The sequence below is a fragment of the Peromyscus eremicus genome, chromosome 6, assembly GCF_949786415.1.
Source record: "Peromyscus eremicus chromosome 6, PerEre_H2_v1, whole genome shotgun sequence".
NCBI lineage: Eukaryota > Metazoa > Chordata > Mammalia > Rodentia > Cricetidae > Peromyscus > Peromyscus eremicus.
In genome coordinates this window covers 9,278,192-9,350,280 of record NC_081421.1, presented here as the reverse complement: position 1 = coordinate 9,350,280, position 72,089 = coordinate 9,278,192, and the positions used below count along the sequence as shown (strand labels likewise).

At 36.6% G+C, this 72,089-nt stretch overlaps 1 protein-coding gene across 3 annotated transcripts; it reads left to right on the top strand.

Annotated features, from left to right (window-relative positions):
- Positions 1–13,087: 13,087 nt before the first annotated feature.
- Positions 13,088–71,124, top strand: Pcdh10 (protocadherin 10). Of its 3 annotated transcripts, none has more exons than XM_059265146.1 (5): positions 13,088–16,549; positions 18,085–18,143; positions 18,650–18,756; positions 26,907–27,212; positions 70,735–71,124. In XM_059265146.1, exons 1-5 carry the CDS (start codon positions 13,919–13,921, stop codon positions 70,803–70,805), a joined length of 3,174 nt encoding a protein of 1,057 aa, XP_059121129.1. In that variant the 5' UTR covers positions 13,088–13,918; the 3' UTR covers positions 70,806–71,124. The 3 variants fall into 3 exon arrangements, with proteins under 3 accessions (XP_059121129.1, XP_059121128.1, XP_059121127.1); XM_059265145.1 differs by lacking the exon at positions 70,735–71,124 and adding an exon at positions 54,016–54,594; XM_059265144.1 differs by lacking the exon at positions 70,735–71,124 and adding an exon at positions 34,010–34,286.
- Positions 71,125–72,089: the final 965 nt, after the last annotated feature.

Genomic DNA, 72,089 nt, shown 5'->3' with positions numbered 1-72,089 from the left:
CAACTGCTATGTACATGCCACTAGTAACACACTACTTGCGCATACATACATAATGAAAAAGCAAACATATCTATTTGAAAATCATCAGCCGAAAATGAGCTTAAAATTAAAAATTTAATTCATTGAATGTGTTAAAATGGAAAAACAAATTACAGAAGACAAATCACAAAACCAAAAAAAAAAAAACCACTCATTTAAAAAACACAAATTAAAAACAAATATACTGCTTACTTATCAGAGATAACAGTATGTAATCCTGGGAGGAAAGTTCTCCCATCATCTTGTGAGCACAAAGAACTGGGATTAGGTGGATGGACATCAGTGTATGGGAGAGCAAAGTGAGACATTTCATATTGTTCAATATAGGGGGAAGAACTCAGAATCAGGATATCTATCCATCGTGTGTATCTGAATCTCACCCATTGCTGACTATGTTTCCTGTCCATCTGTCTCCCATTCGCTTTCAAGAGATCTTTGCCCATGTTCTGTGATCTAGGACATAGGCACCATGCACTCTTTCAATTGTTGACCTTATCCTCTGGTGATGCCACCCTGTAACTTTCAGTCATTATCTCACAGTTATTCTGTGTCTTTACATTGTATAACTTTATTATTGTGAAGTTCTCAGCATGTGTGCTGGACACAGAGAGCAGAAAGTGTATTCCTAACTTTTTTTTTAGAGGTAGCAGACTTCAGGATAATAAACTGTGCTATTACAAATGACCAACCAAGTCACAGTTGACTGTAACTTTTAAACAGTGACACAGACAGGATAAGAAACTGTCACTGATGATGTATGATTGCTTTAAATTCTCTTAGTATTAGGTCTGCTGACAGATGAATATGCTTTTTCTGATATATTTATATTGACTTTCAAAAGTATTTAGTAAACGCTTCTAAAAATTCATCTTTCAGAAAAACTGATATTTAAAATATATCTCAGTAACACACACAAATTGTGGGTGGCCAATTTCTCTCTCTTTCTCTCTCTCTCTCTCTCTCTTTCTTTTTCTTACCTTTGTTCTTTTTTTGATGAGTTAATGTTATAAGGCAAGATCTACAATAATAGTAAGTATACAGTTGCCAAGCAGGGCGGAGGTTGTAGATCAAAGTATATTCTTAGCTTATATGAAGTCCTGGGTTAAAACTCAAATCCAAGAGAAATAAATAAAACAGTTAACCAATGGGGAAAAATAGATGTCCATGTGCTGTAACACATGCAATTTTGTTATGTATACTGTCACCTACAACTCACTGAACTATAGCACCACCTTCTCATCTAGAAGCAGTTTCACAAATACACCTGAACATAAGAACACTCCAAAGAGACAGGGTGAACAGCAGTCATTTAAGACACTACCACAATAAAATGAAGCAGATGTTAAATGCCAAAAGTTTACCATTTCTTATCTAATTCATGAGTATTAAACTAAAAACCTTTTAAAACTTATTACATTCCTTTTTGACATGTCAAATTTGTCTTCATATTTATGGATTCAATTTGAGAACAAAGATATAAATTAAAGTGTTCTTACAGTTAGCAATCTAAAAGTCAAACCGTATCTTAAGCTTCTTAGCATTCCCTTATTTTGAGCATAAGAATATTACATTTGTTTGACTATTTATAATAACACAGTATCTTCTGACTTACCATCTTGAAGCCTGATACCTTTGAGAAAGTCTGGAGTAAGCTTGTTGTGCGCTGCCTCTGACACACACCCCAAGAATCCTGTGTTTATGGTCAGCTAAACTCAAACTACAAATTTTGAGAAAGAAGGAAGGGGATTTTTTTTCTTTGTAGTAAAAAAGAATCCAATTTCTAATTCCAGTGTTCTCATATTAGCATAGCTTGATTCTGCCATACTATTAAAATAATTATGATATATTTCTGATTCCCAACATGTTTATAATAATGCTAATAATGATAAAGATTAATGAAGTTCCTTAAGTAATCAAGTTATATGTTTTGGCTTAAACATTGTCTTCATTTACAGCACTTATGACATGAACGTAATCGTATGTGTCTTAATCATAGATAAACATATTTTTATCAAATAAAGAATAAGCAACAGATCCCCAGGAAAATTCAGTTCTTGATATTTCCAATCAACAGACAACTTGACCAAAACCACTCAGACATATCCAAAACATCAGTCTCCGTTTCCCAGAACCTCTCTTCATGGAAGCTGAGACTCCACTTAGTGTTAACATCAATTTAACTCTAGCCTTTCAGGGACCCCAGCACCTTGAACATATGTGCAAGGAATTGACACATAACAAAGTTGTTCAACAAAAAAGAAATGAAACTATGTTGAAAAAAGTTTTAAAAAACTAACAGTTTCACCCCACTCTTCTGTAGCGAGGTCTAAAGGGACCTACTTTCAAGGGAGACTTCCAAATTGTGAGACTTCAGTTCCCTTTTCCAAATTTCCCTCAGTCTCCAAGGTAGGCAGCATCAGGTGAGAGGGATGATCCAGAAGTGATTTCAGGGACAGCACTACTCTTCATTCAGTATCTCTAATCAGAACCCCCCATCATTTCTGCTGTAAGGAGTTCACATATTTTTGTGGTTTTCGTTGGGTTTGGGTTGGTTTCTCTTCTTGTTTTCCAGAGTAGCTGTGAAAGACACAAGGTTAAGCCTGGGTTTAAGAAACATGTCTGAGATTTTATAATGTTTAATACTATAAACATTTACCTGTTCCATAGTTATAAAGTTTAATTGGTGGTCAAGACTATCTGGAATTCATTTGTTCATGTTCTACTAAATAAAACCTAAGTCATTCTTTCCATAATATTCTGGAGTTCTCTACTAAAATCAACAAACTTGGACAAGTGGGAATACCTGAATTTGTGTAATTTAATTATGTTTTACAGATCCATTTATACTTTATGCTTAAAATGTAGCATAAATGAGGTTTCTTTTCCAAAAGCATTTTAATATATGTGTTTATTTTTCACCTAAACATTTGCATTATTCTTATTTCCCAGACTATCTGCCAATGAACTTTCAGTGTGACTTTTTTTTCCAGGGTTACTTTTTATCTTGAGAGCACAAACAATCATAGCTTAACTATAGAGATAAGAATAGCCAAGCTTCATGTGAGAGAGATGTCTCAGCAGTTAATAACACTGGCTGCTCTTCCAGTTGACCTGGGTTCAATTCCCAGCACCTACCTAGTGGCTCAGAATTGTCTGTAACCTTCTAGAGGGAACAACACCCTCATACAGAAATACATGCAGAGAAAACACCACTGCACATGAAATTAAAAACAAATCAAGCTTCATAATATCTAAATGATCACCTATATTGCTCTGGTGGTCACGAAATATAGATGCTGTCAGTGTTCGTCATACCAATAGGACTGTATTGTGTGTGTGTGTGTGTGTGTGTGTGTGTGTGTGTGTGTGTACGTGCACTCATGCCCTTTCAAACTGAAAATGTTTCCTTTCAGGAACATAAAGAATACAGAAGCTCAAAGGGAGCCTTTGCACTTCTGCACAATATTTGCAGTTCCAAACACTGCTTTGAGTAGACTACGCCAATTCAAGTTTCTTTTTAAGTTAACCCAGCCCCATGTTTAAAAATTATAATACAATCATCTGTAACTCCAGTTTCAGGGGATCCAACACCCTCTTCTGGCCTCCATGGGCACTGCATGCATGTAGTGAAGAGACATACAATTAAAATAAACCTTTTAACAAGACAGAGATGACTTGTTTTTTTTAACACGCTTGAAAGTTGTTGTGTTTTTTTTTTAAGCTTAGATGAGGTTTATTTGAAACCATTAATTTATAAAACCCCTTACCAAATATGCATTAGAAAAAGCACAGCTTGTAGAATTGATTATAATATCCCAAACTATCTTTTAACATGAATAATTGTAGATATTAAAAAGTTAAGTATCCAGTAATTTAGTAAATCTGTATCCAGGTGAATGCTACTTGGTGTCTGTAGTTATTAACAATTCTCTCTGTCTCTCTCTCTCTCTCCCTCCCTCCCTCCCTCCCTCCCTCCCTCTCTCTCTCTCTCCCTTCCCCTCTCTCTCTCTCTTATACTGTCCAGTTTCGATGCTTCTCTGCATATTATGACAGAAAAGGGAAACAATGTATTTTTGGAAAATCAGCAATTGTCACTTTGCTACTAAATTAGCAACAGTAGCCAAATACCACAGATAAACCCATGAACAGGAAGTAATCTCAGATTTTGTCAGAATCTTAAAACGGAATGTTAGTTTTTAATCCACAGTGCACCAAAAGCAATAATCAGTGTGTTCTGAACAAGAATCTTACCTATCAGCCTTGACGTTATATTTGGTCAGATGGGAGTTTGGTTTGGGGAAGGGATAAACCCAAAGAGGCCCATTTGAGAATGGCTGATATCATAGAGGTAAGGAACTGGGTCCAAAGTCAGGATATTGCCTCATGTGAAGGACTAGCTCATTGGAGTGATCTCTCCAGAAAAGCTTGCTGCTATTTCTACCTTGACTTCCTATGGTGCAAGTGGCATCAACCTGATTCCGTTTATTTGTTTACACCGTTGTGTGGTACTGCTTCCTTTTAAAACACAACAGATGCTCTTCTCAAGAAATACCTGGTTGATTTATTGTGTTCAATCTTTCTTTACATACAGTGTTGATAGTCATTAGTTGGTTTTTTTTTTTTTTTTTCTCATTAATACTCCCCAACTCGGCCGGGTGGTGGTGGCACAGGCCTTTAATCCCAGCACTCGGGAGGCAGGGCCAGGAGGATCTTTGTGAGATCCAGGGCCAGCCTGGTCTACAGAGCGAGATCCAGGAAAGGCGCAAAGCTACACAGAGAAACCCTGCTTCAGTGCATATTTTGAGTCTTTGTTTCTCTGGTTGTATGGTGCAGTTAAACATGCTAATATGTTCAGTAGCATCCAGAAAATGGTAAGGCAATGCCAAAAAAAAAAAAAAAAAGCCAAAGGCATCGGCATTTTGAAGCAGAGAAATAGGCCTCTTTTTGAACTTAGATTTTATCAGATTCTTTTTTTGACCAATTTGTTTTGTTTTGTTTTGTTTTTTTTCTTTTTGGTTTTTCGAGACAGGGTTTCTCTGTGTAGCTTTGCGCCTTTCCTGGAACTCGCTTTTGGAGACCAGGCTGGCCTCGAACTCACAGAGATCCACCTGGCTCTGCCTCCCGAGTGCTGGGATTAAAGGCGTGCGCCACCACCGCCCGGCGACCAATTTGTTTTTAATTTTGACAATTTTAAGTACTGGTCAGCAAAGGAATTAGAAAAATAAATGAATATTAAACAGCAGTATAGTACTGTAATACTAAAATGTCAACAAATATGAGTAAAATAAAATACTTTAATTCAATAATTAACTGTTTCCCTTTCAAAACAAATATTTTAATGCATATTCTATCAGCTTCATTGTCTAAATTTAAACTTAAGGAGAATTTTATTTTTCCCAGAGGAAAGCAATATAAATATAAAACACAGCAATATGATGTTGGAAAAGCTTCTAATTGATTTTCATGGTTTGAAGCTTATATTTAATTAGCATACACTTCTTCATCTCTTTGCATGCAGTTTTCAAAATCATATTATAATTTCCTGTGAAATGTGCACAATGTAAAACAGTTTTTGTGCCTTTTTAGTGAATAGTTTCTGTTAGAGAAATAAAACCTTGGAAAAATCAATGACAATTTTTCACAGTAAATATCAGTAAGTGGGCTACTCAATTTAAAACATGTGTTATTATGTGCTAATAAAATGTATTGGCTCTCTTCTGTGGGCCTTTACAAGTACTTTACAGGAGTCATTTCAGATTAAACCTCACATCAAGGTTAATATAGCATCACATTTTCATAGGAATTTGGAAGGAAAGATATTTTGAAAGGACTTCAAAAGAGTTAAGTAGTTTGGTAAAATGCAAGCATTTGAAGAAGCAAGGGACTATGCCTAACTTGTTTCAATTCCTGAGGCTCGGGTCTTTGTAATGTGCCACATCATCTCCTGCCACAGCTGAGAGGTCATCAGAACTGAGAAGATGCATTACTGAGTCAAGAACCCATGTTGTTTATGGTCTGAATTACTGAATATAATTCTAAAGGAAACATGGTACTTTATTCTTGTTAGTTCATACAAAGAAAATAACTAGAAATGCCACATACTATGACTGTATCGTCAAAACTGTCTTCCTTTGATTGCTTTTTTTTCCAAATTTGAGGTTGCTTCATTTTATTTTCCTGCAAAATTTTGAAATTTTCAAATAAATAATTTTCAGATTTTTCAGAGTAAAAAATTTTCAAAGCACAATTGAGGAAATTACTGTAAAATAAAGCATGAATGTTTCTTAACAAAATGCATTTTCATTTTTAAGTTAAAGACTAGTTCACAAATGTATTCAAAATTAACAATAGTATTTGCACTGTTTAAAGCTTGTGAATCTCTTGTTTTCCTTTGGTTTTAACCTCTGGTGAACTGAGAGAACAAAAAATGCTTCCAAGGTCGTTGGTCAACCTGGTAATTTCTAATAACAGATGTGCCAGAGATGGCTTCCTTTTGAACATGTTTGCTTTAGCAATTCCATGCTTCTTCATTAAAATCTATGATTTCCATGGCAGATATAACTCACAAAAAGAAGGTGACTGCTTATAATCCCTTTCTCTTTAAGAAAATATGTTCAAGTTTGATTCAGTGATAAAATTTAAAAGAAAAGACAAAACAGAAAAAACTCCTTGAATTCCTCATGAGTAAATTCAGTGATGTACTAACTGTTTTGACTTGAGTAGGATTAGAACTGACATCGGTTCAAGACATGAATGTTTGCATAACTAAATCCAATCACTTCTTTTTCTTTTCTCCATTAAGTTCACCCACACAGATGGGCTTTGGAAATATCATGGCACTTGCCTTTGATCCCAGCACTCAGAAGGCAGAGACAGGAAGAGTTTGAGTGTAGCCTCCTCTACTTAATGAGTTCCAGGCCAGTCAGGGCAACAAAGTGAGATCATGCCTCAAATATCAATAAATTTCCAACATCATGTGATAGTAAAATGAACCTGAACATGAATATTGGAAGACTTGGACTTGAATGGTAGTCTCATGAGTTGCTTAACATAAGATCTAGAGCCTTGTCTAAAAGATGGGGATGCATATAGCTCCAGAGTCTGGGGAGCAAATATCAGAACACAAAACTTTGCATGTAGTTTAAAACCATTAGTTACGCTCATCTAAATACATACAAAACTGCAGTGGAATAAAGCATTGAAGAATATACTACATTACTAACCCATTTAGAAAGGACAGCACAGAAAACAAGTCTCCTGGTATTATGAGTTCTACTAACAAGTCAGTGAAACAGAGTAATACTTTTTATTGAAGTATTCATTTTACTGTGTGTCGTAAATTTATTGTTGTAATTATAATTATTAATACAATTCTAAAGCCACTTTGGATATTATTTCCATGGTGCCTGTCTCTAAGATTATTTTCAAGTGATTAAGGACAGAGTTATATGACTTGTAACCTCAATCACAATTCGAGTCATCTCATTCTCTATTGATAAGACCAAGGGGCTTCCCCTAAGAAAACAATTTATACTTCCTTAGCAAAAGCTAGGACTGGGTCGGCTTTCTATCTGTGTCAAATAAGAAGTCATGCCATTAGGGAGGAGAGAGAGGGGGCCTCTTTCTGAATTTCTCTCTTGCTCATATAAACTTAATCAAGACTTGCAATTAATTTTTGAAATTGTTCTGTATCGACCCTAGTGTTTGAAGCTTCATTTTCTGCCTCTGGGTCCCATCAGTAAAATCCACACATCTCCCTGTTAGTGGAGCAGCTGGCTTTTAAAATCTGATGTCTTGTAGCTCTTATTTACAATCCTAATCACATCATTGATTTCAGTAATCTTTTAGTAAGAGTGGTTATTAATGTTGTCAAAGGCAGAAACTGGGATTCAGTGGGGATTTTTTTTAGTTTCTTTTTCTTTCTTCTTTTTCTTCTTCTTCCTTCTTTAATGATACTAGATAATTAAGATGAAGCTTAGTAATATGACTTTTGAGGCCTCTGGGTGATTAGCAGTTCCCTTTGGTTAAGTATGCAACCCAGCAGAGGTTACTTCACTGACAATGGTATACACCACCAAGAAAGACCCACTCTAAATTACAAACAGTTAAATGAAAATGCTGCAAGTAATCTTCATCACAACTGAGATGTAACTAAATACTTTCATTTTTCAAGCTCAAAATACTAGTGCCATATAGTTTGTCTGATTCCTAAGGTAATTTGAGGCACCTCATGAGAAGTGTTTTGTTCACAAAGAGGCCCTGACACACACACACACACACACACACACACACACACACACACACACACTACTAAGCTGAATGACCATTTCATTAGCTCACATGAATCTCAAAACACTAAATAAATTTCTTTTAGTATAAAAAAGATAGGATTAAAAAGAATATGGAGAGGCCAAGAGACATTTAGAAATCAGACTTTTCAATATCCAGTACAATGAGAGAAAGGGGTGAGGTGAGGAAATAAATTCTGATTTTTCAGAAATGGGGTCATGCGGCAATGAAAAACTGCCATTCTAAGTCAGAGCTGTTGCTTTGCCTTTTGAAAGATGGAAGGACAGCATAAATGTTCAAAAGGCTGTTCACTTCCTCTGAAAACAATGTGTAAGGATCTGGAAAATTGTTGGTTTGGTGTTCATTACTCCCCCATTCCAAATCCAAAAGAAATTATACACCTCTATGTGTATTTGGCATCACTATCAAAATCCATTGCCTAATTTAAAAATATCCCTGATCAATTTCCTTTATAGTAAAGAAGGTATAGTATCTGAACTGAAAAGGTATTATTAGAAAATGATATCTAGAGCATTAGGATGTATAATTCATGTTGCTTTCATTTGCTCAGACCATTGTAGAAATCCATAAATCATTTTCTTGCTCATGTATTGCTTAAGTGCAATTTGTCATTTTGCATTAGAAGCCTGCATCAGCCCATCCATTGCTTTTAATTCACTGTTTAGCGTTTAACAAAATACTGGCCCTGTTGGATGAATGGAAAGATGCTGCAATGTGAAACCACACCAGTGCTTACCAGGTTAAACAGATGTGCATTTGAGTATCAAGACAGTAGAACTTAGTGGAATATCCAGCATTCTCCATTCCCAAGAATAAGGACCAACTGATTTGTTCTCTGTTGGGTTCAAAGCCTCATGGTTGCTAATCACTCAAACACCTCTAGTAGCATACAATACCAATCATTTCCAAAACTCTAATCCACATCCACCCTTTACTACAAGTAAATGGAACTATCCTTTTGTCTGTGAGCTTAGCCCTGAAGACTTGCCTGCCTTCCCTTAAGTTGTGTAAAGCTACTGCATAAGAAACTCTTTCTTAGTTATCACTAAAACGCGCAGCTACACCAGATCCTTGGCATTTATACTGCGGGTTGAACTTCTTAGGAGTGGCACATGCAAGGAACCACCCAGCTCAATCCTGGCGCTATCTAACATTTTAAAACCACCCTTGTTGGTGCATTTAAAACCATTCCTTCCAATTCTTACAAAATGACAAAAACCTCAGATTTTTCTCTCAAAGTTCTGAGTACAGCACAATGAAAAGAGGATTTTAAAACAGATTGCTTTGGAGTCATATCAAATCACAGCAAACACTCATTTATCTAAAAGCTAGTTAACAAACCTGCCTCTCTTGCCCTCTCCAGCAAGAGGCAGTAGACAAGAAAGCAACCCTATTGTTTAGTTACAATACTCTTGGAGATCCTTGGTGCCCTCTTATTTCTGCTGTGTGTGTGTGTGTGTGTGTGTGTGTGTGTGTGTGTGTGTGTGTGTTTTACCACATTCACATATAAACTAGGATTTTCATGAAACATTATTTTTATAATCTATTTCCAAATGATTATTAACCACCCCCCCCATCCTTACATGCAGTTTTTTTTGTGGCACAGACAGCTGGCACGCCTTGGGTACAGAGGCCAGGGGAGGAAGATTGCAAGATTGCATGCACATGCTTGCTTTTCCCACAACACATCAGTAAAGCAGAGTCCAGGGACAAAGTACACATACTGCTCTGTACTCCAAAGAAGCCACCCCCTCCCCCAGATTTCTGTGTCGATAATTGTGCTTCATTAGATACTGGGACAAAGTAGGGTAGGGAAAAAAAAATCCTGAACGGTAGAGGGGGAAGGTATCTGCTTTGTTAGTACTAAGACAGAAACATACATGTTAGGCTCAAAAGGCACTTTTGAAAGGAAATTTTTAAGTACCATTTTCGAGTTCAGGATCGCAATACTGGTTTCTTTCAAAGACCTTACTATAATGCCCACCTGCAAATGTTGGATGTGAACACACGGCTCTTGCAGTCTCCTTGGATAGAGTTTTCTCAGGGAAAGCAGAGACCCTTGATCGCTTTTATTTGGCTACGAAGACTCTATTGTCACCCCTATGGTGCAGAGGCTGGCTCCTCAGAGACTAAAAGTCAGTGAGGCCAGACCTGTGGAGGAGTCTGGCTTTGAGTTGCTGGCCAGGACTCCAGCCTCTGTGACCTGCAAAATCCAGCAGAGCCCCCAACAGGCAAGCCTTACCGAAGGCGAAGGCGGGCTCCAGGACAAAATTATCTCGCTTGCCTTATGCTACTTTCGCCGCTAGGAGACGCCTGTAACCCACGTTTCTGGAGAAGGTCCCCATTCAAACACAGCTGCCACCAAAAGGAAAAAAAAAAAAAGAAAGAAAGAAAAAAAAAAAAGCAGCTCAAGTGTTACAGTGGATGCACTGATTATTTACAGGGAAATCTGGCCATCTCTCCACGTTCTCATCTCCAGCTCGGAAAGCTCGCTGGCTTTGTACAAACGCCCTAAGTCAGCTCAAACTTCAAGCTCCTTTCCGAGACGCAAACCCGCTCCCCCAGCACATTGCTTCTGCACTGTCATTCCGCGGCACGTCCCTCACACGTAAACATGCACACACACAAGTGTTCCGTTAGTACAAATAAACACATTAAAACATTACCGTCGTGTTTTAATTTTTTTAAACAGGGCTCTAGGTTCCTGATGAGTCAGCTTGAGAGCGAGAAAAAAATTCATTTTAAAGCTATAGATCAGAAGGAAGGAGGAGGGGCGGGAAGCACAGATGGCCACAGTGTATTAATATTCGGATACACTACGAGCCCCTTTTCATTGATCCACAGGTCCTTTTTTCTGCTCTGCCGTTCCGTTCTCCGCCGCAGACGTGACGCTAAAATCATTTTAAACTGCAGCGGTTTGAGCTTGGTTTTGGCGAATGGTCAATTCACTGCAGCTGCAAAAGGCTTAGCCATGTTTGCTGGCTCCTTTTCCAGCTACCCGCTTAAAGGTAGAACCCATCACTCAGCAAGAGCCCCTAGGGCTAGGGGAACAGGCTGTTAGACACGGACTCTCCGGACTGCTCCGAGCATTCCTCCGTGTCAATCACGCGTGGCGACGCGCATTCCTATTTCCTTGCTCAAAGGCAATGTAACATACCTTAGGGGTGGACAAGGAACCTTCCCTCAGGTTCCAGTGGCGTTACTCTTGGGTCATTCATTACCAGGAAGCCTCTAGGGTTTCATTCTAGTCTTTGACTTAAGGGGCTGGACCGGAAAACAAACAACCTTGTGACAGCACATTGATTAGTATTAAAACATATACTTCGATATTTATCCTTGGAGAATAGGCATTAAACGCACTCTCCAGCACCCGAGAGTTGGTTTGCGCCGCCTTGAAACTTCAGGAGACCTGGGTGAGTGGATGCACCTCGGGAGTGGGCACCCGCGGCTAGTCAAGCGCGTCGCTCAGAATCCTGGGGCTGCTCCCCAGGGACTCGCACCGAGCTGAGCGCCAGGCCTCGGAGAGCCAGGGCCAGCACCAGGAATTGCAAACGTGTCTGTGGATTCCCGCAGCGGTGCACACTTTATTCCCCTGTGCCTGTGCACCGCTGCACGGCTCACCGCCCCTCCCGCCCTCGCGGCCACCCCGCGGTCATTCTCCAGAGAGCTGTCCCCAGCCTGGCCATGGACCCTCCGCACCCTCTCTAGTATGGAGGCGGGGATGGATCGCCAATTGTAAAAGAAAAATTAAAAATTGAAATAGAAACCAGGCAAATAAAATAAAAGCCCGCGCTCCCCACCGCTGCCTGGCGCGAGGCCAGGCAAGGCGCAGGGATATTGCAAGCGCCTCGCAGCAATGGGTGGTGCTGGCACCGGTGCCCAAGAGTGGGGTTTGACGATGCCGGGCTCCAATGCAAAAGCTACAAAGAAGCCCCCCAGTCCTCCACTAGGGTACTCATAGTCCGAAGACATGTCCCCAAACGAGTTAATCTACTAGATAAGCATGTTGTGGGTAGACATTAGGTGGGTAGATGTTCAACCATCTACCCGTCTATAGGAGCTGTCACCCCACGTCCCTCAGTCTGAATCCCTCCGCTTTACGGGGGAAGGGGGGGGAATTCACCTCCACACTTCCATTTCAGCCTCTTCTAGCCTCCCCACACATCCCCTACGGACCCTCCTGCTCTGATTGACACATGCCATTTTCTGTCCGCATTTAAATTGTCCGCGCGCATCTCAGCCAGAGTCCCTTCATTAGGCAACCCCGGCTGACTACGGCCCCAGGGCAACTTTCCCCCGTTCTTGGTGATTTCTTTCCACCATCAGCAGCAGGGAAAACACCTTAAAGGAAAAAGAATGTTAGCGTCACTGGAAACCCCGCTCCTTGGAGAGGCTACCGCAGCTGTTGCTGTTATGTTTTCGTATTTGCTGATGCAAACAGGGGAACCTCTCTTATTCCCTGCCCATTACCTGCGGCTGGGGACTGGGAACTTTCCGCGGCAGAGTCCCCTTGCAAGCGCCTCGGGACCTGCGGGCTGTTCTCGCTCTCACACTCACACTCACTCCGGCAGCCAAGGCGAGAGTTCTGCCCCGCCCCTCCGGGCTGCCTCGTGACGTGAATACTTGACGGACACTTCTGCCAATGAGCGGTCGCTCGGTGGGTGGTGCTCCTCGGCGATTGGTTGGCAGAATGAGGGCGCTGCGCAAAAACAGAGAAGCCGAGCGCTCGGAGCTCAGAAACTGCCAGCCGAGATCACAGGCTCTGGGGCTGAAGCAGGAGGCAGGATGGACTGAAAGGAAAAGAGGCAGGTTAGAGGGGAGAGGCTTGGGAAGGAAACAACAGAAAAGAAACCGCTCGCTGTGTTTACAGCAAAGCAAGGGACGGTTGGGTTGAGGACACAGACAAGACTGTGAAAGCCAAGAAATGCAAATAGAGCCAAAGAGGGGAGAAAATGTCAAGAGGAACGTCCACCTGGAGAAATGAAGAGAATGAAAGTTTTATGCTGCAGAACGGCCCCGTGTTTTTCCGGCACCAAATTCTCTCGCTGTCTCTGAGCCCGCTCGCGTTTGCAAGCCATTGACATCAAGAGGCATGTTCAGCGGTGCCGGCAGCATCTCTTCTTCCTTCTCTTCCTCTTCATCGTCCTCCTCCTCCTCTTCTTCCTCCTCCACGTTCTCCTCCTATCAGGAAGAAGACAAACCTAGGACAGTCTTGAAATATCGAAATTTCCTCCTTGGGATTTGCCAGCGCCGCGTTGCGCCAAGACTGTCGGAATAAAGGAGGCTGACTATTGTATTATCGTTATTTTATTAATTGGTCAGTGGGAAGATTACATCTGAGCAGAGGGGACATCTGTCACCCTTTCTGCGTTAAGATTGAAAAATGAGGCTGGATTTGGGGAAGCTCTAAAATGAAGTAAAAGGAATAAAAATTTTAAGACAGCCACAGAAGCCCCCAACGTAGCACACTATTTTATTTATATTTTTGAGATTATTATTTCTTTTGGTGGTGGGGGAGGTAATCGGGTGGCTAACTGGCTACGGGGGAGCGGCTTCCTTTCCTTTGGAGATGATTGTGCTGTTATTCTTTGCCTTGCTCTGGATGGTGGACGGAGTCTTTTCCCAGCTTCATTATACAGTGCAGGAGGAGCAGGAACATGGCACTTTCGTGGGGAATATCGCGGAAGATCTGGGCTTGGACATTACAAAACTTTCAGCTCGCAGGTTTCAGACTGTGGCCAACTCACGGACCCCTTACTTGGACCTCAATCTGGAGACCGGGGTTCTGTATGTAAACGAAAAGATCGACCGCGAGCAGATCTGCAAGCAGAGCCCCTCTTGTGTCCTGCACCTAGAGGTCTTCCTGGAGAATCCGCTGGAGCTGTTCCGAGTGGAGATCGAAGTGCTGGACATCAATGACAACCCTCCCTCCTTCCCGGAGCCGGACCTGACAGTGGAGATCTCAGAGAGCGCCACGCCAGGCACCCGCTTTCCCTTGGAGAGCGCCTTCGACCCAGACGTGGGAACCAACTCATTGAGAGACTATGAGATAACCCCGAATAGCTACTTCTCTCTAGACGTGCAGACCCAAGGAGATGGCAACCGATTCGCCGAGCTGGTGCTGGAGAAGCCACTGGACCGAGAACAGCAAGCGGTGCACCGCTACGTGCTGACCGCGGTGGACGGGGGAGGAGGGGGAGGAGGAGGGGAAGGAGGGGGAGGCGGTGGGGGAGCCGGCCTGCCCCCCCAGCAGCAGCGCACTGGCACGGCCTTGCTCACCATCCGAGTACTCGACTCCAACGACAATGTGCCGGCGTTCGACCAACCCGTCTACACTGTGTCCCTACCAGAGAATTCACCCCCTGGCACCCTAGTGATCCAGCTCAATGCCACCGACCCTGATGAAGGCCAGAACGGCGAGGTCGTGTACTCATTTAGCAGTCACATTTCGCCCAGGGCTCGAGAGCTGTTTGGACTGTCGCCTCGCACCGGCCGGCTGGAGGTGAGCGGCGAGCTGGACTATGAAGAGAGCCCAGTGTACCAGGTCTATGTCCAAGCCAAGGATTTGGGTCCCAATGCTGTGCCTGCACACTGCAAGGTGCTAGTGAGAGTCCTGGATGCCAACGACAACGCACCAGAGATCAGCTTCAGCACCGTGAAAGAGGCAGTGAGCGAGGGTGCGGCCCCTGGCACCGTGGTGGCTCTGTTCAGCGTGACCGATCGAGACTCAGAGGAGAATGGGCAGGTGCAGTGCGAGCTGCTGGGAGACGTGCCGTTCCGCCTCAAGTCTTCTTTCAAGAATTACTACACTATCGTGACCGAAGCCCCTTTGGACCGAGAGGCTGGGGACTCCTACACCCTCACAGTGGTGGCCCGCGACCGGGGCGAACCTGCACTCTCCACCAGTAAGTCGATCCAGGTTCAAGTGTCAGATGTGAACGACAATGCGCCGCGCTTCAGCCAGCCGGTCTACGACGTGTATGTGACAGAAAACAACGTGCCGGGAGCCTACATTTACGCGGTGAGCGCCACGGACCGCGACGAAGGGGCCAATGCCAAATTAACCTACTCTATCCTCGAGTGCCAGATCCAGGGCATGAGCGTCTTCACCTACGTGTCCATCAACTCAGACAACGGCTACTTGTACGCCCTGAGATCCTTCGACTATGAGCAGATCAAGGACTTCAGCTTTCAAGTGGAAGCCCGGGACGCCGGCAGCCCCCAGGCGCTGGCAGGCAACGCCACGGTCAACATCCTGATTGTAGATCAGAATGACAACGCCCCCGCCATCGTGGCGCCCCTGCCGGGGCGCAACGGGACTCCAGCCCGCGAGGTGCTACCGCGCTCTGCAGAGCCGGGCTACCTGCTTACTCGCGTGGCCGCAGTGGACGCAGACGACGGCGAGAACGCCAGGCTCACCTACAGCATAGTGCGGGGCAACGAAATGAACCTATTCCGCCTGGACTGGCGCACCGGAGAGCTCCGCACAGCGCGCCGGGTCCCAGCCAAGCGCGACCCCCAGCGGCCTTACGAGCTGGTGATCGAGGTGCGCGACCACGGGCAGCCACCCCTGTCCTCCACAGCCACCCTGGTTGTTCAGCTGGTGGATGGAGCGGTGGAGCCCCAGGGCGGGGGCGGGGGAGGAGGCGGAGGGCCAGGGGAGCACCAGCGCCCCAGCCGCTCCGGCAGCGGGGAAACTTCACTGGACCTCACACTCATCCTCATCATCGCGCTGGGCTCAGTGTCCTTCATCTTTCTGCTGGCCATGATCGTGTTGGCCGTGCGCTGTCAAAAGGAGAAAAAACTCAACATCTATACTTGTCTAGCGAGCGATTGCTGCCTCTGCTGCTGCTGCTGTGGCAGCGGGGGCTCCACCTGCTGCGGCCGCCAAGCCCGGGCGCGCAAGAAGAAACTCAGCAAGTCAGATATCATGTTGGTGCAGAGCGCCAACGTCCCTAGCAACCCAGCCCAGGTGCCGGTGGAAGAGTCCGGGAGCTTCGGCTCCCACCATCACAACCAGAACTATTGCTATCAGGTTTGCCTCACTCCGGAGTCGGCCAAGACCGACCTGATGTTCCTGAAGCCCTGCAGCCCTTCCCGGAGTACAGACGCTGAGCACAATCCCTGCGGAGCCATCGTCACCGGGTACAGCGACCAGCAACCAGACATCATTTCCAACGGAAGCATTTTGTCCAACGAGGTAAGGCTGAAGCGAAAGAACCACCATCTCTCATCTCCTCCATCAGAAAGCCTCCTCTAGCCTGGCCCTGTATCTCTTCCCGTGCACTGTGTATTTTTAGGGTGTTAGCTGGTTTGTATGGGTGTGGGAAGGCGAGGGTATGGGGTCACCTTTTCTCACCTCGTGAAGTGTAACCTAACTTCCGTGTTTTTCCTGACTGCGCTCCACCCCTTTGCTTTTATTTTCATCCCCCCCCCCCCCCCCCCGCTTTGCTTCTTTGACACCTTGGCGCTTCCTCCCCCCTCTCCCATATTTAAAGTCCTGCCTTCTTTGCAACCTGTGGGGGCCAGAAGAGAAAAAGCTTGAAGAGAGAAGGAGGGGTGGGGGAGGGGCTTCCTATCACGGACAAGGGTCTTTTTCTCTTTGCATCTGTCCCAGGCTTTAATAAAGTTGGTTCAATTTTGGTTTGTTTATCACTGCTTTCAGTCGCGTGTACAAGTGAGCTATAGATTGTTTAACACTATATGATTGACTAAATTGGATTGCATGTTTTAGTGACCAGTTCCTTCTCTGAAAAAAAAAAAAAAAAGTCTTCAATTCTGTTCTGGACAGCTTTACACAACTCTTGAAGCCGAAGGCCCACACAGTGTGAATTTGAATGAAGTCCCTTTGGCACTGAACCTTGTAAGAGTAAACCAACTGAAAGCTTGAACAAGTCTCTTAAATATATCGTTTCAGTACTATTTACCTTCTTGCCATTGGTTTTTGTTTTTGTTTTTGTTTTGAGGAATCGCCCACTGTTGGCTTTCTTCATCAAAGAACTTGGCTTGTCAATTCTAATTTCCTTTTAAAAGGCAGAGACATAGTGGAAAAGTTGGAGGGTGGGGACCGACCGGGGAGAACCATGTAAAACAAAGTTTGGACTGAGAGGTGTGGGCTGTGTGGAGTTTGCAGAGGCCTTCCTGAGGGGAAGGTGGGGGCAGGATTATGACAGTCTTTCTTGGCATCTCCTTGCTTTGAATCTCACATATAACTCACTGACTTTCATGAATATTTGTACAGCTCATTTGTAACTTAAGTACCTTTTGAAAATAAACAACAAAATAATTCGAGAAAATATCCAAACTTTTGCTTATTGAGCGCGCTGTTTTTCTTGTGTCCATCAGTATGCACTTAAACACTCTGGAGGCTGTGGCAGGACAAGACACAGAACTCAATTAGGGTAACTCTGTGGTAGACACAACAGTTTATTAAGCCTAGCTATACGGTTGTTTGCATTCTCCCTTTGAAGTAAGACACATTTCCTGTGGGCCAGCAAGTTTTCTTTTTCCTGTTTAAACCTTCACAGCTGAATTAAAGAAATCGAGATTCATATGTCTCTACACATTTCTCCTGCTCCTACCCAGCAGTCACCACTCTGTGGTCTTAGGAAAGCCTGAAAATTCATCAAAATGTCCACCAGTGCTTAAATCCAATGCAGTTCTTATTCTCAAAAGGAAAATGACCGTTGTGCCCTCTGAATTTTGGTGCTCTTTATTTATTTATTTTTTTCCTAGAATAAACACCAGCGAGCAGAGCTCAGCTATCTAGTTGACAGACCTCGCCGAGTTAACAGGTATGAACTCTTGCAATCCTCAGCTTGGTGTGTAAACAGTTTCCTACCTAGTAAAAGTAGGAGGTGGTGTGTTGTTTTGTGTTAAAAGACACAACGTATAAAGATTTTAAACTAGGGCAGGGCAGAAGTCCTGTATATAATTTGTTTGTCTGTGTGCTGTTGGCTATACAATGTTTTATTTATATAAAATTATAAAATATTTTTCCAGTTTCTGTTACTTTTCCATGTGTTCATATATATTGTATGAACATGTCATAGACATGTACTTAGCTCCAGTCATAGAATAATGTCCAAACTTCACATGTTTGATGATTCAATTGCCTGTGAAGTCTCCCAGATTTAAGTGGAAAAAATGAGCTTCATGTGGAAATGGAGGTACATAAGAATTCCATGAGTCTGCAGCACACATCTGTGACCATGTGGTGGCAGAAGAATGTTTTCTGTGTTTCTTTACCTCTTTTTTTTTTTTTCTATCATTCTAACATTTTTCCCTTTTGTGTTTCTAGTTCTGCGTTCCAGGAAGCTGATATAGTAAGCTCTAAGGACAGTGGTCATGGAGACAGTGAACAGGGAGACAGTGATCATGACGTCACCAATCGTGGCCAGTCAGCTGGTAAGTGTGATCAAACAGCAATCTAAATGCCCATTATACAGCTGTTTATTTAAATGCATCTCTGAAAGATGATGGCTTAGGTAATGGTCTGTCTTCTATTGGTCACTTCACTGTATGCTCAAAATAAGATTATGAAAAGTGTTACTTCCCTTTGGAGTGCTGAGTAGGAATTACTTGCAACTATGAAGAATTCCTTCCCTATGCAATGTTCTTTAACGGATTTAAGTCACATAGAGGTATCCACATATCTCTCATCTGGTCTGGTTCCCTGTCTTCAAACAGTTAGGGTATTATTAGGCTTATTTATGGAGGAGGTAACTGAGATCAATTAACTTACTGAGTTTCACGAGGGAAAGAGAAAATAAACGCGTGACTGGGCCCTAGAATCCAAACCTCTATGCCTTCTAGAGAAATGTATTTTACATACCGAATATAATAACCTGAGAAGAAATGTCACAAATAGGTTGAAAGTCTAGTGTTCAATCCTGGGTCTCTGGGATTCAGAACATTAGTAATAAACATTTGGTAATTAGTATTTTCCAAGCATCTGTGATCTCTTTGTATTTTGACAAGTATTACATTTTGAACACAAGCATTTGTCTATATGGGTTAACCTTTGGGGTAGCTAATGGTTACAGGTGGCAGTTTAATACAGTATAACTTTTAAATTGAATTTTATTTCAGATTTTTCTATATGAGTTTGACCTTTAGTGATATGTAAGATATTATAATACTAATTACTAATACTAAAAGAATTCATAAGAAATAAATTATGTATCTTAAAAAATAATTTCATAAAATCGTTTGCTTTCCCCTACTTCCATTTGGATTTTACCCATGAAAGATATTTCCTGAATTCTCTTTCTTCCTAATTCTATGTTTATTTGACACATGAAAAAATGAAAAGCCTGAGAAATTCCCAAAACATCTGAAAAATGTCCATCACTGGGCTACCGCTGGGAGACACTTAGCTCTCTAGATACTTGACCTCGATTTTATTCTATAAAGTGATGGAGTTCCTTATTTTGAAGGTAATATTAGTCCTAGAGAGTATTCATTCCTTAAAACACTTGGTAGCCCTGGGAATGGTGCTGAGGCACTGTGTCAAAGGGCAATGCACACCCAGTAGGACCTGGCAGCCGTGGTTGCTACAAGCCTCTCAGTTGGCTAATGTGGGCTCTGTCTGTGGCTGCTTAGTCTTGGGAAACCCGGGCAAGAGGAAAGGAAAAAAAGGCTGCTCAAGGGTCTCTTTATATTGCTTCAAGTCATTAATATGCAGACCTAATGAGACTTGAGAACTGCCAAGAATCCCCGGAGGTCCCTGCCCCTTGCGGGCCTTCACGCTAAGTGAACAGAGCATCTATTTAGTGTCTGGGATCCTGACAACAAACCAGACCTTGCCAGCAGTTTATATGTGAGTACAAAGTCCCTTTCATTTTTGCCCTATATGTGGCATATGATTTATTATTATCATTTAAAAACTGTATATTTAAAATTATTCATTTATATTTTCCCCAAGTTTCTAATTTAATCCAGGCCCTTTTTTCCCCCAACAAAACGTTCAACACAAGAAAAACAAAGCCGCTACATGTTACTTTACGTGCATTTTATTTCTTTCCCACCCACTCCCTTTTGTGTTTTTCTTTCTTTTTCTTTAAGTAGCACCCCAGTCTCTGTGAGCATTTTAATCTAGTCACTTAGACGTACATAATGAGCCTAACAACCAATGCAAAGAGAGAGAAATGGAGAAACCTTCTCAAGGAAGACTAAATTTGTTAGATATTCCTGTTACCATGTCTTCATGGGAACTATTTTATTTCACACACTGTTGCCATTTTGTTAATGATTCTTTCAAAAAATTTGGGATTTCAGGTCCTTTTAAGGACCATTAAAATGCAAAAATGTGTTCTGCAGTAGGTTTTAAATAGGCAAGACAGTTTCTAGTTTTCATCATCAAAGTGCTGAACTATTTGCCCCCATATCTAAGTTGTTAAATGTGTAGCAGTGTTCTAGAATCACCACTCCATTTATGCAGCGCAGTGGTTACAGGGCAGACACAATAAACTGGGCACAATAATTGCTGTTTTGCAGTTGGAAGAAAGCACTTACAGTGAAATGTAATTGCACCTTCATGTTAAATTGATCAGTTGTCATATGCTTAATTTATAGTAAAAAGTATTCTGAGTGTTTTAAATGTAAAAATCTGAATGCATAAAATTAAAATGCCTGTTACTAAGTGATGATTTTCAGTTCATACTACTGTTTTGTGTTATAAACCTCTCAGCAAGTAGCAGGAATATATCAGAAGTGAAGTTTGCTCCAAAAATGTGATTTATTTCTTGGTAAAGGCAACGTATGTTGATCTTCCAAATTTGCAAAATTAGGAAATTAAGCAAATCTCACTAAGCATGTTAGGAGAAAATTTAAAATGATCAGAATAAAAGTAAAAAGATTAAAAATCCTGAATTCTCTCTTTTAGCTTGTGTGTCTTGCCAGCGCACAATGTAGCTTACTGTTTTACCTGTTCAAATTCACTAACTTTTGCTTTGCCTCTTCATTTTTCTGTTAACCTTACTTTATACTTATTTATTTTCCCATGACTTCTATCTATTATTTCCTGTTTTGTTCTTTATTTTTCTCCTTCCTGCTCTTCTGCTTTCTAACCCTCCAGCAGCCTCAAGCCTTCTTTACAGAAAGGCTGCCGACATGAAGGCAGCTGCAGAGAGTCACATGAGCTTTCTCAGTTGGCCACTGCACCTGGCTCCATGCACAATATTCCTGGGCTTGACCACTGCTCCGTAGTACAAGCTTTCTATAGCCTTGTCAAGGTGCTTTCCATTATTTTCAGTGCACTATTGATGTATCAGTTAGATATGGCAGAGGTCCAGGCAGGTGTGGTGAAGGCTTGCATAAGCTACCACAAGAGGGAAAACTGATTAACTACAGCCAAGGGGCTAAAAAGTAGATTAATAAAGCAAGTCAGTATGCTAAAAGATTTATTTTTCTATCTTAGAATAAGGATATAGCATCTAGGTTATGTGATTTTAAACATTATTAACATTATTGAAGTATATTTAAAGAAATCCATTTAGTTGTAAGAAATAAGTCTTTATTAAATGACTATGCTATGAAAATGCTACAAGTTGTGAATTTATTTTAATGCCTTTCTCTTTCAAAAGATATATTGAAAGGGAGAATTTTAGATGATTTAGTCACTTACAACAACTAAAAATTGCCAGCTTTGTCTTACAATATTTTGTTAAAAGAATTTAACGTATTTATTCATCATATGGTAACTATTAGATATAAATTTAAAAATAAAATAACTAGAACTACCAGTTGTTTAAAAGATAACAAGTAAAATATATTATGTACTACATGGATCCATTGGACAGCTACAACAATTGCCAAAGAATTCTTAGTTTTCATGAACTATAAATATATTTTTCTTAATTTCAGATGTTGACTTATAAATACAGGGAATTCACTCTGGTTGTTTACAAAAACTTGTTTGGGTTTCTGGGGAACCTATGAGATACAGTCTGATGATGTGAGGATGCTAATAACTGGGAAAATAGGGAGGAGAAAATATTGAGAGAAAATGGAGAAAACTATAAACAGTTTGAAAGGTGACAGGAAGGGATAGAATTTTGATGTGTATTTTCATATGTTAATGAGTAATGAGATGTATTTGACCCTGGCATAGACTTAAAAAATTACATCTACTTTATAACTGTAGTTAATGTCTATGAAGTACTTTTGGATATTTGAAGGATGGCTGGAAATTTTTTCAAATGAAGTTTGTTTTCTTTACATTTGTTTTATCATACTTACTGAAGTTTTGATTAGAAAAAAGTATTATCTACTATCAGAAACGAACACAAATTGGATACACTTCTTTCTTAATCATAACATTTCTCAGAGAATCACCTATGGCTATTGTCTAAAATATACATACATGCATCTTAAAGTTTATCTGAGTCTGTCTTTGTAAAACAACCAGTCTTTCATTTCAGCTGTAAAACTGCAGAATAACTTATTCCTGAGGATCGGAAAGAAATGACTGGAAATAATGATTGCAAGTAAAATTACACATCTTAAGACATTTCGTAGATGTATCAAAACTTCAAAAATTTGTCTCTACACATGACATAGGTTTAATCATGAATGCATTTGAAAGAGAAAATGAGTTAAACTTATTAAATCTTGAGCCTTCAATTTGAGCCATAGGAACTTGTCCAAACAAAGTGGATGTTCTGAATTGCGTCACAGGGAATGGAATTGGCATCCCCGTCATTGATGTGTCCACGTTTTCACAAAAAAGTGAAAGGCTTTCCTATGTATTTGGTAATTAAAAGTTACACAGTCAATGTGACTAATGACGAATGATAAAAGAACATTGTTAGTCATCTCACAACTCCCCTGCGTGAGGACCCATAATGGGATACATTTATTTCATTCTCAAACTATTTATCTAAACGACAAATAGAAAAAAAAATTCTATTTTCTATTAATTTCTCTGTTCCTTATTTGAAGTTTATTGATTATGCTGTGGTTTTCATTTTCATTTCTATAACTGATTTTTCCTCATGAGAAATATATCCCCTCATTTTATTGACAAAACTGGTGAAATACTCAGGCCCTATTTGAGAGACCTCACCTTCCATTCCAGTTATATACAATGATATATAACATTGTCAAGAAAGTTCCACTCCATAGGTCCATAAATTTGTTTAAAACCTTGCTTACCAATTTTCTCTTTTGTCAAATGACTCTGTACTAAGCTTTCAGGGTTCCTTAATTTTTTAAATAGCATTCTTTGATGCTTTTTATCCTTTCTCAATCCATATAACGTTTTTGTATAGTGTAAGGAAATTTTAACCAATCTTATGAGATATAGAAAAATTAATTAGGAAATATAGAAAAAATTGTCAAGTTTGCAAGATAAAAAACCTGTACAATTAAATATGTAATTAAATATATAGTTAAATATAAACTAATTTCTACCAAATATCGTCTGGTAACATCAAGAACTATCTTAACACGGGCACATTGCTTTACTAACAAGATGATAGTAATCTGAATTACAATGAATACTTATACATGAACACATAAAAACTTATGAATGGCTGGACTTTCATATGTTTGGCCGAATTTGCCTTACAATGATATGCATCAATCATATGAAGAAAAATGTTATTAACTGGAAAATCTGTCATTAGTATTTATCTTTCCATGTTTGAATATGACAATTCTACATTAATATTTTTATCTTAAAGATCCAGAATTCTTGAAAATTATTATCAAAATGTTTTTTAAAAATAATTACACATTATCTTTTTTTTTCTTAAATTTGACTTATGTGATACACAAGAGCTGTGATGATATTGTGTAAGAGCCTTTTTCCTCTCATGACTAAATAAAATAGGAAAAATTAAACTACCAGTGGATCCAGATAGAAGTCTTGTGCCTGGCTTGCTGCCTATGCACCATATGAATGTGTATCAGGGATGTTCTCTTTCTCTTTTAGCATGTATAACTTCTTGCAGAAATAGGATTTGTCTAGAGTGTAGTGAAACATCTCCAGGATTTCTATTCTGTTCCTAGTCAGATTCTGTAATTCCAGCTTCAGTATTTAAACTCCTCAGGAAATTACCCAATAGTAATTCACTTTCAGGCTTGTGCATGAAAATTATCAATTGGATATTATAATCAAAGATGGACTTAGTATTATACATAGATTTGTTTAAAATGAAAAGTTATCATTTAGTGGGGTTAACACATGGTAATTAACTTGGTGTTGTTTCCTCAAAAAGTATTTTTTTGTAGTTAATGACCTTTAATTCTAAAAGAAAATGCAGAAATTCTATAAGTTTCATTATTTTGAAATATGTATTCTCTTTTACAAATATTTTCAAGTACACTACCATTTAAATCAGTGTGCAGCACAGAACATCTGTTGAAACATTAAAACTTCCTTTGAGAGCTTGAGATTTCTAGATATTTGTGCAATTAAGAGTCAAGTATACTCATTAAATATTCTATGTTAATTTAAAAGTCCCAGCTTTTCATACGTTTGAAAGACCTTATGATATAAATTAATCATGCTTTAGTTATTTGAAATGAATCAAAATTGTACTTACCAGATGGCTCCGTGGGGAAAGGTCCTTGCAACTCATCCCGATGAACTGAGTGTCATCCCTAGTAACCACATAGTGGAAGGAGAGAAACCACCCATGCAAGTTGTGACCTGACCACACATGTGTCATAGTATGTATACACACAGACACACACAAATAAGAAAATGGATATAATTTTAAAACCTTAGAAAGGTTTACCAATATTCAAAACATTCAGTTAAATATACTAGCATGTTTAAAAAAGCATTGGAGTGATATTTTTGTTTATATTTTTTTCTGTGTTGTGCTCTACACCAAGTGAGTATCAGGTTGGGCATGGTGAGAGTTGACTGTATTTGGGAGTCTAAGGCAGGACAATTAAGAGTTTCAAGCTAGTCTAGCTGTTTAGAGATGTCTAGGTCAGCTTGGGCTGTATAGCAAATCCCTGTCTCAAAAATCAGAGAAAGGAAACAAAAATATTAGTGCCGCGCTGTGGTGGCGCACGCCTTTAATTCCAGCACTCGGGAGGCTGAGTCAGATGGATCTCTGTGAGTTCAAGGCCAGCCTGGTCTACAGAGCGAGATCCAGGACAGGCACCAAAACTACACAGAGAAACCCTGTCTCAAAAACAAAAACAAAAACAAAAAAATATTATTCCACAGCTCTGAAATATTCTTGAACTAGTGAGATAACTGAGTCAATCAAATGCTTGCCTTTGAAGCCTAAGGATGAGAGTTCAAGTACCCAAGTACCAAGACCTGGGTTGGGTGTGGTGGCATGCACTTGCAATCCCAGTGTTGGGAAGGGGAGACAGGCAGAATCTTAGTGCTCACTGGCCAGACAGCACAGTTTACTTAGCAAGGTCTATGTCAGCGACAGGGACTCTATCTCAAAACAAAACAAAAAAAGTGGGTGGCATCTGAGGAATGACCTCTCCTATTTGTACATGCATACACAAATAGTTACATGTACATCTGCACACATGAACACGGATACACAGACACAAACACACACACACACACACACACACACATATATATATATATATAAGAATTTGTGTGTAATATATATATATATATATATATTACACACAAATTCTTGTACGTGATTCAAGAACAGATAGACTTTCTTGGTCACAATCAGGTAACATTTAACAGCCTTGTCACTCTAATGAGTGTGATAAAATTTGTAGTGTCATTTTCAATCTTGGTACATATAAGTTTGTGTTGACTAGGACAACTATTTACAGTACAAATGAGCACTAAGGAATATGTCAATATTATCTGTAATGGATTCCCACTGCATTTGGTTACCTCGGCTACACTAATTATAGTCATTTGTTTTTGGTTTGTGCAAGGTGGTAAATAATAAGTAATTTATAGGCATATGGACTGCCCGAGTTCCAGTGACAGATACCTTTAAGAACTAATTTCCCAGAAAACTAAGAACCACACTATTTCCTGTGTACAAAATAAACAGAATTCTTGCCATTGTCCATTTGTCAAATTTGGGCTGAATTTTTGTTGAATTTCACCTTCTATTTGAAAGCTAAGGTCTGTAGTCTAATTGTTGTCCGACCTTAGCATACGCTTTCTGTGTTTGTAGGAACATCAGCTGATACATTGTTAGAGGATACCGATTAAAAAGCCTATAGCTGAGATTTCCCTGTTATTAACCCACGAGAGAGTTTTAAAATATTCTTTTTCCATTCACTATTTCCTCAACTTTTAAGAAGTCAGCATTGTTTTTCCACCATGGTTCTGAGTTTAGAAACTGTCTCTGTGACGTCTTTGCCACAGAGTCTTACTTTTTATGTTTGTAGATCATTTATCCTGCTTTAAATGATAGGGGAAATGATATTAAGAAGTTTTTTGTCTCCATCAGATTAAGAGAAAACTTACTTAGTGAAATGTTTCCACCCATCACTACCTTACCTGTAGACTTTTCCCGACTGTCCAGCTGCCCGTGTTGACTACATCTGGAGTTTCTTGTCTCTTCCCTTTTCCTCTCTACCGTTTGCTCTTCTTGCAGGTATGGATCTCTTCTCCAACTGCACCGAGGAGTGTAAAGCGCTAGGCCACTCCGACCGATGCTGGATGCCTTCATTTGTCCCTTCGGATGGACGCCAGGCTGCAGATTACCGCAGCAACCTGCATGTCCCCGGCATGGACTCAGTTCCAGACACCGAGGTCTTTGAACCTCCCGAAGCCCAGCCTGGAGCAGAGCGGTCCTTCTCGACCTTCGGCAAGGAGAAGGCCCTGCATGGCACCCTGGAGAGGAAGGAGCTGGACGGATTGCTGTCTAATACACGAGCGCCTTACAAACCACCGTATTTGAGTAAGTATCACAAAAGCTTACATCAAAGTAGTTCCTCTTAAGACCTAAAGGTCCACATTCTTATTGCTGAAAACAGTTTGAGTTCTTAGAAATGTTGATGAAAATCATCTTTAGGTTTAGGCAGTACTCCAGGGTGGAAAACTGATAGTTAGCAGAAAAGTGGCCTCTGGTGTTAGGGTTGTATTTACAGCAAAACACAGCCTTGGCTTTTACGAAAAATATTTTCAGATGTTCTTTAATTCCCAAAAGTGTGGAACCCTGGCTTACTTGATTTCGGTGTAATTTGAAGGGCTAGTCAAAGTCGGAGTCCTTTCGGGGAATGTAAGGGTTTCTGGGTATTGAACTGAGGGACTTGTGCATACCAGTCAAGCACTGTACCCCTAAGCTACGTCCCCTGGCCTAGCCTCATGTTTCCTAATGATATTGGCTGATATCATGAGCTAATTGTGGTTTTATCATAATGAAGTTAAGCACATTAGACCAAATTTAGAAAGTAGTATAGACATGTAGACCTCATGTTGAGCTTTTACTAGAGATTAAGAGGTTTGCTGGTAAGGACTCAAGTCCATAATCAGAGTCAGAGGTACTGTGTGATAGAGGGACCAATGATCTTGTAGCATTGAGACTACAGACAATATGGCCCTTAGTTCAATATAGAAACTGTATTCTCTAAATGGATTATCTTATACAGCCATCTGACCAACAAAAATGCTTGGAGTTTCTATGATAAATTTCATTTGAGGATCTCAGTAATGAAATTTTTCCCTTTAATATCTGCTCCATGACATCATCTCTTTTTAGTTAATGGATGAAGACTATGTATAATTCAATTCTGATTAAGCCACATAAATAATACTTGATATAAAAAATAATACTTGATAGAGGTAAAACCCACGGCAACTCAATCAAAAATCAAAATCTACCTGATATATAAATTCTGTTGCATTTGATGTATTCTTTCATCTTATAGTATCAAGACAATATTTGTTGGATCATAAACCAGAAACAAAGATTGAGAAACATTGGAGATGTATCATTTCTATTTGAGCTGATAAAATAGGAAAGATTAAAAAAAAAAACTTGAAGAAAACAAACTGAATATGTATACATATATAACATATGTACATATTAAGACTATGTAATACAAAAATCACATAGTAAATCCATTGAGGTCGTGGCTTCTAATGTTGAACAATAAGAATAGTCAAGTGTTCCACTGAGGCCCTCATCAGATTCATAAACAGTGATAACAATAGTGACCAAGGTGTATTTCATGAACAATTGTGTTCAGATTCTCAAATTACATAAGAACACCACTGACTCCACGGGATACACTACTTTAGCATTACAGAGTCTATTAATAATGGCTTTTATGAATCACTGGTATTTGATTAGCCATCATTTTATTTATACTATATAGAGAGCATAGTACATAAATTATTGAGAGTCTAACATGCAATTAGACATAGTCGCACATTCTAGTTTACTCAAAGAGAGCAAAAATCAAATTTTATAAAGGAGGACCATGATGAGATCTTCTCAAATTGAATTATAGATTTGAAATTGTTCAAAAAATAAAATATTTCCAAAATAATATGAATAATCCTACCTTGTTTTATGTAACTTTAAGAAATACGTTTTATAGAAAACTATCACTGGCAATTTCAAGAAGAAAAACTAAAGGATATATGATTTTAAGGAATCAAAGCACATACTTTTAAATGAATACTAATATTTCCTTTAAGGGCCTATTGTCAGGTAAATACACTTCACAGATAATGGAAAAGCAACTTCCCTTTTATAATATCAACGAGCACAATACTTGGCAAATTACTCTTCTATGTAAAACTGGAGTTTGTTACAACTAAGAAAGTATTTTCTTAACTGACTAGTTTTTGCTTTTAATAATGATCACAGTAATCATACTTTTTAATAAATAACAACACTGTCCTTAATTTAGTGCAAAATTTTCTATTTTGTAAGAATCTATTATTCTCATTTAGAAGCCTGAATTCAGGGACCATTGATTTCATAAGTATGTGTGTTAACATAATCAAATAAAAAATCTATTATTGTACCTTGTAAATTTAGATTTGGTTGCATATTGATTGAACATGTCTGTTGAATCAAATTAGTCTCTAATTATGGTCTATATTTTTTCACTATCGATTTTAGCCCACTAATACTGTTCTAAATCCTCAGTGTTTGGATTGAAGTCTGCCCCAAGTAGAGAATAAACAGAAAAAAAAACCATTTGTATTTATAATGTACTTAATTCACTCTGAATTTTAAGCATGTATGCATTTCTCCTTTTTAAAAAATAATATTTTAGTTATTTATGTCATGTCGGACTCAGACAATCACCTTTAAAGTTAATACCTTGACACAAGGTCAAAAGACACAGTCAATTTTATTGTTAATATAATAATGCATACATACTATACTCTCAAGCTGTTTCTGGCCACCCCCCATCATATGGTGAGAGGGCTTAATTTTGTGTCATTTATCATCAGGAATGGAAATATTCTCATCTTCTAAATTAAAAACTACATCCATCGTGTGATTAAAAAAGCTAAAAATTGACACTAATTACTTGCTTTTAATCAGAATGTTTAGATAATTATTGAGGCTGCTGTTTTACTTTTGTTAACTATGCATTTAGTTTTATAATGAGTGTAATATACATTTGATGTTTAGGAAGGTAGCTACATATTTAGTAATTTTTGAAAGTTTCCAAAAATGTCTAGTGAGGTAACCACTGTAATTTATATAATAATGATGAGAAAAGGGCAACACGGATTAAAATATAAGTTAGATCATTGTCATTGATAAAAATACAAATTAGATCATTGTCTATGCTGGTAACTTCTGAGTACTATGCCTCTGATACATTTTTTTTTTAAGTTATACTAACTTTTGAAGAAAAAGAAAAGATACCATGTGCTTGCATACAATGAAAATGGAGTTCACTTTGAAGTGGCACTCTAAACCAGTCCCACATTCTTTCTTAACCCATAGAAAACATCCACAAAGTTCCACCTGATCTGTTTACTCAAATGGAAGTTAAAACAACTGGCATCAAGTTGATCACCTCTATCAATACTTACTTAGTCACAAACGTTGCCTAACCTGTGTTTTCCCACTCATATTACAGACATATGGATTTCATACTTGTGGCAAAACTGTATATTTTGGAAACAGATATCTTACCTAGATTTACCTGAACCTTAGCCTCACCTTGAATTTTATTAGAGTATTAAAAATCCTAAGACACAAATTTAACTTTTAACTAAAATTAATAATTGCTTTTGCCAATTTAAAAACCAATTTAAAATGGGAAAAAAGCATTCTCTGGAGATTGGGAATGACCTTGCACTTCTGTCATAAGAATTCCTAGGATATGTTTTTAATTATAGACATTTTATTTAAAGCAATTTCATTCTTCAAATGACACAATGTATTACATGATACAATCTGGCTAGTCTCAGAAGATGAGAAGCAGAAATAATTTAACCACAGAGATGAGAAGATGGATCAGTGGGTCGAGTGCTCACCTTGCAAGCAAGGCAGCCTGAGGACAGGTTCTCAGAACCAAATAAAATGTAGGCATGGAAGTTGCCCTGGCAGTTTTGAAGCTGAGACAACTATGACCCTGTATGGCCAGCTAATCTAGGTGAATCTGATGAGTTTCAGGTTCAGTGGGATACACTGTCTCATAATATAAGGTAGAGAAGTGATTGGAGAAGACACAATGTCAACCTGCACTGACCTGCACATGCATCAACACAGGCACCATATCTATTCACGATTTTGTATGCACGCACATACCCATACCTACACTACACACACATGCGCGCGCGCGCGCGTGCGTGCGTGCGCGCGCGTGCACACACACACACACACACACACACACACACACACACTCTTTAAAAAACAGCTTGAGGAATGCAGTTGATTAAAAAAAAAGGTGTTACTTATATAATTGACAAAAACCTGAATAGTTAAAACAATGCTAAGATATTTGGAATCACTTGAGTATATTTTAATGTTAAAATTTCTCATAAGACTTTTGTCAATGAATCAGTGTGGTCCAAATTAGACAGCAGAAGCAATGCAGTAATAAATGTATAGGATACACAAGGAAAAATTTCTGATGATTTTTATTATTTTCTTTAAGATATGTTCATTTATGTCATCTTTCCCTTCAATTTGTAATACTCATTTATCATGTATTTGTGATAGGGATTTTTTTTGACTTGTTCAACATATTGAATGAAATAATTAGACTTTACTGATGTAATGTTCTTGAAAACTTCTTAAACCCATGGGGTTTTCTAGACTCATCAGTTTAGAGGGAAAGCACTTACTGAAACATACCATACATAGTCCATCGGGCCTTCATATTAGAAGCATCTAGATTAATGTTTGTGCAGCAGAAGTTCACCTGTCCCTCTCTGTTTTTATCAGCTTTGCATTCTTTTAAAATTTTGCAGCTCACCCAGACCACATGAAAAGATCAAAAATTTAAAACATTGCACCTAAATTATTGCTGCCAATTTACCTAGATCTCTTCTTAGTAAATCCAATTTTGGTAAAAAGATCTTTTTGGCATCTGCTTCTGAGTACTTCCAGCCTCGAGCTGATGGGAAGTGAGGAACATGCTTTGTTTAGTAACATCTCTCCCAATGTCTTCATTATCTCAGTGTGCCTTCTGTGAGTTTTCATAATTTGCTGAACTCAATAGTGTGTTGAGAGCATATACAGAATTCAAAATAAAATGACTTTTCTTACTGATACTCATTACTAGCATATTTATATCACCCTGTGTGGTGGTATCTTTGGGATATATCTATTCCTCTAATGCCCTAAGTATAGCAGTATATCTAATGTTAAATCTACAAAGTAAGCGTTTTTTATTAAAGTATTTAAAAAACCATTTCTGTCATGTAGTTATAGCCATCAGTAAATGAAGGAAAGCCTTTTATGATTTTCCTTTTCTGCAAATAGATTTTTTTTGAATGTTCACTTCTCCAAGCTCTGTTACTTATTAATCAAACATTTTGAGAGCTCTGTTGTTGATCTTTTGTTTTTCTTTCCTCACACCCAGATCCATGAGCCTAATGCACTTAAATTTTCACTTTATCCCTGTTTGACAAATCCCAGATCATCTCACTCTAGTGGTGCCGTTTTTCTATTAACTGCCCTGACTACACGATTATGAAGAAATACATAAACAAATACTTTACTCACTTCTATGGAAAATTAATGGTAGCAAATAATCAGTAGCAAAGCTCAGCCTTGTGTCTACTGTTAGAATTAGATGTCCACCTAATCCCATTAGTCCACCTATGTGCAAAACATTAATCGATTCCCAGTTTCCGTCATTACTGAACTTAACTGAATACTGCAGTGGCCTGGGTCCTCCCTATAATGCTAGGGACATGAACTAACCTGTACGTCTGTTCTTTAGTTTCTTGCTTCTGGTGTATCTTAACTAATAGTATTGAAAGCTACGAAAACTCTTCTGAAAGGCAGCTGTGAAGCGCAGTGTTTTATTTCATATGTGCACATCTGCCACTGCTGATGGTTTCTTACTTAGGCATCATGCTTCTCCATAGCCAACCTCATGATATCACACATCTTTACATCTGGATGATGTCAAACTAATATCCATCCAAGAAAGCTCTAATCCCTTTGATAAAGAACTCTTACAGTTTCTTCAGTCATTGTTCTTGACTTCTTTATAACTCTGCAATTTTTAAAGTGCCCTTTAAATATGGCTTTAAATTCAATTGACCTGATTTTTATAATCTTATGAATGGCTTACCCAAATGATCATATACTGAGAATAAACTTCTGTGATCATTGTTGAAGATAATGTGCAGTTTCCCAGCAATTACAAATGTTGCTAGAATTTGCTTCTGTCCTGTAAGTTTTTCCCCTGACACAATTACTCTCTTGATACATCCAGACCTACCAAGTAATGAATAGTATATGTTAAACCAATTACGAACAATGAAGATATTTTTAAGTATGTGGATTTTATATAATGCTATCATTATTCATCCATTCACATATCTGGGCATAAATATAATTTTGGCACTTTTAAAGCAAACATTTGCTTTCTTTGCTTAAAATTTTAAATTAGTTTAATCCATTATTTAGTCAATATATGTAGGGATTTTAGAGGGCAGTAGAATTTGAACTTACTCTAGATATTGAAATATACCTAATCATGGCATTTAAATTATGATTTTTTCTTTCAACATTTTCACAATTTAAGTTTATTTTGGTTTGTTCTTATCTTTCAACATTTTTAGAATTTAAATTTATTTTGATTTGTTCTTATAGCATATTACACCCCAGGAATATGCAATAGTGGTTTGTAACTCTCGACTCTTAGGATTATAATTACTCCCATTCCTTACCTTGTCTGTGAGGCTTTTCTCCAGCTTCTTGTTTTGAGTACCTCATGTGTTACCCTCCATCTTTCACTTTCCATGAAGCTAATAACTACACATGTTCTTCTAGATTTAGCCATCTTTCTTTATTTAACTTCTGTATGAATACTGTTTATTCAAGCCATTTATAATTAAGTTTTTGAGCAGATATACACTGTTAGTTAAATGTTGTCATTTAGGAATGAGTATAAAGAGAAGAGAACAGATAAAGTTAGCCATTCTTTTACATAATATTCCATTTGCTGTGAGACTTTGTGTAACTAAGGGAAATTTATTTCCTGCACACTTTCATTTTTAGCATATTAACATTTTCGTGTACCTCATTTTATATTACAGATCATTTCCACCCTCTTTCTTGTTTTGCACATTGGAAGTAAACCCATTTAAGCATTTGTCCATCCTAAGAGTCTAACAAAAGAAGATAATCAATTAAAACCTAAGTAGGATTATTCAATGAAAAGGAACGCCTACATATGGAATTACTTTTTCCTGCTTCATCATACTGAGGATTTCTGAATCAACATATGAATACTTTAAGTTATAAATATCTTGTAGATAATCCTGGAATATGCAAATTGATTTGCCTATAAATATCATTAAACAATATTCAATACTCAGTGTCCTAGACTCTTCTTGCTGAGTGTGTCTTCTAAACTCCATTTTCTTGTGGAGTTAAAGTCATTTAGATAATGTAGCTTGAAAATGATGTAAGATTGTAAAATTGGTTGTTTAAGATTAAATAGTTTTATAGCACTTTGCCTGATAGGACAGAACAATTATTTACTACTCAATATTGTGAGGCAGGAGGTTCAGTGTCAATCTGGTCTGTAGAGAGAGCTCAAACACAGCCTGGGGGACTTATAAAGACACTGTCTTGAAAAAGAAATTAAAAGAGTGTGTGGTGTGGTGCTCAGGGGTGGAGAAGTTGTCTGAAATTTGCAAAACTACGTGATGTGTGCAGCCTCTAGTATAATAAAAGAAGTTACATAGATAGTTAAATACATACATAAATGCTAGTGAATACAAACTGAAGTCAGTCTTGTATATGCTCTTGCTATATAAAGAGTAAAAAGTACTTGAAGTTTGAGGTACCCTAAGACTTGCAAGTCACTGCAAACAACAAAATCATTTCAGGTGGAGAGAATGTAGAGCTTTGAAAGCATTGATTCTCAGAATGTTATTATTTTTAGAGGACATGGATGGAAACAACTTGTGAGAAAGAAAAACTAGTATTTAAAAGTGAAGTTTTAGCTCTGATTCTAGAGTCGACCCATAACATGATATTCAACACATATACTACGTGTTCCATAGCAATGTACTTACTGTATGCTTTATTTCAGAGACACACTTTTAAAATATGTGGAGAGACACTGCGGACCGTAATTGTGATTTCAGTGTCCCTGCAATGGGGTGCCATTCAAAATGATCAATTACAGCTTTAAGTCATTGAGTTCAACAAGTGATCATAAATACATTTCTGTTATGTCTTCATGATTAAGTTACATGGACACATGCACATTTATACACTCACATGGAGGTAGTGTATACCGACATTATACACTCAACAGAAGTATTGTACTTTAGGAAATTTAGTTTTTAATTATTCCCAACAGTTGTCACATGTAGAACTAACTAAAGTCATGCTTGACAGAAGAATACATTCATTCAACTCCTCTCTCATCTTCCTCCACTAACAGGATAAGTTGCTTGTTAATAAACTGATAGGTGATTAAATCACTTTTAATTTGTCCATTTGCTGTTTAAGGTCAGCCTTTTTCTTTTTCAGAAACAGTTCATAATGCTCAAGAATAACAGCAAGTTAACTATGGCAGTGTAGGCAAATTGCATTTCTGGTCTCAGTGCTGTGTGTTGCAGCAAGGATGTTAATTTTCATTGCTAGAAAAAAAATGTAGTTAGTGTAGCTTTTTGTCCTTTTAATATTGATATTTGCCCCAGTCATACACTAGACTGTCCCACCTCTTGGCTGAGTACTAGATTATTACACGTTTTTACATAGTGGAAATTTGACTTCAGTTTATTAGTAACAATTTCAAGTGTCATGTATATATCAACAGCTATATTTGTGATGAAAATTAGATACTACTGTATTCTACATAACTACATTTATGAGACAAAGTATTGCTACATAGCCGAGGCCGATGTCTAACTCATGGTTCTCCCACCTCAGTAATCTCATGTTGGAATCATATGCCTGTGTCACCAGGCCAGGTGCTAAGATAGAATCTATAAAATTATTTGTTTGCTTGTTTTTGCACAAGGCCTTGAAGTATAGCTCAAGTTGACCTTTAACTCAAAAACCTAAATAAACCCTTCCTTGTACAAAAAAATCATTTTATAAATATTTTTGTCATGATATGCAAATAGATTTTAAGGTTGGGTATGTGCAAAAACATCTCTGTATGTAAGTAATGTATAATGAGTGAAATCAATTACAGATATGTTTTCTATTTTAACTTTTGGTGGATAAAGACATGGTCATAGCACACTAATTCATTTTTCATCTCTAATTAAAGATGCAGTAAGTAGGTTGCTTTTTGAAGTGCAACATGTCGTAAGGGCACGAGTCAACTATGACATTAGTAAACTAAGTTGATATAGCAATGGCATCTTGGTGGTATAGACTTGATCGACTTTGTAAGCTGAAAGTGTTTCACAGGAAGGGTTGTGGGGGTGGTCCACAAATATGAGAGTTAGTGTGATAGTCTGTCAGCTGCTGTACATCTTAAGCCTAGAAAATTTGTATAGAAAATGGGAAGGTGATCTGAAACACTCTAATGATGCAATTTTTAGATTTATTACATATAAATTCATATAAATTATACATCAGATGATTTTGTTCAAGATGAACTTAAGTATTTATTTGTTATTAATTTTCTTCAGTCTTTCTAGTAAGACAAATGGCCATAAAATATATAACAGCCATATTTTACGTGTGTTCAGTCACATGAAATGGTAGAGAAATTTTATACTCAATATTCTGTTTTGTGTCAAGTCTTGACTGAATTTGTTTCACACAAAATCCAATATAACTTTCTTTTCTTTTCATTCAAACATTTAAAAATTAATCCAGAAATCATGTGTAATTCATTTTTAATCATGAGTTTATAATAGAAATAGTTATCTTCTATTTCAAAAAGAAGACTAAAAATATATTTGCACTGAAAATTAGGTACTACTTAATTCTATAGCAACGTATTTATAAAAGTTTCTTAAATACTCTATCCTTTAAAATATTATTTTTTATCCTTGATTATGTAATTGCTAGTCAAATTTCCATTAGTTACATAAACATTATTTATATTTACAAATAAGTCTCTTAATTTTTGTTTAAATATACTTTAAAAATAGGAAATATTTGAAGATTTTAATCAAGTGTCCTGTCTGTAAAAAATCTGAAAATACCTAAATATGTCATTTGAATTTTCTCAAGATGAGGATTCCCCTATGCATCGGTGCCCCAAACATCTCTCTGTATTGTGTCCAGATGCCAAAACATTGGAAGTATCCCATGGCCTCTCCCAGTCACTGCCACTCCATGTTTAGAACCATTTCAGTCTCTAACCACTGATTATTCTATTTGTATTTTAAAGCTTCTATTATTGGAATAAATTAAATGTAAAATTCTACTAAAATTTATTAGCAAGTCATTGTTCTGATAATATTGGAAAATTAACCAGCAAGCCTTATTATCTACTAATGTATATAGAAAAGGACTATTTAGTGAGCAGATGTTTTTTGAATATATCGTGTATTGTAGCTATCTTTATGTTTAGTCTATCAGAAATGCTTCACTCTCATCTTTGTGTCTTTTTTATTGACTAAATATAATATGCTGTTAATTTAGTAGATTTTAAGAAACATACACTTGAATATGTGAAGTTAAATGCCAGTTTATAAAAAAAGAGAAATAAAATCGAGATGCTAGAACTTCATATGTCTTTGAAACCCAGTAGAGAATTAACACAATATGTTATAATGTTAAAAGAAAATTTATAATTGAGAGATGAACATGATAAAAATCAATGCATCTAAACAGGGTTTTAAAAAAATGATGAATGGCAGATTGAGAAGAAATGAGGAGCAAAGACATCCCATTTCTACAGAGAGACGGCAGCAATCAGTTCCTCCATCTTTAAGAGGACAGAGAAGAAAAGAAAGCATTTGGCCTCTTAAAAGGCTAAAGTAAAACTCCGTAGGAAATGCCCTGGCCAGCACACTGGTCTTTGCTCCTGAGGGAGGGAGAAAGAGCTCACATACAAAGCTTACAAACTCCAGACATATGCAGATGCCATCTGTGATTTGACAGAATCTCACTTTCTAGGCCCTTGATGTTGCTTTTTCTCACAAAATGTTATTCTCGAGCTGAGTCCAGCAAGAAAGGGAGAAAGTTCAGCCGTCCAGAAGCAAAGCTTTGAGAAAACATTATTTTATTTCCCTCGTTTTTCTGAGGCATTGTGATTGACTTCTTAGATTTCCTTCCTTAGAATTTTAAAGAAAACTTGAGTTTCTTGAGGACTCGTCTTTTACCTCACATGATGATTTATGATAGATAATAAGACATCAAGAAAAAAAGCAAAAGCATTATAATTTAAGGAAAAGCTTTGTGGTGTTGTCTAGAATTCACACAAGTATACATGTATCAACTATTCTATGTATGCATTGAATAAGTGAATTGCATATGTTAAAATGCCCCAGATCACTTATGATGTCATAGTATATAAATTGCTAGCAAGTGAGTAGAAATTTAACATATCTTATTATCTGGTATTTCATTATTGAGTTAATTTACTTTTCTTAATATGAGAATTTTCCATGTTTGATGCTATAATATTCTCCAGTGCATTTTAAGAAAAGATCTGCTTTGGTAGTGTGTGAAATAGCCCACAATTAAATAAAAAGAAAGCATTTTTGTTAATTGTCATGATCGAGTTATACATATGCTTACTTCAGACTTCATAGTGATCATGCTTTTCTTACTATGTTGAAATTGAGCAGAAAACAAGTGCCACACATGATCATTTATATTTGAGCTTTGTATTTTACAGAATCAATTAAATGGTTGCTTCAACCTTGGAATGAAGAAGCTTGAATCAATCATGTGTCTTGAAAGTATGAAATGAAAGACAAAATCATCAAATAAGGATTAGTGTGAATGAACATGAAGACTGGATTTAACAATAGAAACAGATACCTAGTGAGTGCCCACCTTGTAGGCAAGAATGGGAAATGATGATGTAATGCAGTCACTGGGGTCAAAGGTTTTTAAAAGGGTTCAGTGCTTATCAGTCCAAGCTGCGGGATGAAGTTAGTGAGATTCAGATTACAGTAAATAATTTTAGAATCAAATGTATGAACATTTTGATTATGTGGCAGTATATAATCATAATATGTATTCTTTTTCCTATCTGCAAAAGAGTAGTTTATAGCACACAAAATGAAATGTATTGTTCATTGGTTGGAGTGAACTCTAATTCTTTATGACTTGAATTAAGCTAAAGAATTGGGTGCATCTAATAGAATGGTATTAACATACTTGTAGAGTTATAGCAACATAGTATTAATTCACTGAATTTACTGAGGGTTTTCTAAATTCAGGATTACCTTGCTGATATATCTGCAGGAAATATCTGGCATTGAATAATTTAATTTTCTTCTTTCACAATTAAAATTGAGTTAGAGGTTAGTAATCTGATCTTTGAACATTTCAATTTTTCATCTTTCAGTGACATAGAAATTCTGTTTCGATAATTATTACTGAAAGCATATAATATGGAATATTATATTCTATTTAAATAAAAACCCTGATAGATTAAAAAAATATTCCTTTAATCTTAATTTTAAATCCTATTTAACCTAAAATGGAGATATTTCATTGACTTTCCAATTTCAAAGGCCTATCAGCAGTACTATTATTTATTTGCTGTTATTTATTATAATTATATATTAATTATTAGAGAGCCTTATGATAGCGTAAAATTATAAAAAAAAGTAAAAGGTAGGAGGAAAAGGAGAGAGTGAGAACACTGACTAGTGCTTTAAAGTGTACTTTGTAAATTATCGTCAAGAACATCATAACCCATTTTTTAAAAAAAATTATAGTTTGAATACTGCTGTATCTTAGAGATTTTGTATTTTATGTTTGTTTGTTACATTAATGTCCTCCAGCCTTACTTTGTATATAGAAAAATTACATCTCAAGAACTTTCCACAGATATGTGAGTAAATAGAAAGATCAATAACTTCATTTAAAATATAGCTAATATCCTAAGTAAATAAACTGTAATATTCTAGAGAGCTCTCCAGAGGGAAGCTACAAATGGTATCAAAATTTGGCTGAAATCAGAAATGGACACAGGTATATCTAATAACTCACAATCCAGTGTAGAAGAACTCATCTCTTTTTTGTGAAGGTGAGCTCTTCCTACCGAGCATATCTAGGTAGTCAGAGGGGGGCAGCTCAATGTCCCTTCTGCAGTTATCCTAGACAGTGAAGAAGAACCGTGGTGTGATTCTCTCACATCTGTTCTCCACATGCCTCATGCAAACACCCACCCTTTCTATTAGAAATAAACCTTATGTCCAACAAGTGCTTCAAGCAGTCTATCTGAATATTTATAAAACCTGAGAAACACTATATAGTCTTGCTACTTGTACACTGTACCGGTATTCTGACCAGCTTTCATTAATTTTATCACTTTTGACTTTGTTATAACTTAAAACACTGTATTAGAATGCATGACTTTTCATATTCTTCTCACAGGATTCAGTTTTACGTTATTTGTTCTCACAGCCTAGGGTGGTTTCTCAAGGGTGTTCTTAAAGCATTTCCTCATGTCCGAGGTGTTGTGGAGACATTGAGGCTGACCCAGCCAATAACTATGTTATCTACAAAACTTCTTTAGTCTTTCTGTAACTCTTTCCTGTCTATAATACATACCTTAGGAACCCAATGTGGAGATTAAATTATTTAATATATTTAAAGTAGAGTGCCTGGTCCAAAGGAAGCATTCATTAAGTGTTGAAACAACCATATATATATTCAGTTAAAATGGGAACAGTGACATCAGCCTGAGTACGGACAAAATTAAAGTTCCGTGCTTAAATAGAACTAATTATGCCCTTTTCGCTCAGAGAGAAAAATCAGACACCAAGTGTTCTTTTCACAATAAATCACTATTTTGCATCTGCAGTTAATATATTCTTTCCCAGAGCACATGTGTTAAAAGTACACTATTCCTCTTTTACCCCTTTATCCATTAAGATATTACAGAACCAAATGTCTAATATGCAGCACTGATTAATCTTCATTCATTTTACAATGATGTTCGTTACAGGCAGGGATTACAACTTTTGAAATTTCATTTTCTTTTTACTTTACTCAACTTGTGTATTTATACTTAGGGAAGACATTTGATTATGCAAAACAAATAGTGGTACAGAATTCTCATTTTGAAAACAAGAACTTTGATTTTATAGGATGTAAAAAACTAGGTTTACTGATTGTAGAAAAGAAAGGATTTATATTCTTTCCAGCCAAAAAATAAAAGGAAAGAATTAAATAAATCCATGTCTAGTATAATTTATCTCCTCTGTATTTTGACAGTTGTGTTTGATCATTAGTTTAAGTTGTGGCTATTAGTAGAATACTGTTACCCCTAATATTATTAGTACTTTCATGTAAGAGACACAGGTGCTCTGAATCTTAGGAGAACACAAACAGCTGTTAGAATGGAAACACACATTTCTATGAGATGTAGGAGAGATGTGTGTGTATACTTAGGTCAGGGACTGACACATAAAAGCCAAAGGATTTTGTCACACTAGTCCTTCACTTAATTATTTAATATACCTGATTCTCTCAATCAGTCTGCTATCTGCATTTTCTTACACATCTTTCTAAATCAGACAGAATTACCAGATGTTAGCAAAAGCCGATTTGAAATATCCCCAAGAAACTGTGCAGACTTTACTATCTAATGGATTGTTAATTGACTCTTTGTGAACATGACACTTCTTTATAATTCTTGTAGTTTTTGTTGTTTTCATTCTACCCAGTTTTACAGCTATATGTGGATTTATTTCACAAATAATTCAAAACCCAGGAGAACCTTTATCTGTCTATCTGTCTATCTATCTATCTATCTATCTATCTATCATCTACCTTTCTATCTATCTATCTATCTATCTATCTATCTATCTATCTATCTATCTATCTATCTACCTATCTATCTATCATTTATTTACCTGTAAAATTCTATCTTTCTACATAATATCATTATTTTTCCTGAGTACAAAAGACCAAAATACTAAGGTCTGTGCCCATTTTCTTCTCCAAAATCACAGCATTCTTATATCTCCTTCACATTCATTTCTCATATTAAAAAATAAATTTTTCTTTTTATAGTAATCTGACTTCCTGCATTTAATAATGCTGTTTGCAATGATAGGAGAAGTGAAAAATGTTAAGACATACTAACCGTATTTGGGTGTAATTAGGTTGTGAGTTCTACTGCTGTAGTGATTTCATTTAGGCATTTTTTTCCATGAAGTTCATGGGTTTTTTCCCTATCTATATGTTATTTTAATGTTCTCATCATATCAACAAAAGAAAATGTGGTTACTTTATCAGAATAAAACATATTTGGTGATTTCAGGAATGATTCCTTATAATGCAATCAAGGAAATCTTATGCTCTCCAATAACTGTGATTTATCCATGTAAATTTCCTGATGGAGCACAAGGACATTTTACATGTTGAGAATTGTGTGAGAAAAATATGAAATTGGAGAGAAAGTTTTTGAGAACAATAATTTATTTTAAAGTGAAAGTTATATGATGCTAAATCTATAATCTAAAAATAGACGCACAGTGCAAGTTTGTTTTGGCTAAATTACAGAAGACTATATTTTGCTTAAATTAAAGATGTTTTAAATAATACCAGTAGAAAGATATAACAAAAATTAAAGAGTTTATTATGATCATAGTACATTTTTTATGAATTTATCAAATGCAATACATTTAAATCTTATTATCAGATGTAGACATTCTTCCTGGTCCCACATTAGAAATTATTAAATAAGGATCGATTCTTGTTGTAGCTTGCCAGTTGCTTCCTCAAGGCTGAAGGAGAGCTTCGCTTTTTATTGGGGGTCCTTTCTACTTTAGTCCAAATGTTTGTAACCAATTCACATTTGATTCTTAGGCATATGAAAAGAGACAGTTCAGACGTCTTTGATGCAGACAGTATGTGTCCTTTTACTGCTGGTAGTATAACTGATGTGGTTGTGTGTTGTGACTCTTAAGGACTGAACAACAATGGTTCCAGTGGGAAATGAATATGAAGGATGTGCTAATGAAATTTTAAACACAAAATGAAGGACAGAGTGGCTCAGTGCAGCAACTGTAGGAAGTAGTTCCCAGCATCACTTCTCCGGTCCTGAGACTGCATGGCTGAGATGATTGTATCATGATAAACAACAATAATAAATAATGTACTTATGAAGTCAATTTTGATTAGGAAACTGGTAACAGAGGTGAGAGTTGTGGGACAATGGTAGAATGACTGACTAGCAGGCCTAAAGCTTGGCTTTAAGCCCGTGTACCACCAAGGAGGGAGAGAGGGCGGAAAAAAGCAAGGAAGAGAGGGAGGAAGCAAGGGAGGGAAGAAGGAAAGAAAGAGGAAAGAAACACAGATAACTTGTTAGGGGCACAGAGGAAAAGCATGTTACCGAAAGGGTTAAATTATGTCTGAGGGTTTTGTTGTTGTTTTGCTTTGTGTATGTTAATGTGAGAGAAGACAATTTATAGAAACACTAGTAGACTGTGATATGGGGATATTGTCACATAGGCAATGTTTGATCAGAGGTTACTGACAGTCTCCTAGCCCAGTCAGAGGAAATGCTATATTCAAAATAGTCCTTACAGCGCCAATAATCCTGTGAATTGCAGACTCAGACCTCTCATCCCACACTTACTCATGTCTCCCTGTAAAAGAGTAAGCCCCGAAGCAATATTCTACTATGAGAAAAAAGATTCGGTGTCACTTATAAAGTGAATTTAATATTAGTCTGTGATTATCATCTGTCTTATATTTTTCTTAGCTAAAAAATGTAGGGAAAACATCTCCAGTTGTCTTCCGTGAAATCATAGCTTTCTTTGCAGTTGACATGATCTCAGGTATGTGATACTGAGACAGCAGAACAGAATTCTTCCCTGGAAATCTCACCTCACCCCCACACACTCCAACTCCTTCCACAGTTATCCGTAGAGGTGAGCTGGCCACAAGATAGCTGGGCAGCCATTTTCACTGCAAAACATTTTATTGCTTTTTGGAAAAATCAGCATAAGTGAAGGCAAGCTATTTCCAAGTGTCTTAAATATAATCCTCGTCCCGTGCTGGACTCTGTGACAATGATGGACTCCTTTCTGCTCCATTTTGCCTAACTCACAGGAATCAAGGAGCAGCATTCTAATTTTCCCTCTAATTCAATTATTTTTCTAATATGTTGTATTTTAATGTCCCCATTAAACACTTTTAGGAGAGATTATGTTGCGTTGTAATGACAGATGCGTTCGTATGTTACCAGCTTTTAACCTTTTTATAGTTAAGCCATGATGTTTTCTGCTTAGCAACCTTCAATCCTCTTGATACACTATTTCTCTCAAGCTCTTGTATGCTCCATCATTCTGTCATACTACATGAGGTGAGTGCCTTCATATATATGTATTATCAACACTCTGCAGTGTTAGGGCTGCTTCCTGCCTATGAAGCAAGACACAACTCACATTTTCTGTGTACTATAACCTTTCCACACAGACACATACCCTTTTCCCATACTGCTTTGTAGATTCTTATGCCAAGAATATGGTGTTTAAAATAATCTATAAGACCAGTTTACCATTTGGTCTACACATATTTTAATAGAGGATCCATGTTCACATGGCCAGAGGTTCATTTTAAGCCAGCGGACACCCACAGGACTTGTAGAATTAATCTGACTCCACACTGAAGTATTCTGGAAGGAGGAAGTTTTGCTCTTAGAGGAAATTATCTGGGCAACTTCTGACATCACTGAATAATTATAGTGGCATCCCAGTTCTAAAAATGCAAAAAGGTAAGAACAGCAAAATACTGCCAAATTTCTGCTTCTAAATGTTTGCTTTTATTTCAGAGGCTTTCAAATGTCCAATATTTCACATATTTACTCTGGCTCTACTTGTACCTACTCTTTGATTATTTGTTTTTTTCTGAGACAGTACTTTGTCACCTTAAATCTCACGCTTCTCCATGTCCAAATGCTAATTTCACAAATATACTTATTTTTTAATTGTCACCAGCATATCATTTGGATGCACACATTTACTATTAAGATGTATGAACTAAACTTAAATGGGAACAAAATGAAGAGACTGGGAGCTGGGAGTTAAAGATAAAAGTTCGTGATGACTACTGAGAAGTTTGTTGAGGCAATAACTTGACTTTCCTTTGGGTATCTGAAATTCTAATGAAATCATCTTTAAAAGTCCAGAGCTGTGCACACGCACGCACACACACGTGTGTGTGTGTGTATGTGTGTGTGTGTGTGTGTGTGTGTGTGTGTGGTGCAGGTCCTGTAGTGGTGTGCACATGTGGGTACAAGTGATGTTGTGATCAGGGGTCTTCCTCTGTTGTTCTACATTGCATTTGTTGGTTTGTTCTATTGAGAGAAAGTCTCTCAGTGAACCTTGATTCCACCTGTTGGGCTGGAGAGGCTGGTCCATGAGTTTCAGACCTACCTGCCTCTGGTCACTGGGGCTACAGGTGTGTACCGCCGTGTTTGTCTTCTGCTTTCTCATAAGAACCTTAGGAATCCAATTTGGATTTTCTTGCTAGTGTCTCAGACATTTTGCTGACTGTTCTATCTCTCCACGGAATCTTACCATAACAGCCTAGTCCACATTTTGTTCTTTTTATTTTTTGATTTTTGTTCTTTTATGGCAAAATAGCAATGAATGGATATTATTGGTTGGTTGCTAATATTGTCTAATAATTAGAAAACAACCAATTTTCTAGGATACTGTTGAGTTCTACACTTGCCAATTATGATTAAAAAAAGGATATTTTATGTGCTAATAGACAGTAACAATACATTTAACTAGATTCTATTTATGATTAATGATTTAAATTCTGAACTTACACTTAATTTTTTTTGTCTTTCACTGATACTAAGTATATAGAACAACTTTTTAATTTGCTGTAAATCCAATCTTTGCAATAATTAAAATAAACCTGAATTGAATATATACTTTAAAGTTATAGAAGTAAAATGATGGCTTAGGGTCTAAAGTTGGTAACCAATTAGATTATCACTAAAATTAACTTTAATTTTTAATAAGCATGATGGAACATTATTTCAGCAATTAACATTTTAAACCTTTTAAAGTTGTTTGATTCCCAGCATAAAGTTTTCAAGTCTTTTATTATTTGATGAGAGATTAAATCGAAGTTACATAAGGGTATGGCTTGGTGAATATAGGATATAACTGAAACCAAAAGTTTATATTTTGACATACATTTTAGAAAAGGAAAGTGAAAACCATGTTTCTTACACAAAGAAGAGAACATTTATTAACTATGCCATATCTCATAAAACCACAAATCACTCAAAAGCCCAGGTGAAAGTTTAAATATAACAAGTCATACATAAAAATAATTTTTGTGACTAAATTTTATATATACACATAAATATACATGTATATTCATTTGTGGTAACCATCAGTCATTGAAGATGGATTTCAGTTCTTGATAATTGAACTTCTTAATTCCCTGTTTTTGTTACATGATACCTCAATACGGATTTGTGTAGACAAGTAGAAAGCTTCTCAAATAAACTAGCATTACAAAGTAAGTTTCTAGCTTTTTTGGTTACTAATGACATCTAGGCTATAATCAAGCAGATGCTTTGAAATGAAGATTGCTTAACTCACACAAATAAACACGTGACATCTAAATATTGTATATATATATATACATCGTAAGTATATTACCAAATTATTTACTGTCTAATTGGAGATATAGCTCGTACTGGGCACCCTCTGCTTTATCTGGCAATGCTGCTGAGAAATATTAAACACTATAGTGTTGGGGTCCCTAACCTGCTTTATTTAGGGATGTTCTAGTGTATTCTCCTATGCTCAGCTTCCAGCATTTCTATATTCTCAATTCTGCTCTGAGCCTGCCCAAATGTTATTACTTTGCTACCTGTTTAATATAAACTTAAACAAATTACATTAAGGGGACCAAAATCGTCAAGTATTTTAAGTAGCCATCAATAAGAACATAGATTCTAGTGATGTGTGTTGACTGGCTTTTTGGAAAATATCCTTGGTAATAATTTAATGAGTTTTGTATTTACTAATCTAATTGTTTTTATGGTATAACTTTCCAAGATTTTGCTTCAAATATTGTTAACACTTACCCTTGCTTAGGAAAGCAATTCATAGATAATACGTTAGATCCAGGAGCAAATGAAGCTACCCATTTTTAAAATTTTTGAATACAGATTTATTTTTGTATCATGTGATGCTGAACTTAGGCTTGGTTTTTACTTTTATTTTATTTTTATTTTTTTCCATAAAAGGCAGTATTTTTTAAAGTTTTTTTTTATTTTATAATTTAATTTTATATATCAGCCACGGATTCCCATGTCTTCCTTCCTCCCGTCCCCCCCCCCCCCAGCCTACCCCTCATTCCCATCTCCTCCAGGGCAACGACTCCCCTGGGGATTCAGCTCAGCCTGGTAGATTCAGTGGAGGCAGGTCCAGTCCCCTCCTCCCTTCACCCAGGCTGAGCAAAGTGTCCCTGCATAGGCCCCAGGTTCCAAACAGCCAGCTCATGCATTAAGGACAGTTCATGTGTTTCCACTAGTTTGGCTTATTTGTCCCTGTGCTTTTTCCAATTATGGTCTCAACAATTCTCACTCATACAATCCCTCCTCTTTCTCACCGTTTGGACTCCCGGAGCTCCACCCGGGACCTGGCCATGGATCTCTGCATCCGCTTCCATCAGTCATTGGATGAGAGTTCTACCATGACAGTTAGGGTGTTTGGCCATCCTATCACCCACCAGAGTAGGCCAATTCGGGCTTTCTCTCGACCATTGCCAGTAGTCTATTGTGGAGGTATCTTTATGGATTTCTGGGGACCTCTCTAGCACTTTGCTTCTATCCTATTCCCATGGGGTCTTCATTTATCATGGTGTCGAAAAGGCTATTTTTTTTATTCAAGTAACTGCAAATAGGAAACCTGAGGGGAGCCCCAGGCCAGGACAAATACTGGCCACCGCTCCCCCACAGAACAAGGGGAGAAGGTAGTACATCCTTTACCCATCAAAATGGGTCTCCTTTTCACTCAGCTGCAGCATCCAAGGGGCAGCAGGGCCCCATCTTCCCTGGCGTGGGGTGGTTGGTAACCTAGGCTTGGTTTTTATATACGCACGAAATCATTAGGTTCGTGAAGAGTTGCCATGAATGCCATGTAAAAGTGATGTTTGACACACAAAGCTCTCTGCAGGTGTAGTAGCCTGTGTACACTGAGATGACCAAGCTAACTCAGAATCCTTTCGTGCTTCCTGCTGTGAATAGGGATGCTAATTTCAACCTTATAAAGAAGCAACTTATTTTCTGATGTTCTTTTGAAGAAACCACTTGAAGTATAAGTGTCTAAATGTCTGTAAATATTATCAGACTCATTTTAAAGAACCATTTCTTCTTTAAAGAAACATGAGGATATTCCTATAAAAATTTCAGTTGTATTAAATTAGCAGTATTTGTCAAGATTAATGAATTAATACCTTGTACTTTTTGAAGGAAGGTATACTGGGTAAATTGTTTTCAGAAGTTGCAGAGGTTTATCTTTGTTTGGAGATATAAAAATTCCATATTTTTGTGTATTATGGTGGGGTGTCCGAGAAAAACCATTTGATTGTCATTGAAAGAAACATACATTCCATTTTGTAAAATACATACTGAGCTATAGGCAGGATATTAAAAATAAGTCAGTCTCCAAATTTAATTAAAAGAAACTAATGAAAAACTGGTTTTTGGCTTTGTTTGTTTTCTCAGAAAGACTAGCACAGTGTTCCACCAAGCACAAAGAGGACCATACTCTGATTTCCCTTTTGGAAAATCTAGCTTGTAATGCATAGTTTTTGATGCATACACATTTGTTATAGTATTTTTATAAATATTCTATTTTAATTTAATACTTTATTTCATAAGATATTTTCATAGTATTTCTATATGGGATACTCATAGGACTGTTGTGTGTTTGTTAAAAACTTTGTGCAAATAAGTTCAAGACATTGTTAAAAGATGTTAATGCACCATCACTAGTTTTTGTCATAACACACTTTATTAATATGAGTATGTTAATATTAAATATAGACAACACAGCAGCAGTAAGTCATGTAGACAGCAAGTGTGAAACAATTGTATGCTTATTATTGTCAGCTCGTGGGTCCTCCATCTAGAGGGATCTCTGGTATGAGGAGATCTGTGGTGTGTCAGGGTATTCAGTTCTTCATGTAAAATTGTATGAGTATGATGATTTGTGATGATACTACAGTGATGGACAATAAGACACCTCTGTTCTTAAAGATGTTGTGTTCTTTTCAAAGCAATAAAATTTAGTTTAAAAATACACACTAAGCAAATTGAATTGTGAAATTTCCAAGCAATAAATTCAGGAGTTTTCATAGGCTGTAATTTTACTTGAATTCGAAGCTATCTTATTGATTATAAAATAAATTCCTCCACTGAGAATAGCCTGTTAGGTGAGAAAATGAGGCCCAGGTTCCCTTTCAATCCCTCTCTTTAAATTATATATGGTGCTTATGATAGCAGACCTGGGAGAACCTTGGTAGTGAAGGCTGGGTCTAGGTAGAGGTTGGATGAATAAGAGGCTAACATGGTGTTCTTCTCTTAGAAATGATCCTTGGTACACTTTCAGTATTGTATATTTCTGCTTCATGCAACTATATTTTACAGTCTTATCTTTTAAAATATCAATGGATTTATGTTTTAGTTTGCTAAATATTAAGTGTAAATGATGCTTTAAGTGTTATGCATATAAAATAGTCAACTCAAGTTACACACTTGAACTATCTCTGTATTTCTTACATTCATATTCTAGAGAAATGCTTCAGGGGTTCATTTCAAAGAATTTCTTCTCCAAAAGACGGAGACTTGACATATGTGTGATATTAATGCTGCCTTCAAAGAAACACCTATTTCCCATATACTGCATCATCATTTATTGCTGTCAGGGCACAATAAAGGTCATAGGACTTATAAAAGGATAAAACACACCTTGAAAGGAGATCAAGTCAACCTTACAAATTAAACGTAAACTCAACTTCATACTGACTAGAATAGTTATCATTGGTTACAAAAGTAATACATTATATTGAGAAAAGACTGGTTTTTAAGTAGAACTTAAGCCCATTTAGTTGTCACATACATACGACCTCAAATCAATTTGTATTATCTGTGAGGTGATAGCAATACACAATATATAAAATATAAAATATGAATGTGTGCAGATGGGAAGTCACGAGAGACATTAGGTAGTTACCCTCTATTAGCATTTGAACACTTCTGTCGTTCATTTTCCGACATAGGGTTAAATACAGGGAAAAAAGTCTTTAGAAAAATTACAAAAGAGATTCCTCATAAGTAGTTCAAAAATAAGACAAGAAAGTTAAAAGAACTGATTATTCAACTGGACAAATCTCTAATAGAAATGTACCTTTAAACTGTCTTTAAGTTTATGATATGCTCTTACAGAGAGAACAGAGGGCAGGTGTTTGAGACTCCCACAGGGGGTAATGGGCTCAGACTCTCACAGGCTAGATTTGCTTTATGTGTGAAAAGTGTCCTGACTGTGAGGCTCATTAAACATTTCAATGAGCTCTGAGTAGGTGACTGATCTCACTTTCCAGAAAATTTTCAGTGCAGTGGGGTCTCAATCGGAGATATTTGAAGGTTGCCTTTTTTTTTTTTTTGCTACAGAAATAGATTAAACTGCTTCACAGTAGTATAATTTATTTTTTAGGATTCTTTCATTTGTACTGTGATTAAAGCATAAGATTCATTTATGTTTCTAGCTATACAAGTGTTAAAATATAAGCATTTGACTCATAAATGATCATTTTAATATATAAAATACTTAGCTTCTTTGAGGCAATTATACAGCACAAAGACTCCGTCGGTCATGATAGTTTTACTATTACATAATAACATGCATATGACAGTCATTCTTCTTAAATCATTACTTAATCAGTTTAATTAACACTTTAATTAATCTAAGTGCTTTAATTTTCTCCACAATTTAAATTTATGCTTTGCAAACTATGAAAGGTAATAGAGTTATAGAGCATAAAGAAAAATACTGTTGCACAATTCATTAAAAACCACTTGCTAAATCATAATAGTAGATATTTGAATATTTATTCTCCAGAATAGTTTTTCATCTCTACTTCAGATGTCAAGATACGCGTCAAAAGTGTAACGTTTCTGTGACTCACTAAGAAAAGTAAAAAATGCAGGTAAAGGATGTAAAAGAAGCACAAATAGTTCCTCAAAACTTTGATCACAGCGAAAAGAAAGCTTTTATCCGGTGTCAGGCAACTGATTCAATGCATATTTTAATGTATAGTTTTTTATAATACACTTGAGAAATGAAAAGCTAGAGGAGAAATTCCCCAAGGAGGCTTTGATCACTTTGTGTACGTACAGAAGACGTCAGAAAGCTAAGAACATCAACGTATGTGATGAATTCTTCCCACGCTGAAATAACACCCACAAAGATAGTTATAATAATTTCAACATTGGTAGGGAGACTGTCGCTAGCACTGGCTGTGGAATGCCACTGTTTTTCTTAAAATACCATTTTCCTAAAGCATGTCATAATCAACACAATTGCCATTAAATTATGACCACACAAGGTAAATTCATCTCTTAAACGTGTACAAATAAAATGAGTGTGGCTACATCTTCGAGAACAGTCAACAGGATTTCTTCTTTGCCCTCCCCACTCTGATTATGCTTGGAAGGTTTGTATGTTTCAATCAATGAGTGTGTAAGATGAGCTAAAAGTAACAAAAAGGAAATATACAGACAACAGCTGAAGTAGAGAACATGTGAGCAACTCAAAGAAGCCATTAAAACATATGTATTGGTCTTAGTTTTTTATTTACAGTTTTAAAAATCATACTTGCCAGCCCCATAACTGTGGAACATATGCACAACACATTTATATTGTATTCTGAACATAAACTATCTATTCCAGTAACTTCCTTATCAGTGATAATTTAACCTAATAATAAATGATAGTATACTAATCAAAGCATTTATCCATGCTCTCATTTCTGCACTAATGTAAAAAGCACCTTTTCCTCAAATGGATTGTTTGAATGTTGAGATGAACAGTACCATCGAGTGACTTACTGAACTCCTTTTGTCTTTAAACTCCAGGAATAAAATATTTAGAGAGAGAACGCTGTAGTGGAAATCATTTTATTTTGAGAAACTTAATAACAATTTTGAAGTCAGAATATTTTTCTGGTATAGGTGGGAAAGTAAAAGATTTTGCCAGAGTTCTGGATAATATGTCCAGTTGGGACAAACGGTGACTTTCGTCACTGCAGTGATTTTCCCAAATTCATTGTGTAAATTGAATTTCTCAGCTGTAGAAGTCTAACCTGCTAAATGATTTTCAGTTCTGATTGTTATAAAGAAACTTATTGCTTATGATCCCATATATCACAAAATAGGATATTTAAGTCAAGAATAGCACAATTGTATTTAAATCTATTGAAAGGGTCAGTTCTATTTGCTTAGAAAATACTCTTTATGACATAGGACTATACATATAACAATAGTCACTTCGTGGTCCAATGTTACATGTACTACATTGTATCACAAGATACAGGAAATCACTGAATCTTCATATTAAACAAATTAGTTTTGGCAAATTCCAGCTTTGACACTATGCAGTATGTACATATCCTCACTTTGGATCTAATTTCTGTCCACAGGACTGCCTGGAAATTAAAGTTCCAGCTGGCATATGTGTTGACTGGTGAAAGGTGCAAACTACTTTACTGATCAGAAACCAAGTTTTTGAGGAAGAATATGTATAAGAATCAGGGCAAAAGAACTGGAAAAATAGATCATCTATTAGGAAGTAGTAGAAATATCAGAGAAGAACTAAACTGATCAACATATTTAAACTATGTTTAAAAGAAAAAAAAGTTTCAGCAGACTAAATTAATTCCATTACATTACTAAATGTAATCATTAGTTTCTAATGATATATATATTATACATATAATGATACATATAACAATATATGAATATATATGCTTGTTTTGATTTCAATTTTAACATTTGGCATATCTTTGTATTTTTTCCAGATTAGATGCTGAATTAAATACTATAATTTTTGTTCTGATTTTTTTCAAAGTCAGGTACTCTGAAAGTTATGTATAAAGGAGAAGAAATATCTTTTAACACTACTATTAAGTAAAATATGTGACATCATAAATCTATACAACTAAATGTAGGCACTGTTCTTTTTAACATCTGTTTTATAGGACTTGAAACATGAGATAACATATTTTCCTTCACTTTTCTATTAGCATTCTTATAAGAAAAACTGATTCTTATTAAGGACAATGCAGGTTAAAAATCATATATCATGGAAGGATTTTAAATAATTATATCCATACAGCTATTATGTAATGTTAAATATGAGATAAAATAAAACTACAGATTGTGAATCATATTTGAAGTTTTGAACAGCATAAATATTTTCCTACAGCTCTGGATAAAAATATGCATAATTTTAATGTTTATGGAAGTAAATTAATTTACAAAATTATTCATAGATGTTTTTGAAAGACTAGTTCTAGCAATAGAACATTTATACATTTACTTTTTAACTCTGATTTATATATACAAGAACAATGAGGCAGGAATTGTTCTACAGATAATCAAAAATTAATCTTTCGATAATTTGTGATTGCTATGTTAAATATGTAGTTCCCATCCACAGTGGACTTCTAAAATGTCAAAACTGTAAACTTCACAATGCCAAACCACTGAACCGCAGTGACTACCAGAGACTGGAATGCAGCCTGCCACAGCTGTTTGACGCGCCATGGGTCCAACACAGGGTTACCCCGAGTTTCCTCTTGTTTGATTTCATATGCAGTATTGTGCAGTTCTGAACTCCAAACATCAACCACTTTTTCTTAGAGTATTTTTCTTTCTTTTTCACAGCGCGGAAAAGGATATGCTAGTCAATTCTGCAGCTTACCTGAAGCAGTATGATTTGCACAGAGTCGACCAACAAAAGCATCAACTTTTCAACTTCATTGTCTTGGCCATCCAGTTAGTTGTGTGTAGCTGAGTGTTAGATTTCCAGCGGAGTCATCGTGGCCACGTGTAGGACCTAATTGCTCTCAGCAGGCCTGAGAAATGAGTTGAAATGTGCAGACTGTAGAAACTCCATAGGCAACGGGCGTTGCCTCTCCGATCAGTGTGTGCCTGTTTACAGCACTATCTATCCTTCTCTCTCCAAATGTCACTGAGCCCTTTAGATGTTTATATTTACCATGAGAAGCCAGTCATCAAGATAAAAGAAATTTGTGCATTATAAACGCAACGTCACTGTTTTAAACTTGACTGTTTTATATTATTTTTGTGTGACCAAGTGTTCCCCAAACTATCCCAACTTTACAAGAGAGATGTGACTATGTTCTTTTCATCCGTGGGGTATTAAAAAAATGTTGTATTCTAAAGACCCACAAAAATATCAAAGACATTCTGTAGTTTATACACAGTGTTGCAAAGTGTTTACTGTACTATTTCAAAGCTTCTAAATAAATATAGAATATATATTATATTATATAATTTTCCTAAGATGTGGTACAAATTAGTTGGTTTTTAAATGGATTCATACAGCCCTCACCATACAATAAAATAAAAGGTAATTCAGGGTCCCTAAGATTAACTGAGAAAAAAAAAAAACAATAGTTTGTCCTAATTTTCATACCTTACTCAACCCTGCATTTTTCTTTCTTTAAAAGAAAGTGAAGTTCTAAGCTGCAAAATTTTGTCAAGAACTCATTGTGAATTTTCAATGCCAAAGATGTAGCTGTTAATATTGTCAGGCGGAGCACAGAAGATGTAGTTTCAAAACATCGAGCAGTCTACATGATTCCGATTCTATTTCCATGGCTTTGAATTTAGCATCATTTAAAGCTTTTATAAAGAAACTATAAATTCTCTTGTATTTGTTGTTAGGAAAAAATCTGGGTGTCTGTACATTTTGTGGTGTAAAATATGTAACTGAAGATTACTATTTTAAGACGTTCTCATCATATAATTCACATAGAATTTTATTTTACATAGTTTTACATAGTTTTGTGACTCTTAAGTAAACATGAATAAAAATCTTTAACTCTATATATGAATATATAGAGGTATATAAATATAAATATCAGAGCTGGTACGTATTAACAATAAAATATAAAAAACTCTAAATTTAAAATAAATAAATAAATTTGGAGATAGAAACATGATACATTACTGTTTCAATATTATGTGTGAAATTTTAAAGCTTAAATGTAGTCAGTGTTTTATTAATGAGAATATTCTTCGTTGGTCAGCTTTGAAAAATTAATATGTCTTTTACCTTTATGTCAACAAAGTTAATTATTAAATTCAGAAAGACACATTTTCCTTTAGTTCACATATTTTTTCTGCTGTTGTCTGTTGCTTGTTGAAACAGGGGAGGGATAAGAATTAGCGTGCGAGACATTCATCCAAGTAAATCATGGAATGAATTTAACTGCCCTCTAAAAATGATATAAGAATGATATCAAGGTATTTTCTCAGCCCAAATTATAGGCCCATTTTGAAATGCTAACCTTTATCTTCATCTGGTTATATACTCACTGGTAGTTTGAGCTGCACTATGATAGCAAATAGACTAAAACTTAACACTTAACAAATGAGTTCCATCTAATTTTATGTGATTTAAAATGAACTTTTCATTAAGATGTATCATTAAAATGCATTCATGCAGTCAATGGCCCTTCCTATATTTGTTTGGAGTGATAGCCAGTGTCATTCTTTTGAAGCTGTCAAAATACATAATAATCTGTAATAATACCAATTAGCTTATAGCAACATAATGTAAACATATTCCTGTCTCTGGGGACCATTTGAAAAAGAAACCAGTTGTTCATGTGTGATACAAAAGAACATACACTCACTGGGTGCAGTAGCAGTCTTTTATCAAACATATGGCATGCTACATGATAGACTATTTCAGTATGAAAAATGTTATATACAATTTAACTGGAAAAGGGTTGTTTTTCTAATTGCTTTTAAGTCAAGAAAATGGCTTTCATGTTGAAACACTTAGCATTAATTAAAACCATTTTTGTTTCAGTTCACAATCATGGGCTAAGATCCACATTCATCATTTTATGCTCACTTCACATATAGTGGTTGTACTAATTCACTTGACTTAAAATGTGTTTTAAACTCTTTTATGTCATATGTGATATTCCTTAAACATCTTTTTCTGGCATATAGTTGTTAGCTATTTTTATATATTAGAGCAAATCTCTAGAGTAAATTGTATTACAGTCTTTAAATTGTGTCATCATTCTACCAAAACACACATAATTTGAAGAGCCAAATTATTTAAACACACAATATTAAATGCCAGTATCATTTTTCAATTATTACATGGAGGATAAATCAGAAGCTACAATGGAGACATAATTTCAGTAAATTGGCTAAAATATTATGTTTCAATGATATATTATGAAAAAAGGACTGTGAAACAAGAAAGTAATGAAATATTATAAGTAGCTTCAAACCCACCAAGGAGAGTTAGTGTAGATTTTCCATTGAATCTGATCACTTTAACTTCGACTCTGACATTATTGTGTACAAAGGAAACAATATGATTAGACAGTATTCCATCCATAAGACACTTCCTATAACAAAATGGAGTTTACTCCTTAGTCTCCTTAGTTTTAGAGCAGTAAAACTCAATAATTTTCCTGTGGAAAGAGTGTCGTACGGTTTCAATGGTATGTCAAATGACAATTTTTAGGAATATTTCATCTACATGTAAGATTATAATTTTAATCTGTGAGCAGAATTTTGTAAAATCACCTTAAGTCAAGTATATAAATATTGCATCATAATTAATTCAAAGATATAATAATGTCAATGAAATACATGTGTCACCGTTTTTAGGTAATATGTATATTTAATTTTAGGAAAATATTTAATGCAATGCCTTTATCAAACATTGTGTACTAGAAATTATGTAGGAGATATAAATATTTTCATTATTCATTCTCTTTCGTTTCTTAGTTGTGCTAAAGCTTGTCCTCGGACGCTTTGAAATGTTGAAATTCAATTGCTTTTCCATGAAGTGCAAGAAAAATATCCGCTGCAGTTCTTGACATGGGCTGTCACAAGTAGGCATTGATATTACTATAGAATCTTGTGAAGTTGTGTATGGACTTCAGTTGATCAAACTGAGTGTGATAAATGTTTGCCAAGATAAATAAGGTATTTATGGTATTGAAAGATACTGACATTGTTTTTTGTCCTTGTGTTTAGTTTTCCCCCTCATATGTCCATGTGCGGTATAAATACCCATAGAACTCACAAGTACTTTAATATTAGAATACTCAGTGTTTTTGCTGGAGTCATATATTTTTTCATACTGCAACTTTGTTTGTGTTCTTAATCTTTTTTTAAGTCTAATTTTGTAGTGGTAAAGGCTTTGCATTAACATCCTTTTTATGTTCCCTTTTTAACAAGGAAAACCAGAAAATTGCTAAATTCAATATTTTTTACATCCTGAAGTAGTAAAGTTATTTTGTATATTGTTAGTACTTCAAGAAATATCCCTCTGAGAAGTCAGACAAAACCCTTATACAGTAATCTGTGAAACTGTTCAGTAGAAAAATTTTTCTGCAAACATTTGGCTTAGGTTTTAGATTTTAGCATTCTGACAGAATGCTGGTAGCTGTGTGCCGCCAGAGTATAGCAGGCAATAATATGACTTTGATTCTAATACTTTTAGTGTGCATGCATGTATTTCTAATCACTGTTATTTTTTAAGTATTTGTAAATTAGAAAAAAATTATTTCTTGAAAACTCGTCAGATGCTTAGTTTGAAGTTTTTCTCTCCAGATGTTTTTGAGGAGTGTGAAAATACTGCATTCTGGATGCAGAAAATATTACATTTTCACATGCGACTTAAAAATTTCTGGTAGATAGAACTCGCACTTCCCAAACATCCGTATGTCCTTGAGCTGAATGACACGGAGCTTCAGCTCTGCAGATGTACCTGAGACAATTATCTGTGAGTGAAAACAGGGTATTATAACAGATGAGTTTCAGTCTTAATTACAGTGTTGTTACTATGAATGCTATAACCATACATAAGTAAAATGCGTGTAAATGTAATATATTATTTTATACTGCTGTATACAGACAAAAATAAATAAAACTAGGATACATATCACGCCATCTTTCCATGCATGGATCTTCCACTGACGTCATTGGGAGCTTGGAATAAAACCATCAGCGACAAAACGTGACCCTACATATAAAATGATTGATCCTGATTTAGTAATTTTAGTCTTAATTTCAAAGGTCTAAGGGACATCTGCTCAAAATTGTGTCTCACTTGTAACAGTATATGCTAGACTTTGAAGAATTTTGTCATATTTACAGATTGAGAGTATGCATTCAGTTCCATGTGAATCTCAGTATTACCCCCACAGATCTTTTAGATCTACATTTTTCTGATTAATGCTAGGTTATTTTAACTTAAAACTTTTGAAATAATATTGAGTTCACGAAGATTAACATATAAATTGTACATAAAATGAGTGCCTTTAAGCAATAAAATAACACCTTGTTTAAAATGCGAGAAACCCATCACTTCATAAAGTTCATGGAAACACAAGAAAAACTTCATGTCTGTATCCTTTTCAGACAAGAAAGTATGAGTCACAGTAGGAGCACATTTTATATAATAATAGAATAATATAAATTAACCATAAAACCTAGCTCCCAAAGAGCTAAAGGTTAAAAACAACGTGCTTCTTAGTCTCATGAGTGATTTGTGCTTCTTTAGTTCAATCTGCAGACAATCAATGGAAAAGATCCATTTTATCAGGCAGCAAGTAAAGGGCTAGGTGTTTGTTTTGCTTTCAAGTTCTGTATCCTAGAAAGAATGAATTGGAATGACGATTCTTCATCAAATGTTATCAGTAATAATTATGGGTTGCCCATGACCCTCCTTGCATCGACTTTCATCCTTTGTGAAGACTATCTCATTAATTTTCCAATTAAGTCAAGAAAATATATTTTAGAGGTAAAATTTGTTATTTACTGACCTTGTCTGGCCATCACAAGTCATAAGTTTCTATTATTACATTTTCTTTCAGGAAAACTCTAATTTGCTTAAGAACCAAATTACAAAAAAATGTAGAATGATGGAATGATGAAAATTATGTGATCAAAATAATCAGTGGATCCTGAGATTAATTCAGTATAAATAGTAACATGAAAATATATAAAGAAAAATAATTACAGCAAGAAAATATAGCTAGATACAGTATCAAAGCACATCATTCATGTTGAAGTAAATAGTTCATTTTGAAAATTTTCAAATGTATGTGTGAAACAGAGCATAGTGTGAAATGTCATTCTTGCTATGAATCATCCCTTCAAATGTTTACCACACACTGAACCATATGATCTCTATTTCAAATTTAAACTGTTTCATGCAGTAGAAAGTGAGAGAAGATATTCTGATAAGTTGCTTCACATCTTATAGTATCTCTACTCTTTGTACAATATGGATAAGTATTATTAATGGTAGGAATTTTTCTCAGAAATAAGTGAGCTCCTTCATAGGAAATCCATAGCACAATGCTAACCTATAGGTAGCTTGTTACTGTTATCATGTTTTATTATTATTATTTTAAGCAATTTTTCACCATCATCAATTTTAAACACTATAGAACACAGTCTACAAGTGGAAAACATCCCAGCCTAATGGAGAGTTGTAGATGTGCAAGAATAATTTCAAAACTTCAAGGTGAGTCTAGACTTCTTTGGGTGTCCACTCATTAGCTCTGCCTCTCCATTAACTAGGAGAACACAGACCAAGAAATAAATTCACCTCTACCTGAGGGCCAGTCCTTCTTCAGCTCTCTCATCAACTCTAAAATAATGATTTATTTCTACAATTAAAACATGTAGAAATTGTAATGTATCAGGGCTACTGTTTCAATGCCAATGGCCTTTCTGGATATTTATTGGTAACACTGCACATTTGATGGGATCTTTCTCACATATGAGTATCACCTTTGCTTGTCTTTTATTCACTTTGAAAATTACTTAAGGCAGTTTTAGTGTACCTGCTCAATGCAATTGGCCTGTTTAATAGTTCTAATTGAAGGCCTCTGCAGGTAGGCAGTCCTTAGCCTGGTAAAAGCCTGCTTCCTTGGTATTGTCCTTTGATGTTTAAAAGATTTCTAGAATTCTCTTATTCTTTTGAATTTAGTAAATTCCTTTACACTTCCAGTTAAAAGAATACAGTCCATGTTAATCAGTAATCAAATTGATGCCTCTAAAGGAACATTTCCATTTTAAAAGAATTTTTTTTTTTAAAATCATGTAGAAATTTAAGTTTGACCATCATTTGGATGATGATAAGTATGCAATGTTTTGTCCCTTTATTTTCCTTTGATGATTATTGGAAAATTCTCTAACCAGTCTCTCTGGTGACAAAGGATGCTGCATTAACATGGAAGCCACCTTATCTGAATGGGAATCCTTATTTTTTCCTTTCCCTTCCCTTATTGTAAGTAATTGTTCTATTAACATGGAATACAGGACAACAACAGACACAGATGTTCACATGGGAACAAAAGTATGCTTCATTCTAAAAAGAGGGCATCGGGTTATGGAGGCCGGAAAGTAAGCTGAATTCTACAATGAGTGGAAGTTCTCTCGTTTTTAAAGATTTATTTTTATTTTATTTATGTGTATGCATGTGCATTTTGTGTAAATGCATGCCATGTATTTTCAGGTGACTGAGAAGGCCAGAAGAGGGCTTCAGATCCCTGGGAGCTGTAGTTACAGGCAGTAGTGATTTTACCATGTGGATGATAGTAACCGAATTTAAATAGCAAGAATTCTTAACCTCTAAGCCCAGTGAAAGATTTCTTGTCCTTATTTTTTTAATGTAATTAATAATGCAGTAAATAGTCAATTTTCAATTTCTCCATCAATCCACTTCTGTTAAAATCTATGTTTGGGGGCATGGATGGAGGAGGATTTTAGTAAGCACAAAGTTAGTCTTTAGAACATCAAATTACCAAGATATTTAAATGTTTTTCATTATCACTAAGATGGCTTAGGGGTTTCAACACCATGAAATACTGATGATTTCTTTAGACATTATTTGAGAACTACCATCATTTATAAAAGGATTTACAAGGACCATAGGAAGATAATAGACATTTCAACAAACGAAGTGAGTTTAAATCTGAAAGAGGTGTGTGTGTGTGTGTGTGAGAATGTGAGTGTAAGAGATAGACAGAGACAGAGAAAAAGAAGAACAGAAAGAAATAAAAAAAATAAAGTTAATAAAAATAGATATTGAGTGGATGATTTTAGTTCAAATCTAGCAAAGAATGTTAAAGGATGTGGTATGCCTCAGTAAAACACTTTTAAAGAACAGACATATACAGTATTTTAAAATGTAGTAAGAGTAAATGATCTCATCAGAATGTCTTCCTAGATCCTCACCTTTTATTTGTTTGACATGGGTTTATAAACTCACAAAAGTGTGTACAGAGTTGGAAGTGTAGTGTAGTTGCAAAGCACTTGTCTAGGAAGAGGGATGCTCATGGCCAAATTCCCAATATCTCAGTGACGAAGTTTGCAAACATTACTCACTTCAAAGACAAAACACTGGTTCTAAATTACACTGTATTTGCAATTTTAACAAGTAGAATACGTGGAAAACTGAGTGACACATCCAGCAGATTATATAGAAACACCACGAAACATTCTATAGTATTTGATAAAGTCATTTAATAGAGTTAAAATTTGTGTTGTTGAGTCCAGGTATTGCTTTTGTAGTGGAAATGAGTTTTGAGATATAAATAATGTTGTGGTGTAAAACAGGGATGTTAGGAGGTTTTTAAACTTTAGGTGTCAAACACAGAGATTCAATATAATATATAGTCTTTTATTGTGAAACAAGTTTGGTGTATTTTTGTTTTCATGGTGTGTGCATATTGGTGTGTAGCTAAAGTTTTCCTGCCTGGCCCACAGTCAGGATATATCTCTTTCACCTGCCAGTCCCACAGCCTCTCAGACCCGACCAAGTAAACACAGAGACTTATGTTGCTTTCAAACTGTATGGCCGTGGCAGGCTTCTTGCTAACTGTTCTTATAGCTTAAATTAATCCATTTCCTTTAATCTATACCTTGCCACATGGCTCGTGGCTTACCGGCATCTTCACAAGCTGTTTCTCATCGTGGCGGCTGGCAGTGTCTCTGTGACTCAGCCTTCCACTTCCCAGCTTTATTCTCCTCCTTGCTCCGCCTATACTTCCTGCCTAGCCAACGGCCAATCAGTGTTTTATTGATTAATTAGCAACACATTTGCCATACATCCCACAGCATTGGTGTGTGAAAGCACACGTGTAGAAGCTAGAAGTCGACATAGGATGTTTTCCTCACTGTGCACCTTACTTCTTTAAACAACGGCACTCATTGAATATGGAGTTCCCCCATCAGCTGCGCTGGCTGGCCAATCAGCTCCAAGGATCTATCCATCTCCTTTCATCCCCTACTACTAGTGCTTCAGTTAAGGGCTGATGTGTTGTGTTAACTTCTTTGTGGGTTCTGGGGGCTCAAACTCAGGTCCTTAGGTCTGTGCAGCAAGCACTGTACCCACTGATCCACTTTCTCATGCCCTCCAAAGAAACTATTTCTCACAACTCTTCTGTAGAAGAGTATATCACATCATCACATGCAATAGGAATAATGGGAGCCAACAAAGAAAATAATTAATCACCATTCAATTTTTCTTTAATAAGGTAAAAACATTGCTTTATTATTAGGTTATTATGACCTTTAGCTAGGATAATATTGTAACATATTTTTCTTTCAGAGTAGACTAGCCTTACCTTTTTGGAGGAGGGAGTGAGGGGTGGGTTGGGGGGAAGGCTGGGGTAGGAGTGTAGGAGGAAGGAAGAAAGGGAGATCTGTGGTTGGTATGTAAAAGAATAAAAAAAAATTCTTAATAAAGAAAAAAAAATGAAAATAGGGGAAAGGAGAAGAATGTAAAGACTTTTAAGAAGACCAGTTGATCTCAGTGGTAGATGGTCATGTAGATAGATGGTCATCTGCCCAATGTAGGCATGACAGAAGAGAAGAGAAGGTTTTCCTTTTCTGAAGTTAATTGGGATTCTTTTAAATGAAATACCACCAAAGAAATAAAAATATGTCTACAGGAAATGTAGTCTTGTTTGCAAAAGTGATTTCCAGTTTTCTCTTTTTCATTTAAATTTTACTATGCTAATCAAGAAGACCAGAAAGACAAAATTTATAAGCAATACAAAATAATTTTATAGTTTTATCCTAGGAGTGAATGATGGTAGTTAGCCTACATTCTGATAATTCTTTGTGTAATATTTGATGGTTATTATTTAAATTTTAGTGGCAGCTAACATTCTTCCTGAATCATATTTGCTTGTATAGGACTTTGGATGTGCAATATGTCAATTTCAAATATTTCTAATTTTTAAAAATTGGACAACTTGTCTGGAGTATCTAGGAGAAAGCTTGCTCGGCCAGTATAAATGAAAAAGACACAGAGGGAACCAAATCCTCTATCATCTTCTGTGACATACACAAAATACCACATAACTAATATAAAGAAATGTTAGTAAAAATAAAAGATACAACAGCTGTAAAACTTAGTTATCTTTCCTTTTAATCCGAGTTCAAATACTTTTTCATTAAATATTTTAGAGGTATCAATTGTTCATAGTTTTGAATCTATGCTCATTATAACTCATTTCTATGCCTTTTAGTAGAAATTGATACTATTTCTGGGTGTTTTCTTTTTAAGTGAGTCCTTCCCAGCAACAGTATTTTAGCACAGAACAGGGCCTTGTTGCTCTCCATGCCCTAATGTTATGGATAAAAAAAGATGAATGTTGGTAAATTTATCCAAGAATCTGACCCATAAATTTCACATTTAGTCTAGCCTATTCTTTTTATACTGAATTCTCAACCTGGACCAAGTTAGCTTTCCATTCCTCATGGAAACACCGGAGGCAACTATATTTGATAATATGCAAATAAGTTACAGTATCAACGCTTATACAACAGCAAGTCTAACTTGGTGAATGAATGTGTTTTGCTGGGGTCATTTACAGGGTATGGTGAGGAGCTACCAAAACAGCTGCAAATACAGTTGTATCACCAAAGGCCCTATCAGCTTGGGTGACAGCTCATGGAAGCTGGAAACCTGGAGTGCACTGCACAGCCTGCACACAACTCAAAAAAAAAAAAAACCCTACAAAATGCCATTTCAATTGACTCAGTTGGTCATAGCAGCCACCATTCAGTTCCATTGATTTCTGTTTCTTCCAGGCTTTTCTGGGGCTGGAGAACATGGGTTTCTGCTTATTTCAGGAAGCTCAGCTTACCCGAGACCCCCAGCAGTCTCTGTTGCTTATGCACTCTTGGGGAAAGAAGAACCCCTTGAAACTTTTTAGTTTCAGGAACTCCCTGAAGCTATTCTGAGTTGTTTACAGCCTGGAATTAAGGAGCTTCTTGCAAGATGGAGTGGTTTGCTTTCCCTTAGAGCAGTGCTTCTCAACCTTCCTAAGTTCCTCATGCTGTGGTGACCCCCCCAAACATAAAATTATTTTGTTGCTACTTAATTTAACTGTAATTTTGCTATTGTTATAAATCACAATGTAAATATCTGATATGTACCATATCTAATATAGAACCTGTGGGGGTTGAGACCCACAGATTGAGAACTACTGCCTTAGATCATTCAGTTATTTTTACCTCCCTGTAAATATGCTGTGTTTCAATGTGCTTCCCTCCAACAGAGAAAGTTCTAATATTGGAGTTAATTTCTGTGAAAGAGAGATTATGATACTTCAACTACTTTAGTGAAATACACAAAGCAAAATAAGAAAGGATGAAAAGAGTTCTGGAAATCTCCAACCACTCACACCATTAGTTGGTGAAGAAACCCTACCCTCAGATTATGGGAGTAGATACCACATATACCTGATGCTGGATAGACAGACAAGAAAGACAAAACAGTATCAGTCATATATTATCACACCATGTGAGAGGACACAAAACACCACATAGAGTGTCACTGTGGCTGCATTCAGGAACAGAGCAAAACAGTCTCACTGAAACTCAGATGAGGAAGACATTGGTTGTCATTCCTATTCTGGAGCAAGAAGGAACAATTATGCCCAGCCTCCTTAATCAAAAATCAAAAATCAAAAACAAAAACAAACAAAGAACCAAACTGTTTGGCTAGGACACTAGATGTCAGGAGGAGGTAATAACTGCACGGTACTGTTGGACATCCTCTTGACTGTGCCAGTTATCAAGGCTCTTGTCTCTAGCATCACCATAAGATCTTTAACGCCTTGATATGAATTTAGCACTTGAAGATGAACTGAGATTTCTAGAAAGCAGCAATGTCTCATAAGATGAAAAATAAGTGCATGACGAAGAAGAAGACCATATAGATACACACTCTTTAAAAACATGCATTTTATAGGTGTTCTTTGGCATTGAAAACAAAGAAAATTGAGAGACATATGTACAATTAGTGTAGCCAATGGATACCACCGGGAATGTAGATTTATTAACACTCCATAACTCTAACAAAGAAGGATTAACTTCCCACTCCAAAATTTAAATGGACATTCTCTAAGGAAGTCATAGTTGATCCCACTTAAACTGTCTGTTTAGGGACATGAAATTTGATTGATGTTCTTTTCAAGAACTCAACATTGCTGAGTCCAGGGACATGGCTCAGTCTTTATGGGCGTATGTCACATGAAGACCTACGTTGATGACCTCCACTAAGACAGGAGAGTTGGTACACACCTGTAATCCTAATTCTGTGGAAGAAATGCTAGAATAATCCATAAGGCTTATTGGTGAGGCAGTCTAGCTGAATTTAGAAGTTATTTGTTCGGTGAGAGACTTTGTCTCAAACAAATAAGTTGGAAAGTTATAGAAAACAAGACATGCTGGCTTATAGCTCCTACATTCACAAATGTGCATATGTATCTGCACACACCTGTTAACACATACACATACACACACATACATATCAACATTGTCTTTTTTGAGAAGTGAAGTAAATGTCATCATCACTCTCAATAACACCTCAATCCTTTAAGTGATTGAGAAATATTCTGTATGACACATATAATGATATCTATTATCTGATATTATAGAATTGTGGCAGACCCCAAAACCAAGCTATTCATTTATCTTATCGAAGTCCCGATGTTTATTGTTATAGGAATCAAGTCCAGATTCTAGCTGCATGACAGGCCAATTAATTTAAGATATGAGGAAGACAACTTTATTTGAAAATATGGCTGAATGACTAGGGATGTAGGTTAATCATAGAGTAAGTATGCATACTGTCCAGGGTTAGGTCACCAGTGTGTGCATAGGTACAAACCCTCACACACAGACTCAGTCATATATTAGGAAAATTTAGCTTTTTGAGAAGATGTAGAACAGTTTTCCACAGTCTATCTTGCCTGTAACATTACTTCAGAGTGGTTTGTGCAGACATATGATTGACATCTACAGACGTGTAGGGCTCAGCTATGGGTGGCCTTGGGTGTGGACTTTTGTTACCTGTCTTAGTTTTATTTCTGTCACTAATAAATCACCCTGATCAAAAGCAAAATAAGGAGAAAAGGGTTGGTTTAACTTACACTTCCAGGCCACAGTCCATCATTGAGAGAAGTCAGAACAGAAACTGAAACCAGAATTGGAAGCCAAAGTATGGAGGAATTCTACTTGCTGACTCACACACTAAAGCTTAGCTAGCTTTCTTATATAACTCAGGAATGCCTGCTTAGGGATTGTGCCTCCCACAGTAAGCTTTGTCATTTCATATCAATAACAATCAAGACAATCCCCCACAGACATGCTCATGGTCCAATCTGAAGTAGGCAATACCTCAGTTAAGGTTCTCTTATCTAGGCCATGTCAATTTGACAGCTAAAGGTAACTAGGATGAAAATCCTTGAGAACCATTTTTTTTTCTTTTTTCTTTTTTTTTTTAAATTTTATTTTATTTTACAATACAATTCAGTTCTATATATCAGCTATGGAGACCCTTGTTCTTCCCCCTCCTGCCCCCCTCCCCTTCCCCCCAGCCTACCCCCAATTCCCACCTCCTCCAGGGCAAAGCCTCCCCTAAGGACTGAGATCAACCTGGTAGACTCAGTCCAGTCCCCTCCTCCCAGGCCAAGCCAAGCGATCCTGCATAGGCCCCAGGTTTCAAACAGCCGACTCATGCAATGAGCACAGGACCCGGTCCCACTGCCTGGATGCCTCCCAAACAGATCAAACCAATCGACTATCTCACTCATTCAGAGGGCCTGATCCAGTTGGGGGCCCCTCAGCCATTGGTTCATAGTTCATGTGTTTCCATTTGTTTGGCTATTTGTCCCTGTGCTTTATCCAACCTTGGTCTCAACAATTCTTGCTCATATAAACCCTCCTCTTCCTCGCTAATTGGACTCCTGGAGCTCCACCCGGGGCCTAGCTGTGGATCTCTGCATCCAGTTCCCTCAGTCGTTGGATGGGGTTTCTAGCACGACAATTAGGGTGTTTGGCCATCCTATCACCAGAGTAGGTCAGTTCGGGCTGTCTCTCGACCATTGCCAGCAGTCTATTGTGGGGGTATCTTTATGGACCATTTGAATTCAATGGCAAAGACAGAGCCACTAGGCTGGCCTCAACAACCAGTCCTGAGGCTTTCTGAGAACTAGAGCTGCTGTCATTCTTAACTCTCCATTCTTAGATTGTTTGAGAGGGGTCAACATGCTGTCTTACAAAAGTAGAATATTTTTATAAATCAACTCTTTCTGAAGGGCCCCTAACTTTATAAATGCATGGAATAATCTTTTTATTATCAAGTTCTGAAAGCTCATAATATCATGGAATTTGATGTGTATCTATTTTAATTCACACTGAAGGCACCTGGTGAATTCTTTGAACCTACAAATGAAACAAATGATTTTGAAAATTTTCTTAAGTTATTATTTCATCATCTTTGCTTACCAGATTCTTTATTCCTTACAGATTGAACTTCCTCTACTAACTTCTGTCTTTTTATTACTTATTTTCAACATCTACTTTCCACAATAACATAGGTTCTGTTTATTGCATGTTTATCTTCTAATTTTTATTGAGATTTTTCATCCTCTAAGATGTTTGTAGTCTAAACTTCCATTAGATTTAAAAGTTTATTGTTACCTTTATAATGTCAATTCTAAGAAGTTTTCTTTTATATTCCTTGACACAGTTATTTGAACTCTTTTCACATGTTTAAACTTTTTTCCTATTCACCTGGATGTACGATGAGAGACATCTCAGTGAATAGCGTGTCTTTCTTGGAATTATGGTTAAACTGCTATATAAACGAAGATAACACACTGGTACAGATTTTTCTGGCACATATTAAATTTTGGACATAATTTTAATAAGAAAGAATAGAAATGTATCACTTGACTATTTTTACAGTATACTTTGAATGGTAAACTGTTGGTGAGAAGCATTTATTGAGTATGTAGGTATATAGAGTCCTTTAGTGGAATCATTTGATTAGGGAATTCACATTACTGTGTTTAGGTCTATTTTCCTTAAGTAAGTTCTCCTGCCTAGAAGCATAACCCTAGTACTTGGACTCTCAAAGTTAATTGGTAAAAGAAACCTGGGAGACTGAATACCCAGATGTCTAGTATGATGATCAGACATTAAACTCGGCCTGCTGTCTTCCAATCTAGGCACTGTCTGTGTTACCCTCCAAAAGGATAAGCCTTTCTTCCAACTCGTGTGAACACTTGACCGCCTACCTGTGCAGGTGGATGAGGGCGTCTGGGAGGTCTAACGACATCTTAATGGCATTTTCTGATCCTGCTCTTGGTTTAGTTTCACTCTCACTCTTCAGCTAATTTGCAGGATCAGTTTCTGAGCCTTTGGGATTTTCTGTGCAATAAATCTTCTATCTTCTTTCTACTCTGTTTGTCACTAAGAATTAAATCGTGTCAATATTGTTATGTTAGGCACACCCAATTGTGCCTTAAAGTTCCCCAAATATAAGGGGTGCTTTCTCATGTTTCTTTTTTTAAAATTTTTTTTATTTTTATTTTGCAATACAATTCAGTTCTACATATCAGCCAATGATTCCCTTTTTCTCCTCCCTCCCGCCCCCCTCACCTTCCCCCAGCCCACCCCCCATTCCCACCTCCTTTCTCATGTTTCTTTAATTGCTCCTTCTGTTTTTTTTTAACTTTTTTTAACATTAGGAAAATTTTAAGAGGAAGAAAGGCTAGTACAAAAATTTACCTCTCCAATTTCTTTAACCAGAAGTTTGATAATGAAATTTATACATAGTGAGCAAACCCTTGTGATACCCAGAGAAGAATATCAGGAGATAATCCTACCCTTCATAGCTTTGAAACCCTAGCTGTAAAATACCTGTTAGTATAGCTTTTATTCTTGCTGTGGCTTTATTGGAAAGTTGTTATGTTTGAGATAAAATAACATTTGAATGAATAATCGAAATGTAAAAGTAAACAACGTTTTTTTTCATTACATATCAACAATGAAAACCATACCACACACAATTCATTTACTTAAATGTAACATTTATAATAATTTATTTTTTCCTTTTGTTTTGCAACAACTGTACCCTTATTATCAAATGTAAATTGGTCTTGTTAACATTCAGTATGTGTCATATACATTGTTATTTGTTATGTCTTGCATTAGTGATTATATAGACAACTCTTTTTAAGATTATATTTTTCAAATGAAGATTTATTTTAAAAACTAGCACAAAATAGCATATTTTTCTTTTGTTACATTGGTTTATTTGCCATATTGTTCTAATTTGATTAGGACCTGAGATTAGTGTCTAAATGGTAACAGGAAACTAGCGAGCTTCAGCACTGGAGGTCAATTTAATTACACTGTGCATGACAGAAACTAGGCCATGTGGGTATTGCCTTTGCCACCAGCAATTGACACCTGTGTGTTAATGAGCTGGTAATTAAGAATTGGCACATACAGACACAGTTTACTGTTTGGGACTAGGATAACCATATGCTACTCAACTTCTCTGCTAAGCACTTTGTTAGCTTTAGAACCACACAATTATGTTTTTGAGATTTCTTAAATGCTAATCCTCCCTCAAAAGATAAAAAGCGTTTTAAAAAGCAGGTCATTTTTCATCATTTTCAGTGTACGCAACTTGCTGAATTCAAAAAGTTTAATTTGAAGAGCAAAATGTTTGAAAAAATATAGCTGAAGAATTTGTTTAAAAAACAATATGTTTGTTCAGCTTAAAATTATTATAGGACTTCCATCTTAAAAGGTCTTTTGTATATTTTTAAAGGCAGAAAATGACTTTGCATAAAAAGACACATGAAGAGAGGCAGCCTCTGTTATTCAAACCTTTCTCTTGAAGGGACGTGGAGTATAACAAACCAGCTTTGAGAAATCACAGTGGGAGGAGGCAGGGGACATCTCTGTGACATCAGGATAGAACAGCGTCTATGGTTTCCTCTTTGAGAAGCTCCTTGTATACTGTTTGTTTGTTTCTTGTGCTGTTTGCAGAAATGCTGTGGATGCAGCTGCGTGGAGAGGCTCATTTGACGAAAGATGGAGGCAAGCAAACAACCACATGACTGAGCTCAGAAGCCGATTCTCGACTTGAGGCGTTTCAGATAAGACTGCTACCCAGCAGACAGCGTGACTGAAAAGCTCCTGGGAGACTTCAGCCGGGCACTAACTGAGCTGCACTAATTCCAAACCACACAAACTGTGAGATAAATGTGGAAGGGTTATGCTGCTCTCTTCCTGGGAGTCTTGTTTAGCAACAATAGATAGCTAATACAATAGATAATTGAGAAACATATTGTCTGTTACAGTACTATAAGCATTGACTTTTCTGGTGTGATGTGGCTGTTTTCTCAAACAACATCTATAATGTGCACTTGTTGTTTCTTTGCTTTGCTCTTCAATTTTCGCTTCTACTTTACATCACTTACACAACACACACACACACACAATATTAATATATTGGCTTAAAAATATAAAATGTTCCCATCAAATGAAATATGCATTAACTTTGGTGACTTTCCGTTGTGGGAATTACTTCTAATTTTCTTCTTTGAAAGCATTTACTTTTTCATAAAACCCTCTGTAGGACATATAGCCTTTTATATGCAGATTGTTATAATTACACTTTGAAATATCTTTGAATTCCCTGTAGTTTAAACTGAGAACATGAAAGGCCAAATGTTATACTGAGCTGAAGGATATAAAAGTGCGTGTACATCAATCCAAAATGGGATATAGAAATGAACAGCGCTACACAGCACAGCCAGTTTCTGACAGATTATTGAAGAGTCTTTAACTACAGAGAATGTCATCCCTAGCAAGAGAATCCTGCCTGGGAATGGCCTAATCTGTTCATGTTTGTTATCCTTTTAGTACCAAAATGTGAATACCTATGAAGCAAATCAAGAGACCTAGTGTAACAAAAGCTTTACCTCTTTTTGAAGACAATGGCACCTAACCTCCATCACAGAGCAGAATGTTATAAGGAAGGAATTATCTACCCAATCTATCATGCCAGAGATGATAAACATTACATTTCAGGAAGTCAGTAGAAAACCCACATGGCAACAGTGAAACTTTCCAGATCTCAGCAACAAACAAGGAGTTCTCTTCCACGCGGAAGCACGTTCCCAGGTCCAGTATAGGCATGTCCAGAGTATTTAAAAAGGAGAGGGAATTTACAGCACTTACTGGTATTGCAGGTGACTGGGATTCAGTTCTCGTGGATACATGCAGAGTTACAACTCTCCATAATTCAAAGTCCAAGGGATCACATTCCTGCCTCTGGCAGACCTAGTCACCAGTGCACATACATACATGCAGGCAAAACACACATACACGGAAATTTA

Excerpts from the sequence above, each read along its gene's own strand:
- Pcdh10 (XM_059265146.1), top strand. The coding sequence starts at position 13,919 with ATGATTGTGCTGTTATTCTTTGCCTTGCTCTGGATGGTGGACGGAGTC. Across the intron at positions 18,144-18,649 it reads AGACCTCGCCGAGTTAACAG|TTCTGCGTTCCAGGAAGCTG; the intron begins GTATGAACTCTT and ends TTGTGTTTCTAG. Across the intron at positions 27,213-70,734 it reads TTACAAACCACCGTATTTGA|AAATGCTGTGGATGCAGCTG; the intron begins GTAAGTATCACA and ends TGCTGTTTGCAG.